General features: G+C 54.3%; 1 protein-coding gene across 1 annotated transcript; it reads right to left on the bottom strand.

The window, feature by feature from the left end:
• Window positions 1–18,234: 18,234 nt before the first annotated feature.
• gjz1 (gap junction protein zeta 1) lies at window positions 18,235–61,257 on the bottom strand. Its single transcript, XM_070882207.1, has 2 exons — window positions 60,992–61,257; window positions 18,235–23,170 (listed from the first exon to the last, which is right to left on the bottom strand). Exon 2 carries the CDS (start codon window positions 23,168–23,170, stop codon window positions 22,487–22,489), a length of 684 nt encoding a protein of 227 aa, XP_070738308.1. The 5' UTR covers window positions 60,992–61,257; the 3' UTR covers window positions 18,235–22,486.
• Between the last annotated feature and the right edge of the window lie 10,832 nt (window positions 61,258–72,089).

Genomic DNA, 72,089 nt, shown 5'->3' with positions numbered 1-72,089 from the left:
AGCGAGAGCCCAAGATCTCCCAATGACACACACACAATCTCTCAGCAACATCCAATTGACAAACCAATGAAACCCAGAGGATCTAAAGGGTTAAAGATCGAGTCAGAGACCTTGAGGGCACACAAGACAACTCACACAGCAGACTGAGAGATGTGCCCCTCCCTTCCCCTGGAGAGGGAGGGATTGGGATTGGGACACACACCGCACGCACATTCAGCAGTTTGCTCCACCTCTTGAACCTACGATCAGTTGGGAATGTTTTTGAATCTGCTTCCTGGGGGTCTGTCCGTTAAGATCTTAATCTCGGGCAGCCCAGGACACAACACGACTGGTTTCACCAGGAGATGTGTTGACTGGCTGACCTCAAGTCCCAGAACAGTTTTAAACACTCAGTTCTTCCAGCTTGAGAAATGAACTTTACCTTACAGATTTCCAGTGTCCTATTTCATCCTTCAACATATTAAAAAAATTCCACAGAAATGTGATTGGTTCTCTCTCCATGTCTCTCACTCCCTGACTTTCTCTCTTCCTCTCACTACCTGTCTCTCTCTCTCTCTCTCTCTCTCTCGCTCGCTCGCTGTCTGTCTCTCTTTCTCTAACTGATACTTGCTGGATTGTAAGGTACTTTGAAATATCCCAGTCTCATTATTTAAACTTTAACCGTCGGGAACATTAGTGCAGTTTGAAAATATCGCTCAGAGGTCCCACACAGGGACTGGGCAAAGAACATGACCCAGTGACACGGGTAAATTCCGCCACAGCTCACACTAAACCCCACAAATGTAACATGGGATTCTCCCCCTCCCCATTCTCTCCCACCCCCTCACTTTCTGCAACCCGCCCCGTGTGTATTCCAAGTCTGGGAACATCTGTGCCCCGACAGAGACAGACTGCTGCACACTGGGGATGGCATTGTTTGAATGGAGAGGGAGAGATTTGTTTGAGTAGGTGGAAGAATTAGATTGTGTAATCTACACAGTGTGGGAGCTGTTACAGTAAACACTCTGAAACAATGAAATGTCCCACAATCTGCCCTGGGACTGCTCACAGTCCTTAAAGACAAGAAGGAAGAGGCAATTGGAGCAAATGCAAAACAAATTGTGGTTTGCAATCTCTTGAGTATGTTTATTCACAGCCCAGATTATGTTAAATGTGGTGGTGTAGTGGTGATGTTACTCATGATCAGGTTAACCTTGGACTAATGATTTGGAGGTCAAATCCCAGTGTTGTACAGTTGAATTTAAAAAGAAATACTTAATAAATCTGGTATAAAAAAACAAAGCTCTCTCTCTCTCCCTTCGAATCATAGAATAAAACAGCACAGACAGTGTGTGTGTATATTTCAGTATGCGTGTGTGTATATAATGTGTTGTCGCCTCCCAAATCCATGCCCATCTTTCCCACAATTCCATGTTTGAATCCCTCCTTCTGTGCCTGGCACAGCTGTGACAAAGGCAAACTATCCTTCCTCGTCCTTCTTGACCTGGCTACAGACTTTGACACGATTGCCCACTCCATCCTTCTCCAACGCCTCTCCACCGTCATCCAGCTGGGTGGGACTGCACTCGCCTGGTTCCATTCTTATCTATCTTCCTCCACTTAGGGCGGTCTATGGCCAGGGACTCCCAGGTGTCAGTGGGGATGTCGCACTTTATTAGGGAGGCTTTGAGGGTGTCCTTGTAACATTTCCTGTTATTTGTGAGGGCGCTGAGCTCCTCAAGTATCATCGCCGAGATCATGCAGAAATCAAGCGCAGGCAGCGGAAGGAGCATGTGGCAAACCAGGCTCCCCACCCACCCTTTCCCTCAACAACTAGCAGTCCCACCTGTGACAGAGACTGTGGTTCTCGTATTGGACTGTTCAGCCACCTAAGAACTCATGTTAGGAGTGGAAGCAAATCTTCCTTGATTCCGAGGGATTGCTTATGATAATGATCTTATCTATCTAATCATAGCCAGAAAATCACCTGCAATGGCTTCTCTTCCCACTCCCACATTGTTACCTCTGGTGTCCCCCACGGATCTATCCTTGGCCTCCTCCTATTGCTATTCTACATGCTGCCCCTTGGTGACATCATTCGAAAACACAGCGTCAGTTTCCACATGTACGCTGTCGACACCCAGCTCTATCTCACTACCACTTCTCTCAACCCCTCCGTGGTCTCTGAATTGTCAGACTGTTTGTCCGGCATCCAGTTCTGGATAAGCAGAAATTTTCTCCAATTAAATATTGGGAAGACCAAAGCCATTGTCCTTGGTCCCTGCCACAAACTGCGTTCCCTCGTCACCGATTCTATCCCTTTTCCTAGCATCTGTCTGAGGCTGAACCAGTCTGTTCGCAACTTAGGTGTCATATTTGACCCTGAAATGAGCTTCCGGCCACATATCCATGGGAAAACTAAAACTAGCTATTTTCACCCCAGCAACGTTGCCCGCCTCCGCCCTTGTCTCAGCTCTTCTGCTGCTGAAACCCTCATCAATGCCTTTGTTCCCTCTAGACTTGACTACTCCAACACACTCCTAGTTGGCCTCCCACATTCTACCCTACCAAAACTTGAGGTCATCCAAAACTCGGCAGCCCGTGTCCTAATTCACATCAAGTCCTGCTCACCCGGTTAAGCAACACCTCAATTTCAAAATTCTCATCCTTGTTTACAAATCCCTCCATGGCCTCACTCAACACCCCACCCCCCCATACCTCTGTAATCTCTTTCAGCCTCACAACCCCCATAGGTGTCTGTGCTCTCGGTCTTCAAACAATCTTTTCCTCAGGTGATTGAAGACTGCACTGGCACACTGAAGGAGGTGTTGGATTCCGTCATCGATGTCTGCCCTCGCTGACAGAAGGCTCCCAAGGTATGGAAAGTGGTCCACATTGTCCACGGTCTCATCATGGATCTTGATAATCTGGGGACTGGTTGGTAGAGGACATTTGTTTTATGGATGTTTAGTGTAAGGTCCAGATTCACGTACACTTTAGAGATATATATCTTTATAGGCGGTCCCTCGAACAAGGATGACTTGCTTCCACATGAGTTCACAGATGTTTCAATGAAGGACCCGATATTCCAGTCCTGAACTCCAATTGAGGGGGTGGAAGATGTCTGTGCGTGGATTTTTTTAATGTGTGGTGACCATTGCACACCAGCCACCACATGGGCTTCAGAGCTCGGCCTTTATCCAGTGGCAGGGGTTGAACCAGGACGTTTGGAGACCTGCTCTGCTGCACGGACCTAGTGCGCACACACATCGCAGTGTGGGCTGGCCCGTGCTGTCCCTGGGCCCTCGGCTCTTCTGGGCCCCCTACCTTCATTTGCTGCACTTTCGCCCACAATGTTCCAGGGCCCAGCGCTCCAGCTCTATTTATAGCCCCGACCTGTGGTGGATATATATATACAGAGAGAGACACACACAGACAGAGAGATATTATATACAGAGAGAGGCACATTCAGGCAGAGAGATATTGGCCCAGAAATTCCTCTCGAGGTCTTCCGTCAGGCAATTGCCTCCCAACCGGAGAATTTTAACGAAAATATCTGGTGGTCTAGGAGGCGCCGTGGATTCCAGTGGGGAGGCCTTCTCTTCCTGCGCTGCGAAGCCAGCTCCCATCGAAGGGTTCCCACTCAGAAGATGCAGTCACATGTGACTGCTCTGCCAATCAGGTAGGCAATCAGGTTCCCATAAATAACACCAAGACTCGCGTATCTATGAGTTCTCAGTGCTATTAATGGGGAAAAAAACAAACACATACTAATAAAAAAAACAGACCACACATATTTAAAATTAATTGAAATTAAAGTTATTAATGTCTAATAAAAATAAACAATTTTTCCAATTTTTAAAAACTTTTTAAAATTATGGTTAAAAATAAACTTACTGTAGTGGGGAGGGTTTTTAACAATAAACTATGTTTTTATAATTTTATTTTAACAGGTTTTAGTGTGTTTTAAAATACTTGCGCCTGTAAAAGTAGGCTATGTGCCTGCTTTTATCATGCACAAGATTTTTGAGGACATTTGCTGGGCAAGATATGCGTAAATCCTGCAATCTTGCCCAAGAAATGTCCTCGCTCCCGATCTGTAGATGATCTGTCAAGTTCCAGCTTGACAGATTGGAAAAGCCGGTTTTCAGCGCATGCGCATTGTGTGCTGAAAAACGGCTTTTCCGATGCCTTCCCGGGTCCGTAGAAACCTTGTACGGATCCGGGACGTCGGCATTTCTGGGCCAATATATACAGAGAGAGTGGGACACACACTGATATATATACAGAGACAGAGGGACACACAGAGATATATATACAGAGACACTAGTGGGCTCAAAATTGGCCAGGAGTTGCTTTGTTTTTTTTGGAGCAATTTGATTTTTCTGGAGTATCTTAAAAATCCACATTTTGCACATTCAATTTGCGCCAGTGTAAGTGAGTTAGTTAGGATTTTTTTAGTTTAGTTTTTTTTTAAAAGGGGGCGTTACCAGCCACATACGCCCGTTTTGGCCATTTAGCCACTTTGGCCAGCTAATAGTTACTCCAAACTAACTTAGGCCAGCTTATGTGGCCACTTGTGGCCGCTTGTGAACACCCTTGCAGAGAGTTAAGAAATCAGCGCAAGTAGGTACATCGGAGGACAGCAGAACTTAATGACTTGATTAAATAATGTGAATAGGATCAAACAGCTATACAGGCCATCATATGACAAACTTCGCAAAGTTAATTTACTATACAACAGAAGTATTCATGGAAGCTTAAACTACAAAAATAACGAAGTAAAAGAAAGTTGAATTAAATTGCCCTAATCTCACAACTAATTTAAATAACTATTTGTTTGCAATGATTATACGGGGCCAAAATTGAGCCCATATTATCTAAATAAAGTCCACTTCAATAAATAAGATATTCTCTCAGTGTTCCTCCGTCACTTATGTTCTTCTTTCACAATATCACCAGGTAAATAGGTTTGACAAATGGTCACCACTATTCACAAGAGACAAAACATATTTACATAATTTTTTCAAAATATCCTAATATAAAATAGAAGTAAGTCCTACCCTTCCTTCATCTCCAGCCCGGGAAGGCAGCGGGCCAGCCTGTGCGGAAGGCCATTTGGCCTGGGATAGGGGCAGGATGCACCAGCAGCCAGTATGATCATCATCCCACTTTTCAAAGTGATTTGACGGACTCAAATGGATATATTCCAAATAATTGTGCGTATGGTTTTTCCCAACAAAAAAAAATACAATCGGCAAAGTCAATCTTTTCCGAATCGAGCTTGTTCTTTCCCCGAACGGCATGATCTTGATGTCCAGTGCAAACGAGGAATTTTTTCCTGCACCAAGAAAATTTCTCCTGCTTCTGTCTCTCAGGCCAGGCATACCTCTAATTAGCATCAATTATGCTGAATTTCCACGTTGCAGCACGCACACTGAGAGGCTGGGGACAGGAGCTACTGCGTATGTGCGCACACTCCAACGCGCATGTGCAGACATCCCGGCACTGTTTTCAGCGTGAGATGCTGGCTCCGCCCCTGACCTGACTGGCCACAATGCGCGAAGATCTGGGAGAGGCCAGACAGTGGCCAAAGTAGGTAACGATTTTTTCGGAGCACTTTTCCACGCAGAAAGTCGCCGCATCTCCAGTGAGTGTGCCGAAAAAAGGGGTGGAGCAATTTTGAGCCCACATATAGCGATATATATACAGAAAGAGAGGGACACAGATAGATAGATATATACAGAGAGATACACACACACAAACACATATCGATATATTTACAGAGAGACACACTCATGGATACAGAAAGAGAGACAGATACAGAGAGACACACACACAAACATAGATATATATATATATCTACACAGAGACAGAGACACACATAGAGATATATATACAGAGAGGGACACACACATACAAAGAGATACATATACAGAGAGACACAGAAAGCTATATATACGGAGAAACATATACATAGCAATATGTATATACAGAGAGACACACACGTAGTGATACATATAGAGCGAGACACACTCATGGATACAGAAAGAGAGACAGATAGAGAGAAACACAAACACAGATATATATATATATATAGAGACGCACACACATAGAGATATATATGTCTCCCTCTTTCTCTCCCTTCCTCTGTCTTGTTTCCTCTGTCTCTCATTCTCTCTCTGTCTCTCTCCCTATCTCTTTCTATTTTCCTCTCTGTCTCTCTTAGCTCTTTCTCTCCCCCTCTCTCTCTGTATGTCTCTCTGTCTTTGTCTTTCCCTGTGTCTCTCACTATCCATGTCTCTGTCTCTCTCCCTCTCTCTGTCTCCCTCTCTCTATCTCTCTGTCTCTCATTCCCCCTTCTTTATCTCTCTCTCTGTCTGTCTCTTTCTCTTACTATCTCACTAGTCTCTCTCTTTATCTGCCTCTCTCTCTCTCTCTCTCTCTCTCTCCTTCTGTCTCTCTCTGTCTCTCCCATTCTGTTTTACTGAGTCTCCCTCTCACTGTCTCTCTCCCTCAGTCTTTGCTCTCTCTCTCACTCACACTCTCTCTCTCGCTCGCTCTCTCTCTCTCTCTGTCCCTCACACCCCCTGTCTCTATCCCTCTCTCTCTGTCTGTCTCTCTCTCTCCCTCTGTCTCTCTCTAAGAACATAAGAACATAAGAAATAGGAGCAGGAGTAGGCCATTTGACCCCTCGAGCCTGCTCCACCATTTAATAATATCATGGCTGATCTGATCATGGACTCAGCTCCACATCCCTGCCCACTCCCCATAATCCTTCATTCCTTTATTGCTCAAAAATCTATCTATCTCTGTCTTAAATATATTCAATGACAGCCTCTGGAATAGAGAATTCCACAGATTTACAACCCTCAGAGAAGAAATTTCTCCTCATCTGTTTTAAATGAGCGGCCCCTTATTCTGAGACTATGCTCCCTAGTTTTAGTTTCCCCTATGAGTAGAAATATCCTCTCTGCATCCACCTTGTTGAGCCCCCTCATTATGTTATATGTTTCAATAAGATTACCTCTCATTCTTCTGAACTCCAATGTGTACAGGCCCAACTTACTCAACCAATCTTCATAAGTCAACCCCCTCATCTCCGGAATCAACCTAGTGAACCTTCTCTGAACTGCCTCCAATGCAAGTATATCCTTCCTTAAATATGGAGACTAAAACTGTATGCAGTACTCGAGGTGTGGCCTCACCAATACCCTGTATATTTGTAGCAGGACTTCTCTGCTTTTATACTCTATCCCCCTTGCAATAAAGGCCAACATTCCATTTACCTTTCTGATTACTTGCTATATCTGCATACTCACTTTTTGTGTTTCATGCACAATGACCCTCAGGTCCCTCTGAACTACAGCACTTTGCAATTTTTCTCCATTTAAATTATAATTTGCTTTTCTATTTTATATGCCAAAGTGGATAACCTCACATTTTCCCACATTATATTCTATCTGCCAAATTTTTGCCCACTCACTTAGCCTGAATATATCCCTTTCAGATTTTTTGTGTTGGCCTCAGAATTTGCTTTCCCACCCATCTTTGTATCATCAGCTAACTTGGCTACATTACACTCATCCTTCATCCAAGTCTCTGTCTCTCGTTGGCTTGCTCCCTCTCTGTCCCCTCTCTTAGTCTCCCTCCCTGTGTCTCTCTCCTCTGTCTCTCTCTCTCTCTCTTTCTCTGTCTCTCTGATGCTCTCCCAGAACAACAATAAAAATCCACACACAGAACTTCAGTCATCCATTTTAAGTCTGTTCATGGTGGCCATTTAATGTTACCACGACACTGGGCCATTGAGTGGAGAGATCTGTAATATAGAGCTGCATCTAGTGGACTACTGTGCCACCTAGTGGACTACTGTGGTAATGCAACTACTGCTGCAGGTAACAATAAAAGGGTCATGTCACATGATGTGATGTAGCCATCTTGTGTGTGTGTCTGTGTGCCTTAGTAATGTCATAAGAATATATCACATTGGCGATGAAGATAGGATAATCAGATTCCCTAGCTGACATTTTGGTTGGTGGATTATTCAGCCAAACAACAGAGAGACTTTGAGAGGTTGTTTGTTTTGCAGCATAGCTAAAAATCCAAGGTAAAATTTCAAGCACACTGTTGACATTGCCAGAGTCCAGATGATCACGCCTATGGAAATAATATGCACTTGGGTGAGTTCCATCATGACCGAGAGACTTTTGGAGCATATGTGGAGCGGCTAGAAATGTTTTTCACCGCAAATAGTATGGTTGAAGGCCCCGATAATGAAAATCGGAACCAGGTGGTGTTGGAAAGAAAATGGGCTATTTTCTTCACTGAAGCAGACCCTGAGGTGTATGAAACCCTGAAAAATGTGCTATTCCTGTCAAGCTGAAGAACACATCACTGATGGAGATTCTAAGCAAGTTAGAAAAGCACTACAGTCCTGAGTCCCTGGAAATTGCTGAAAGTTATCGTTTTATCGTACATAAAATCAATTAACTGCTGAGAATATCAGTGAATACATTGTAGCATTTAAAAAGCTATCCATTCACTGTGATTTCAGGACAGAACATTGCATGACCACTTTGTTTGTGGGATGAACATTGAAGTAATCAGAAGGAAATTGTTGACAACCCCAAACCTGACTTTTGATTTAGCTTGTCAGACAGCTATGTCGATGGATATAGCTGACCAATACACCCGAAAATTTTGCATCATTTCCAGTCATCAGACAACAGAGGTGAATCGCCTGCAGGATAAAAGTAAAAGGCAGTTGGGCCCCAACAACTGGCCAAGGTAACAGTGCATTGAAGTTGTGCTATCGGTGTCTGGGACAACACATTGCTCAAAGCTGTCCATATGTGAAGGCAGAGTGTTTCTTCTGCAAGAAAACAGGGCAACTTACGAAGGCATGCCCACTGAAGAGTAAACCAATGTACAATGCTAGAAGTAGAAATCGCCAGACACTAGAAATCACCAGACACTCACAGCATTGAAGAGAAGCAACAGGACGATGAGGTTCTGGAGATACACGTCACCAGGAGCACAAGGATATCTAACAGCGAATCGCGAAGTATTGTCATTCAAGTAGATGTTGCAGGAACCAGGATACCCATGGAAATCGATACTGGTGCATCCATGAGTGTAGTACCGGAATTGCTATATCTCAACAAGTTGAGTGATTTGCCACTGGACAAATTGAAGAAAGAGCTGTGAGTCTACTCAGGAGAGAAAATCCCTGTGGTAGGACATGTCACCATAATGGTGAAATACAAGAATCAGTTTCAGAGCTTGCCTCTCATAGTAGTGGCAGGATACAAACCTGCCTTGATAGGTAGAAATTGGTTGGGAACACTGAAGCTGGATTGGAATGAGATTTTTCGAGTTGGAATGAGATTTACATCGAAAGATGACATCATCAAGCAATATCCAAAGGTGTACCGTGAAACAGGCAGTCTGATCCAAGGCTTCAAAGTGAGTGTTAGACCAGTTTACTGCAAGCCATTTCCCATACCATACGCACTCAAGGAGAAATTTGAACAAGAACTCAAAAGACTAGAAACTGAGAACATTGTCTCTAAGTAATTGGGCTACACCCATTATTGTTGTACTTAAGTCAGATGGTAATGCTGATGCTATGCCAAGGTTGCCATGCCCATTACAAGTTACACCCAATAGGGAAGAAGTTTTCTATTTTTCATACATTGATGAACTGCCAGTCACAGCTGAAGAGATTGGTAGAGCAACCAAACGTGACCTAGTTATATCAAAGGTGTACGATTACCTGGCAAATGACTGGCCAAACCACGTATCAGAGAAAGATATTCATCCATACTTTTTTCGTATGAATGAATTGTCAGTGGATAAAGATTATATCATGTGGGGTGCAAGAGTAATTATGCCAAATAAGTTCAGATCCAAATTGTTAGGAGTTCTTCATGACCAGCAACTGGGAATGTGCTTGACCAAGAGTTTTTCAGCAGTTACTTATGGTGGCCAGGTCTAGATAAAGATATAGAGTACACCATCAGTCAGTGTACGACATGTCAATCGGTAAGCAAGAAACCACCATCAGTACCCATTACAGCCATGGAAATGGCCTCTCAGACTGTGGCAAAGGTTATATGTAGATTTTGCTGAGCTAGAAGGCGAGTAATGGTTCATTGTGATTGATAGCCATTTGAAGTGGGTAGAGGTGTTTCCGATGCAGAAAATAACAAGTAAAACACTAGACAATTTCCGAAGATTATTTTCTTCAAGTGGCCCCCCAGAAGAAATTGTGTCTGATAATGGGCTGCAATTTTGTTCAGAAGAATTTGCACAGTTCATGAGCAGAAACGGTGTGAAACAGACGAAAGTTGCACCGAACCACCCTGTATCATATGGTGTAGCAGAACGCACAGTACAAATTGTAAAACATGCCCTCATCAAGAAAATGTTGGATCCAAATTCAAAGAAATGGCAGTTGTTGTTGGATCACAGTTTAGCAAATTTTCTAATTACTTATCGTAATACTCCTCATACAACTACTGGCAGAACACCAGCAGAGTTGTTTCTCAAATGACAACCATGAACCAGGTTCTCGTTGTTAAAGCCAAACTTGGCACAATCAGTAGAAGAGAAACAATTAAGGCAGAAATCGAGTCATGATAGAGGTAGAGTAAAAGAGAGGCGTGAAATTGAATCAGAAGGTAAGAGTGACGCACCATCACCATAAATGGTTAAAGTGGTTACCAGGAAGATTAGTGAAGATATGTGGCCCTCGCACATATTTGGTCAAGATGCTAAGAGGCTGCAGGGTGACTTGGACAGGTTAGGTGAGTGGGCAAATGCATGGCAGAAGCAGTATAATGTAGATAAATGTGAGGTTATCCACTTTGGTGACAAAACCAGAAAGGCAGAATATTATCTTGAATGGTGACAGATTAGGAAAAGGGGAGGTGCAACAAGACCTGGGTGTCATGGTACATCAGTCATTGAAAGTTGGCATGCAGGTACAGCAGGCGGTGAAGAAGGCAAATGGCATGCTGGCCTTCATAGCGAGGGGATTTGAATACAGGAGCAGGGACATCTTACTGCAGTTGTACAGGGCCTTGGTGAGGCCACACCTTGAATATTGTGTACAGTTTTGGTCTCCTAATCTGAGAAAGGACATTCTTGCTATTGAGGAAGTGCAGCGAAGGTTCACCAGACTGATTCCCAGGATGACAGGACTGACATATGAAGAAAGACTGGTTCGATCAAGCTTATATTCATGGGAATTTAGAAGAATGAGAGGGGATCTCATAGAAACATATGAAATTCTGACGGGATTGGACAGGTTAGATGCAGGAAGAATGTTCCCGATGTTGGGGAAGTCCAGAACCAGGGGTCACAGTCTGAGGATAAGGGGTAAGCCATTTAGGACTGAGATGAGGAGAAACTTCTTCACTCAAAGAATTGTGAACCTGTGGAATTCTCTACCACAGAAAGTTGTTGAGGCTAGTTCGGTATATGTACTGAAAAGGAAGGTAGATGTGGCCCTTGCGGCTAAAGGGATCAAGGGTATGGAGAGAAAACAGGAATGGGGTACTAAAGTTGCATGATCAGCCATGATCATATTGAATGGTGGTGCAGGCTCGAAGGGCCAAATGGCCTACTCCTGCACCTATTTTCAATGTTTCTATGTTTCTATGTTTGATTATGGAAAGGTTAGGTTTGTTCACATTGATCATATTTTATCTACATAAAGGATGAGATCAGTGCAGTAGTGAGAAATTATATTGGGGATGAAATTGCAGTTGGAGGCTTCCCGCGGGCAATTGCCTCCGACCTGCAACATTTCTACGCAAGTACCTGGTGGTCCGAGAGGAGCGTGGAATCCTTTTGGGGAGGCCTTCTCTTCCCGCGCTGCGAAGCACGCTCCCGTCCTCGAGGCTCGGATGCAGAAGAAGCAGTCATGTGTGACTGCTCAGCCAATCAGGTACAGTATTCCACAGCTTTCTCATTAATAGCAATGGGAACTCCGTATCTACCAGTTCTCATTGCTATTAATGAGAAAAAAAACCACACTAAACACGTAATAAAAAATAAAAAACACACCTCACATAATTAAAATTAATTGAAATTAAAGTTAATAAATATCTGAGAGAAATTTTTTTTTTCCGAGTTTTTAAAAAGTTTTTTAATTATGGTTAAAAATAAATGTAATGTGGTGGGGCAGGTTTTTTTAATATGTTTTTTAAATTTAATTTAATTATATTTTTGTATGTTTTAAAACTCTCACGCCTGTAAAAGTAGGCTATGCGCCTGTTTTTATCAGGCGTAATAGTTTTGAGGACATTTGCTGGGCAAGATATGGGTAAGTACCACAATCTTGCCCGCGCGAATGTTCTCACTCCTGAGATGCGGATCATCTGTCAAGCTCCAGCTTGACAGATCGGAAAAGCCGGTTTTCAGCGCATGCACATTGTGTGCTGAAAATTGACTTTTCCGATGACTTCCCAGATCCGTAGAAACTTTGTACGGACCCGGGGAGGCTGGGATTTCAGGGCCAATAACTCAGAAGATCAAGATGTAGAATCAGCTTGGGTGGAGATAAGAAATAATAGAGAAAGAAGTCACTGGTGTGAGTAGTCTATAGGCCCTCCAACAGTAGCTACACGGTAGGACAGAGTATAAATCAAGAAATAATGGAGGCTTGTAAGAAAGGTATGGTAATAATCATGGGCGATTATAATCTTCATATTGATTGGACAAATCAAATTGCAAAGGTATCCTTGAGGAAGAGTTCATAGAGTGTATTTGGGTTAGTTTCACCTTGCAACCATGTCTCTGTAATGGCTATCAAATCATACCCATTTATTTCTATTTGTGCCATCAACTCATCAATCTTATTACGAATGCTGCGTGCATTTAAATAAAGAGCTTTTAATTTTGTCATTTTAATATAATCAGCATATATGTCTCATCTCTCTACTTACATTGACACATTCACTGAGAAACTCTCCTTATTTCTCTCCTGATGTGAACGATGGTTATGCAAATGCTGAGCCTCTCAAATTGCACCATTTAGCAATCTAAAACCTTAAATATTGAAGTGAGAGCCAGGGAAGAACAATAATCTTGATCCCACCACTATGTACATTATATTGCATGCACATTCCAATAAACTACAACAGAAAATCAGAACTGTGAACATGTAGCTAGCACACTCTGCTCAGCAAGATTGTCACAGATCGAAAACCCATTTAAACATATGGAGCAGTGTTTGTATCATTGTCGATTGGTGTAAGGAAAGAGTTAATCAGACGGTCCTGAGGTCTGTTAGCATTATACTCCTATTGATTTCTCATTATATTGTAGCAATAGTAACCTTTAGCTTTTGCCTGTTAAGTGAGGAAATTTAAGTCAATTTAGATTCAGTTGTGACAGAGCTGTTGGATTGAGACTTATCTTTAAAATAATGGTCAGTTTATACAATAAACTTCATCTAAAGACAGAACAGTGCATATATTTCAGAGTGCTTAAATAAGTGGGTAACAATGTAATTCTGCATAAGGAAACACATCCTTTATTTGAAGCAGGAGATTAGTACAGAATTAGAACTTTCACTTGGTAAAATAGAAACAACAGTGGAACTGTTGATTACAATGTAGGGGAGTTGTACTGGTCTACAGAAATCAAACTCATTAAAACTTCACTGATCAGAGATAATTGAAGAGGCTCATTAACAGTCACTTTATATCTCGTTGTAGAAACATGTAGTTTGTTATGTAGAAGGAATAAGGAGAAAAGGTATAAAAAGGTACTTGGGTTTCGAACATCTGCAGTCTGTGTACTGGAACTGTATCACCTTTGCGTCCCCAACTAAACTCACAAGATTCTGTTGTATCGGCTGTAAGTGTATGTTTAATTACTGTTTATTTAATAATTCTCCCTGACCTGTGTGAGAACAGCACCGCAGGTCGGGGCTATACATAGAGCTGGAGCGCGGGCCCTGGAACATCATGGGCCGCCCCGACCTGTGTGAGAACACCACCGCAGGTTCGGGCTATACATAGAGCTGGAGCGCGGGCCCTGGAACATCATGGGCCGCCCCGACCTGTGTGAGAACAGCACCGCAGGTTCGGGCTATAAATAGAGCTGGAGCGCCGGGCCCTGGAACATCATGGGCCGCTCTGACCTGTGTGAGAACACTACCGCAGGTTCGGGCTATAAATAGAGCTGGAGCGCCGGGCCCTGGAACATCATGGGCCGCTCTGACCTGTGTGAGAACACTACCGCAGGTTCGGGCTATACATAGAGCTGGAGTGCCGGGCCCTGGAACATCATGGGCCGCTCTGACCTGTGTGAGAACAGCACCGCAGGTTCGGGCTATACATAAAGCTGGAGCGCGGGCCCTGGAACATCATGGGCCGCCCCGACCTGTGTGAGAACAGCACCGCAGGTTCGGGCTATACATAGAGCTGGAGCGCGGGCCCTGGAACATCATGGGCCGCTCTGACCTGTGTGAGAACACCACCACAGGTTCGGGCTATACATAGAGCTGGAGCGCCGGGCCCTGGAACATCGTGGCAGAGGTGCAGCGAATGAGGATAGGGGGCCCAGAAGAGCTGAGGGCCGAGGAGTAGCACGGACCTTCCCACACTGCAGTATGTGTGCGCACTAGGTCCGTGCAGCAGAGCAGGTCTCCAGTCGTCCTGGTTCATCCTTGTCACTGGATAAAGGCCGAGCTCTGTCAAGCCCGTGTGGTGGCTGATGTGCAACGGTCACCACACGTTAAAAAAATCCACACACAGGCATCTTCCACCCCCTCAACTGGAGTTCAGGACTGGAACATCAGGTCCTTCATTGAAATATCTGTGAACTCTCATGGAAGCAAGTCATCCTCGTTTGAGGCACCGCCTATGATTTTACCTACAGATGTGGAAGGAGTTGAAAGTAGAAATGATTTGATTATTTTGATTAGTCAGATAGTCTTATTAAGTAGAATACCAGTAGCAAATCCTACATCAGATGTACTAGAAACAAGTCCAAGAGAAAGTCAGAATTTAAGTCTGAGTCCGAGTCAGGCAGACAAACAGTCTGAAGTTATAGTGAGTTCAAATGTAGATCAAGTGTTGCCCTTAAAGAAAAACTCTCTTCAGGTTCAGCTTAGAACGAGTCTAAGTTCGACACCATGTTTGGAAAGTTCTGTTCGAAAGCGAAGGTATCCTCTTTGAAAAAGAAAATCAGTGGTTAAGTTTGATTTATAAAAATGGCAAAATAAGTCCCTATCTTTTGCAAGTTATGTATGATGATTATTTTGTTATGATTGCTTGTTCATTAAGGACAGAGAAGTGTTATTATAGAGCTCCCCCTAACGGACTACTGCTCCACCTAGTGGACAACTGTGATAATACAACTACTGCTATAAATAATAAAAGGATCATGTGACAAGGTCACATGACAAGTTGCTGTAGAGCCAACTTGTATATGTGTGTGTTTGTGATGTCATGAAGAATATATCACACTCAGTACTGCTCCTCCAACAGTGCAGCACTCCCTCAGTACTGCCCCTTCGACAGTACAGCAGTCCCTCAGTACTGCCCCTTTGACAGTGTGGCACTCCCTCAGTACTGCCACGCCAACAGTGAGGCGTTCCCTCAGTACTGCCCTTCCGACAGTGCCGTGCTCCCTCAGTACTGTCCCTCCGACAGTACAGTGCTCCCTCAGTACTGCCCCTCTGACAGTACAGCGCTCCCTCAGTACTGCCCTTCCGACAGTGTGGTGCTCCCTCAGTACTTGCACTGGAAGTGTCAGCCTGAATTTTTGTGTTCATGTCTCGGGAATGAGGACTTGATTATTTTATCAAACAACACTTCTTGACAAAATCCTCTTCTTAACTTGGCTATGATAGATTGGGAAGATTCATTAAAAGGCATGATGGTGGATAAACAATGGCTAATATTTAAAGAACAAATGCATGAATTGCAACAGTTATACATTCTTTTCTGGCGTAAAAACACAAAAGGAAAAGTGGCCCAACCATGGCTAAGAAAAGAAATTAAGGATAGTATTAGATCCAAAGAGGAGTCATACAAAGTTGCCAGAAAAAGTAGCAAGCCTGAGGATTGGGAACAGTTTAGAATTCAGCAAAAAAGGACTAACAGAATGTTTAAGAGGAGAAAAATAGAGTATGAGAGTAAACTTGCAAGGAACATAAAAACTGACTGCAAACGCTTCTATAAGTATGTAAAAAGAAAAAGATTAGTGAAGACAAATGTAGGTCCTTTACAGACAGAAACGGGAGAATTTATAATGGGGAACAAGGAAATAGCAGAACAATTAAATAAATACTTCGGTTCTGTCTTCACAGAAGAGGACACAATAATGTCCCAGAAATGCTAGGGAACCAAGGGTCTAATGAGCAAGAGGAATCAAATGAAATGATTATTAGTAAGAAAATAGTGTTGGAGAAACTAATGGGACTGAAGGTAAATAAATCTCCAGGGCCTGATGATCTGCATCCCAGAGTACTAAAAGAGGTAGCCATGGAAATAGTGGATGCATTGGTTGTCATCTTCCAAAATTCTATAGATTATGGAACAGTTCCTGCAGAGGGTGGCAAATGTAACCCCACTATTTAAAAAAGGAGGGAGAAAGAAAACGGGGAGCTACAGACTAACATCAGTAGTAGGGAAAATGTTAGAGTCTATTATAAAGGATGTGATAACGGGACACTTAGATAATATCAACGGGATTAGACAAAGTCAACATGGATTTATGAAAGGAAAATCATGTTTGACAAACCTACTGGAGTTTTTTTGAGGATGTAACTGATAGAATAGATAAGGGAGAACCAGTGGACGTAATGTATTTGGATTTTCAGAAGGCCTTTGATAAAGTCCTTCATGAGAGTGTGCAAAATTAAAGCACTTAGGATTGGGGGTAATGTACTGGCATGGGTAACTGACAGGAAACAGAGTAGGAATAAACGGGTCTTTTTCGGGGTGAGGGGCAGTGACTAGTGGGGTACCACAGGGATCAGTGCTTGGGCCCCAGCTATTCACAATATATATAAATGATTTGGATGAGGGAACCAAATGTAATATTTCCAAGTTTGCTGACGACACAAAACTAGGTGGGATTGTGAGTTGTGAGGAGAATGTGAGGAGGATGCAAAGACTCTGCAAGGTGATTTAGATAGGTTGAGTGAGTGGGCAAACATATGGATAAATGTGAAGTTATCCACTTTGATAGGAAAAACATAAAGGCAAAGTATTATTTAAATGGTGATAGCTTGGGAAATGTCGATGTACAGAGGGACCTGGGTGTCCTTGTACACCAGTCATTGAAAGCAAACATGCAGCAAGCAGTTAGGAACGCAAATGGTATGTTGGCCTTCATTGCAAGAGGATTTGAGTACAGGAGCAAGGATGTCTTCCTATAGTTATACAGGGCCTTGGTGAGACCACACCTGGAGTATTATGTGCAGTTTTGGTCTCCTTACCTAAGAAAGGATATACTTGCCATAGAAGGAGTGCAGCGAAGGTTCACCAGACTGATTCCTGGGATGACAGGACTGTCATATGAGGAGGGATTGGGTCGACTAGGCCTGTATTCAATAGAGTTTAGAAAAATGAGAAGGAATCTCATTGAAACGTATAAAATTCTGACTGGGTTGGACAGACTTGATCCTGGGAGGATGTTTCCCTTGGCTGGGAAGTCTAGAACAAGGGGTCACAGTCTCAGGATACAGGGTAGGAAATTTAGGACTGAGATGAGGAGAAATTTCTTCACTCAGAGGGTGGTGAACCTGTGGAATTCTCTACCATAGAAGGCTGTGGAGGCCTGAATATATTTAAGAGGGAGATAGATAGATTTCTAGAAACAAGAGGCATCAAGGGGTATGGGGAAAAAGCGGGAATATGGTGTTGAGATAGAGGATCAGCCATGATCATATTGAATGGCGGTGCAGGCTCGAGGGGCCGAATGGCCTACTACTGCTCCTATTTTCTATTATCTTAACGTACTTCAATCTCAACTATAGAAAGTCATTCCTACAGCAGCAGGAGAGCAGGAGAGGCCCAGGCTCCCTCCCCGGCCTAGAGCTGAGTTAGCCTGATCTCACACCCGGTGTGGGACTGAGCCACACACAGGCACAGAGCATGCTCCTTCTCGCGGCCTAATTAGCCAACATGGGCCGAATCCTGAAGCCTTTTGAACCCCGACCCCTGCGACACCCTTCCAATACGGGAATCGACTAAAACTCAAGGAGGGGGAAAAGAATTCTCCAGGACATTTAATTTAAATGTAAATTTATTAGCACAAGGCAGAGAAACACACAGGGGGTGATTGTACAATAATTGTTTAGATACGAACAACTTGTCTGAAAGCTTCTTCGCAACCTCTCCCCCTTTAAGGGGGAGTGGGGTGGAGGAAGGGAACAGGGCAATTAAAGTTGCACAACTCTAAATGTTAATTGTTAATAATAAACTTGCATGTTTCCGCGGTGGAGGAGATGCAAGAAGCGAGGAGTGTTTGCCGCTTTCGGGCTTACCGCCATGGTTCGCACTTTTCTAGAACACGCCAACCTGCTTTAAAGGGCCCTCCGGCCTAGTTAGCCAAGGTCAGCCAGCGGGGGACGGAGCTGTCCCCCTCCCCCCTCCACCCCCACACACACACACACACACACACAGCAGGAAAGGCCCAGGTTCCATCCCCGGCCTGTGCTAAGTTTGCCTGATCTGGGGTTGAATGTGGTGGGTGGGGTGGGGCTGACGGAAGGACTGGTTGGGGGGGTGGGCAAGGATGCCTATGGTCATCTGATGACCAATTCTGCGGCCAAGGCCAGTAGAGTAAGGAAAGAGACAACCACCACCCCCACACCAGCCCCACAAGCTTGGACCTTTGACATTTTGTGGGCTGTGGAAGGAAGGGAAGGGGTTTGGGAGATGGTTGGCGGAGGCTAGGCTATGGTGCAGAGAGGGGGAAGGAAGAGGGTGAAGGATAGGACGGGAGAGGAGATTGGGCAAAGCCCCAGATAATTCGGGATGAGGGAGGCCATTCGGCCCCTCCCATTGCACCAACCGTTCCTTAAATAGAAAAGCAGGGTATTATTTAAATGGGGAGAGATTGGGAAATGTTGGTGTTCAGAGGGAGCTGGCTTTCCTTGTACATGAGTCACTGAAAGTTAACATGCAGGTATAGCAAGAACTTAAGAAAGCAAATGGTATGTTGACCTTTATTACAAGAGGATTTGAGTATAATAGTAAATACATCATATTGCAATTATATAGGGCCCTGGTGAGACCACACCTGGGGTATTGTGCATTGTTTTGGTCTTCTTACTTAACGAACCTAACGAACATAAGAAATAGGAGCAGGAGTAGGCCATTTGGCCCCTCGAGCCTGCTCCGCCATTCAATAAGATCATGGCTGATCTGATCCTGACCTCAGCTCCACTTCCCTGCCCTTTATTCCCTTACCGCTCAAAAATCCGTCTATCTCCGCCTTAAATATATTCAATGACCCAGCCTCCACAGTTCTCTGGGGCAGAGAATTCCACAGATTTACAACCCTCTGAGAGAAGAAATTCCTCCTCATCTCAGTTTTAAATAAGCAGACCCTTATTCTGAGACTATGTCCCCTAGTTTTAGTTTCCCCTATGAGTGGAAATATCCTCTCATTATCTTATGTTTCAATAAGATCACCTCTCATTCTACTGAACTCCAATGTGTATAGGCCCAACCTACTCAATCTATCTTCATATGTCAACCCCCTCATCTACAGAATCAACCTAGTGAACCTTCTCTAAACAGCCTCCAATGCAAGTATATCCTTCCTTAAATACAGAGACCAAAACTGTACGCAGTACTCTAGGTGTGGCCTCACCAATACCCTGTACAGTTGTAGCAGGACTTCTCTGCTTTTATACTCCATCTTCGTTGCAATAAAGGCCAACATTCCATTTGCCTTCCTGATTACTTGCTGTACCTGCATACTCACTTTTTGTGTTTCATGTACAAGAACCCCCAGGTCCCTCTGTACTGCATCACTTTGCAATTTTTCTCCATTTAAATTATAATTTTCTTTTCTATTTTTTCTGTCTCACATTTTCCCACATTATACTCCATCTGCTAAATTTTTGCCCACTCACTTAACCTGTCTATATCCCTTTGCAGATTTTTTGTGTCCTCTTCACAATTTGCTTTCCCACCCATCTTTGTTTCATCAGCAAACTTGGCTACATTACACTCGGTCCCTTCATCCAAGTCATTAATATAGATTGTAAATAGTTGAGGACCCAGCACCGATCCATGCGGCACCCCACTAGTTACTGTTTGCCAACTGGAAAATGACCCATTTATCCTGACTCTCTGCTTTCTGTTAGCTAGCCAATCCTCTATCCATGCTAATATATCACCCCCAATCCCGTGAACTTTTATCTTGTGCAGTAAACTTTTATGTGGCACCTTATCGAATGCCTTCTGGAAATCCAAATACACCACATCCACTGGTTCCCCCTTATCCTCCAGAAAATTTGTCAAACTTGATTTTCCTATACTTGCCGTGGAGGGAGTGCAGTGAAGGTTCACCAAAATGATTCCTAGGATGGGGGGATTGTCCTATGAGGAGAGATGAAGTAGACTAGGCCTATGTTTTCTAGAGTTTAGAAGAATGAGAGATTCTTACAGGGCTTGACATTGCATAAGCAGGGAGGGTGTTTCCTCTGGTTGGGGAGTCTGGAGCCAGGGGTCACAGTCTCAGAATAAGGGGTCGGCCATTTAGGACTGAAAGGAGTAGAAATTTCTACACTCAGAGAGTGGTGAATCTCTGGAATTCTCTATCCCAGAGAGCTGTGGAGACTCAGTCTTTGAGTATATTCAAAACAGCGCAATAGATTTTTTGATATTAGGGGAATCCAAGGGATATGGGGACAGTGCAGGAAAGCGGAGTTGAGGATGAAGATCCGCCATGATCTTACTGAATGGTGGAGCGGTCTCGAGGGGCCAAATGGCCTACTCCTGCTCTTAATTCTTATGTTGTGATGTTAAAGCTTAGCCGTCACTCTGTGTGTGTGTGTGTGTGTGTGTGTATGTGTTGTGTATGTGTGTGTGTGTGTTTTGTATGTGTGTGTATGTGTTGTGTATGTGTGTGTGTGTATGTGTTGTGTATGTGTGTGTGTGTTGTGTATGTGTTTATGTGTGTGTGTGTGTTGTGTATGTGTGTGTGTGTGTATGTGTTGTGTATGTGTGTGTGTGTTGTGTATGTGTGTATGTGTGTGTGTGTGTGTATGTGTGTGTGTGTGCATGTGTGTGTGTGTTGTTTATGTGTGTGTGTGTGTGTGTGTGTATGTGTTGTGTATGTGTGTGTGTGTGTTGTGTATGTGTGTGTGTGCATGTGTTGTGTATGTGTGTGTGTGTTGTGTATGTGTGCATGTGTGTGTGTGTGTATGTGTGTGTGTGTGTTGTTTATGTGTGTGTGTGTGTGTGTGTGTGTGTGTATGTGTGTGTTGTTTATGTGTATGTGTGTGTGACCGGGCGTCGCAATCTCAGTCCTACTCTGGAGGCCTGGTTTCCCCTTGTCCTATTTTCTTTCCCTTCCCATCTCTGGCTGCAAAGGATGGCCTTCTCACCAAGCTGAAGAGTATCGAGTCTCTCCAGACTTTCACAAGTTTCTCAGATGCCTCCATGAGGCTCCTAACCCCCAAGGTCCCATCGGGAGTTACTGATTGTTTTATTTTATTTGGTCCTGGGATGTGGGCTTCGCTGGGATGTGGGCCAGCATTGATTACCCATCCTTAACTGCCTTGAGAAGGTGGAGGCGAGCTGCCTTATTGAACCCCTGCAGTCCGTGGGGTGAAGGTTCTCCCACAGTGCTCCAGGATTTTGATCCAGCGACGATGAAGGAACAGCCAAAATATTTCCAAGTCAGGATGGTGCGTAACGTGGAGGGGAACTTGCAGGTGGTGGTGTCCCCATGCGCCTGCTGCCCTTGTTCTTCTAGGTGGTAGAGGTCGTGGGTTTGGGAGGTGCTGCCGAAGAAGCTGTGGTGAGTTGCTGCAGTGCATCTTGTAGATGGTACACACTGTAGCCACGGTGCGCTGGTAGTGGAGGAAGTGAATGTTTAAGGTGGTGGATGGGGTGCCAATCGAGTGGGCTGTTTTGTCCTGGATGGTGTCGAGCTTCTTGAGTGTTGTTGGAGCTTCACTTATCCAGACAAATGGAGAATATTCCATCACGCTCCTGACCTGTGTCTTGACTGTGTTGGCCACGATGAGGAGGTCCCATGGGGAATTACTGATTGGTTCTCTGTCTTGGTAATGATGACAAAGTCCCAAGGGAATTACTGATTGGTTATTTGTCTTGGCTGTGATAAGGAGGTCCCATGGGCTCTACTGATTGGTTATCTGTCTTGGTTATGATGACGAGGTCCCATGGGACTTACTGATTGAGGGCGCAAGGGACGGGGTTAAGACGAGGGTTAACAGCCGTCATTGGGAAGGAGGGAGAGGGGGGAGCACAGTATGGGGAGAAAGAGCGAGGGGGCCTCACATCCGGTGCCAGCACTCGGCCAGGCAGGCCATGCCGATGTAGACCAGGCCCACCAGGATGTTGAAGCCTGAGGCGAAGGCCAGCACGCCCATGGCGGCCAGCTTCTCAGCCCTGGCGTGCAGCACGCACTCCACTGGGCTCGCTGGGGAGCAGGAGGGGGGGACGACACACTGGATGGAGGCAGGGGACACCAGTGGCAGCTGGACCCAGGCTATGACCCACAGGAAGACCACCTCGATGGCCACCAGGGCGCAGACGCTGACCACTGCCGCCCAGGTCAGCCAGTCCCGCTCCTTGGGGCCCCGACCGCTCACGGACGGCTGGGGCAGAGGGGAGGTCGCGGATGTCTCCTCGAGCGGGGTCCCCTTTGGCGGCCTGAGGCGCGGCGAGATCTGGTACAGGCAGGCGACGGGCATAGCGGCCAGCACATAGCTGAAGTCCCACAACACGTCCATGGGGAAGTTGAAGTGGGCGTTGAAGCAGCTGGCCCAGCAATAGGTGCTGAGCGAGCCATTGCAGATGAAGTCGGCCCGCAGGTCGGTCCAGGGGTGATCGGCCACAAAGAGAGCCACCAGCCGCAGGCCCATCAGCCCGTACCACAGGGTCATGCCCTGGCGGCCTGAGATTGTTCCCATGGCAACGGAGGCCAGGCGGCTGAATCCAACGACGTAGGTGGCCATCTGAAACAACAGCAGGAACAAAACGAATAATACAAATCAGGGACGCAGAGTGAGCCTGATCTCACACCCAGTATGGAACTGAGCCAATCCCACACCCCCTACATATACATACACAGAGCAGGAAAGGCCGAGGCTCCATCCCCGGCCTACTAAAAGTCTTGCATTTCTACAGTGGCTTTCACGACCACCGGGCATCCCAAAGCGCTTCACAGCCAATGAAGTACCTTTTGGAGTGTAGTCGCTGTTGTAATATAGAAAACTCGGAAACCAATTTGTGCAAAGCAAGCTCCCACAAACATAAATTTGATCATGACCAGATAATCTGTTTTTAGTGATGTTGGTTGAGGGATAAATATCGGCCCCAGGACATCGGGGATAACTCCCCTGCTCTGCTTTGAGATATTACCATGGGATCTTTTACGTCCACCCAATAGAGCAGACGAGGCCTCGGTTTAACGTCTCAACAACAACAACTTGTATTTATATAGCACCATTAACAAAGTGAAATGTCCCAAGGAGCTTCATAGGAGTATTATGAGATAAAACATTTGACACCTAACCACATAAGGAGAAATAAACACAAGTGACCAAAAGCTTGTTCAAAGAGGTTGATTTTTAGGAACGTCTTGAAGGATGAAAGAGACGTAGAAAGGTGGAGAGGTTTAGGGAGGGAGTTCCAGAGCTTAGGGCCTAGGCAACAGAAGGCATGGCCACCAACGGTTGAGCGATTATAATCAGGAATGCTCAAGAGGGTAGAATTAGAGGAGCACAGACACCTTGGAAAGGTGCGGGGGGATGTGGGGGGTGGGGGGGGCAGCGGTTTGTGGGGCTGGAGGAGATTACAGAGATAGGGAGGGGCGAGGGCCATGGAGGGATTTGCAAATAAGGATGAGAATTTTGAAATCAAGGCGTTAATTAACCAGGAGCCAATGTAGGTCAGCGCGCACAGGGGCAATGGATGAGTGGAACTTGGTGCGAGTTAGGACACGGGCAGCTGAGTTTTGGATCACCTCTAGTTTACGCAGGGTAGAATGTGGGAGACCAGCCAGGAGTGCGTTGGAATAGTCAAGTCTAGAGGTAACAAAGGCTTGGATGAGGGCTTCAGCAACGGATGAACTGAGGCAAGGATGGAGACGGGCGATGTTACGGAGGTGGAAATAGGCGGTCTTAGTTATGCTGCGAATATGTGATCGGAAGCTTATTTCAGGATCAAATATCACACCAAGGTTGCGAACAGTCTGGTTCAGCCTCAGACAAGAGTTAGGAAGTAGGATGGAGTCAGTGGCTAGGAAGCGGAGTTTGTGGCGGGTAGTGAAAACAAGCAGCAAAAAAAAAAAATCAGGGACACATAGAGCGGAGTGAGCCTGATCTCAAACCTGGTGTGGGACTGAGCAACCCCACACACACAGAGCAGGAAAGACCCAGGCTCCATTCATGGCCTAGTAAAAGACTTGTATTTATATAGCGCCTTTCACAACCATCCGACATCCCAAAGTGCTTCACAGCCAATGAAGTACTTTTTTGGAGTGTAATCACTTTTGTAATGTAGGAAACACGGAAGCCAATTTGCACACAGCAAGCTCCCACAGAAAGTAACGTGATAATGACCAGATAATCTGTTTTGGTTTAGAGATGTTGATTGAGGAATAAATATTGGATAACTCCCCTACTCTTCTGTGAAACAGTGTCATGGGATCATTTACATCCACCTGAGAAAGCAGACGGGGCCTCAGTTTAACATGTCATCCAAAAGACAGCACCTCCGTCAGTACAACGCTCCCTCAGTACTGCCTCTCCGATAGTGCGGCGCTCCCTCAGTACTGCCCCTCCAACAGTGCAGTGCTCCCTCAGTACTGACCCTCCGACAGTGCGCTGTCTCTCAGTTCTGATCCTCTGATAGTGCAACACTCCCTCAGCACTGCACTGGGAGTGTCAGCTACATTTTTGTGCTCGAGTCTCTGCAGTGGGTGTTGAACCCATGATCTTCTGACTCAATGGCGAGGGTGGGAAGAAACTGGGGCTGAGAGGGGAGAAGTTAAAAGTGAATGGAAGGGACCTTAAAAAAAAAACCTCTTGCAGTACTGGCCTCCGAATAGCAGGGTATGCCTTTTACACCCCACGGCGAGGTTAACAAAGCGGTCCCAGTGCGCCATCTAGTGATCTTCAAGGGATAGCTTGGGTTGGGGCCCCTATTCGAGAACCATAGAATGGTTACAGCATAGAAGGAGGCCATTCGGTCCATCGAGCCCACGCCGGCTCTTTGCAAGAGCACTTCAGCTCGTCCCACTCCCCTGCCCTTTCCCCGAAACCCTGCAATTTTTTTTCCCTTCAGGTACGTATCCAATTTCCTTTTGAAAGCCATGATGATTGAGTCTGCCTCCATCACCCTCTCAGGCAGTGCATTCTGTAAAAATGACCGAACAACAAAGGAACCACACCTGGTGTGAGGGGACCACGAGGAGAGACCACGAGGGGAGACCACGAGGAGAGACCACGAGGAGAGACCATGAGGAGAGACCACGAGGGGAGACCACGAGGAGACCACGAGGAGACCACGAGGAGAGACCATGAGGAGAGACCACGAGGGGAGACCACGAGGAGACCACGAGGAGAGACCACGAGGAGACCACGAGGAGAGACCACGAAGAGACCACGAGGGGACCACGAGGAGAGACCACGAGGGGAGACCACGAGGAGAGACCATGAGGAGAGACCACGAGGGGAGACCATGAGGAGACCACGAGGATAGACCACGAGGACACCACGAGGAGAGACCACGGAGACCACGAGGAGACCACGAGGAGACCACGAGGAGAGACCACGAGGAGACCACGAGGAGAGACCACGAGGAGAGACCACGAGGAGACCACAAGCAGACCACGAGGGGACCACGAGGGGAGACCACGAGGGGAGACCAGGAGGAGACCACGAGGGGACCACGAGGAGACCACGAGGAGACCACGAGGAGAGACCACGAGGAGACCACGAGGAGAGACCACGAGGAGAGACCACGAGGAGACCACGAGGAGAGACCAAGAGGAGAGACGACGAGGAGAGACCACGAGGGGATCATGAGGAGAGACCACGAGGGGACCACGAGGGGAGACCACGAGGAGAGACCACGAGGAGAGACCACGAGGAGAGACTACGAGGGGAGACCACGAGGAGAGACCACGAGGAAAGACCACAAGGAGACCACGAGGAGAGACCACGAGGAGACCACGAGGAGAGACCACGAGGAGACCACGAGGAGAGACCACAAGGAAACCACGAGGAGACCACGAGGAGAGACCACGAGGAGAGACCACGAGGAGAGACCACGAGGAGACCACAAGCAGACCACGAGGGGACCACGAGGGGAGACCACGAGGGGAGACCAGGAGGAGACCACGAGGGGACCACGAGGAGAGAACACGAGGGGAGACCACGAGGAGAGACCACGAGGAGAGACCACGAGGAGAGACCACGAGGAGACCACGAGGGGAGACCACGAGGAGAGACCACGAGGAGACCACGAGGAGAGACCACGAGGAGACCACGAGGAGAGACCACGAGGGGAGATCACGAGGAGACCACGAGGAGAGACCGCGAGGGGAGACCACGAGGAGACCACGAGAAGACCACGAGGAGAGACCACGAGGGGAGACCACGAGGGGAGACCACGAGGAGAGACCACGAGGGGAGACCACGAGGAGAGACCACGAGGGGAGACCACGAGGGGAGACCACGAGGAGAGACCACGAGGGGAGACCACGAGGAGAGACCACGAGGGGAGACCACGAGGGGAGACCACGAGGAGAAAACGAGGAGACCACGAGGGGAGACCACGAGAGGAGACCACGAGGAGACCACGAGGGGAGACCACGAGGAGAGACCACGAGGGGATCACGATGAGAGACCACGAGGAGAGACCACGAGGGGACCACGAGGAGACCACGAGGGGAGACCACGAGGGGATCATGAGGAGAGACCACGAGGAGACCACGAGGGGAGACCACGAGGAGAACCACGAGGAGACCATGAGGGGACCACGAGGAGACCACGAGGAGACCACGAGGGGAGACCACGAGGAGACCACGAGGAGACCACGAGGGGAGACCACGAGGGGAGACCATGAGGAGAGACCACGAGGAGAGACCACGAGAAGAGACCACGAGGAGAGACCACGAGGAGAGATCACGAGAAGACCATGAGGGGAGACCACGAGGGGAGACCATGAGGAGAGACCATGAGGAGAGACCACGAGAAGAGACCACTAGGAGAGACCACGAGGAGAGATCATGAGGGGAGACCACGAGGAGACCATGAGGGGAGACCACGAGGGGAGACCATGAGGGTAGCCCTTGAGGGAGAGACCACGAGGAGAGACCACGAGGAGAGACCACGAGGAGAGACCACGAGGAGAGACCACGAGAGGATCACAAGGAGAGAACACGAGGAGACAACGAGGAGAGATCACGAGGAGAGACCACGAGGAGACCACGAGAAGACCACGAGGAGAGACCACGAGGAGAGACCACGAGGAAAGACCACGAGGGGAGACCACGAGGAGAGACCACGAGGGGATCACGAGGAGAGACCACGAGGGGATCACGAGGAGAGACCACGAGGAGAGACCACGAGGAGAGACCACGAGGAGAGACCACGAGGGGAGACCACGAGGAGAGACCACGAGGAGAGACCATGAGGGGAGACCACGAGGAGAGACCACGAGGGGATCACGAGGAGAGACCACGAGGGGATCACGAGGAGAGACCGCGAGGAGAGACCACGAGGAGAGACCACGAGGAGAGACCACGAGGGGAGACCACGAGGAGAGACCACGAGGGGATCACGAGGAGAGACCACGAGGGGATCACGAGGAGATAACACGAGGAGACCACGAGGAGAGACCACGAGGGGAGACCACGAGGAGAGACCACGAGGGGAGACCACGAGGAGAGACCACGAGGAGACACCACGAGGAGAGAACACGAGGAGACCACGAGAGAGACCACGAGGGGAGACCACGAGGGGAGACCACGAGGGGACCACGAGGAGAGACCACGAGGAGAAACCACGAGGAGACCATGAGGAGAGACCACGAAGAGAGACCACGAGGGGACCACGAGGAGAGACCACGAGGAGAGACCATGAGGAGAGACCACGAGGTGACCTCGAGGAGAGACCACGAGGAGAGACCACGAGGTGACCTCGAGGAGAGACCACGAGGGGAGACCACGAGGTGACCTCGAGGAGAGACCACGAGGAGACCACGAGGAGACCACGAGGAGAGACCACGAGGAGACCCCGAGGAGAGACCACGAGGTGACCTCGAGGAGAGACCACGAGGGGAGACCACGAGGGGAGACCACGAGGGGACCACGAGGAGAGACCACGAGGAGAGACCACGAGGGGACCATGAGGAGAGACCACGAGGGGACCACGAGGAGAGACCACGAGGTGACCTCGAGGAGAGACCACGAGGAGAGACCACGAGGGGAGACCACGAGGAGAGACCACGAGGTGACCTCAAGGAGAGACCACGAGGGGAGACCACGAGGGAAGACCACGAGGGGACCACTAGGAGAGACCACGAGGTGACCTCGAGGAAAGACCACGAGGAGAGACCACGAGGAGACCACGAGGAGACCACGAGGAGAGACCACGAGGAGACCACGAGGGGAGACCACGAGGGGAGACCACGAGGTGACCTCGAGGAGAGACCACGAGGAGAGACCACGAGGTGACCACGAGGAGAGACCACGAGGGGAGACCACGAGGGGAGACCACGAGGAGAGACCACGAGGAGAGACCATGAGGAGAGACCACGAGGGGATCACGAGGAGAGACCACGAGGGGAGACCACGAGGGGAGACCACGAGGGGATCACGAGGAGAGACCACGAGGGGAGACCACGAGGGGAGACCACGAGGAGAGACCACGAGGAGAGACCATGAGGAGAGACCACGAGGAGAGACCACAAGGAGACCACGAGGAGAGACCACGAGGAGACCACGAGGAGAGACCACGAGGGGAGACCACGAGGAGACCACGAGGAGAGACCACGAGGAGACCACGAGGAGAGACCACGAGGGGAGACCACGAGGAGACCACGAGGAGAGACCACGAGGGGAGACCACGAGGAGACCACGAGGAGAGACCACGAGGAGAGACCACGAGGGGAGACCACGAGGAGAGACCACGAGGGGAGACCACGAGGAGAGACCACGAGGGGAGACCACGAGGGAAGACCACGAGGAGACCACGAGGGGAGACCACGAGGAGAGACCACGAGGGGATCACGATGAGAGACCACGAGGACAGACCACTAGGGGACCACGAGGAGAGACCACGAGGAGACCACGAGGAGACCACGAGGAGAGACCACGAGGAGACCACGAGGAAAGACCACGAGGTGACCTCGAGGAGAGACCACGAGGGGAGACCACGAGGGGAGACCATGAGGGGACCACGAGGAGAGACCACGAGGAGAGACCACGAGGGGACCACGAGGAGAGACCACGAGGTAACCACGAGGAGAGACCACAAGGGGAGACCACGAGGTGACCTCGAGGAGAGACCACGAGGGGAGACCACGAGGGGAGACCATGAGGGGACCACGAGGAGAGACCACGAGGAGAGACCACGAGGGGACCACGAGGAGAGACCACGAGGTGACCTCGAGGAGAGACCACGAGGAGACCACGAGGAGACCACGAGGAGAGACCACGAGGAGACCACGAGGAGAGACCACGAGGTGACCTCGAGGAGAGACCACGAGGGGAGACCACGAGGGGAGACCACGAGGGGACCACGAGGAGAGACCACGAGGAGAGACCTCGAGGGGACCACGAGGAGAGACCACGAGGGAAGACCACGAGGGGACCACGAGGAGAGACCACGAGGTAACCACGAGGAGAGACCACGAGGTGACCTCGAGGAGAGACCACGAGGAGAGACCACGAGGGGACCTCGAGGAGAGACCACGAGGAGACCACGAGGTAACCACGAGGAGAGACCACGAGGTGACCTCGAGGAGAGACCACGAGGAGACCACGAGGGGACCACGAGGAGAGACCACGAGGTGACCTCGAGGAGAGACCACGGGGAGAGACCACGAGGGGAGACCACGAGGTGACCTCGAGGAGAGACCACGAGGGGAGACCACGAGGGAAGACCACGAGGGGACCACGAGGAGAGAACACGAGGTGACCTCGAGGAAAGACCACGAGGAGAGACCACGAGGAGACCACGAGGAGACCACGAGGAGAGACCACGAGGAGACCACGAGAGGAGACCACGAGGGGAGACCACGAGGTGACCTCAAGGAGAGACCACGAGGAGAGACCACGAGGTGACCACGAGGGGATCACGAGGAGAGACCACGAGGGGAGACCACGAGGGGAGACCACGAGGAGAGACCACGAGGAGAGACCACAAGGAGACCACGAGGAGAGACCACGAGGAGAGACCACGAGGAGAGACCACGAGGAGAGACCACGAGGAGAGACCACAAGGAGATCACGAGGAGAGACCACGAGGAGACCACGAGGAGAGACCACGAGGGGAGACCACGAGGAGAGACCACGAGGTGACCTCAAGGAGAGACCACGAGGAGAGACCACGAGGTGACCACGAGGGGATCACGAGGAGAGACCACGAGGGGAGACCACGAGGGGAGACCACGAGGAGAGACCACGAGGAGAGACCACAAGGAGACCACGAGGAGAGACCACGAGGAGAGACCACGAGGAGAGACCACGAGGAGAGACCACAAGGAGATCACGAGGAGAGACCACGAGGAGACCACGAGGAGAGACCACGAGGGGAGACCACGAGGAGAGACCACGAGGGGAGACCACGAGGAGACCACGAGGAGACCACGAGGAGAGACCACGAGGAGACCACGAGGAGAGACCACGAGGGGAGACCACGAGGAGAGACCACGAGGGGAGACCATGAGGAGACCACGAGGAGACCACGAGGAGAGACCACGAGGAGAGACCACGAGGGGAGACCACGAGGGGAGACCACGAGGAGAGACCACGAGGGGAGACCACGAGGAGAGACCACGAGGGGAGACCACGAGGAGACCACGAGGAGACCACGAGGGGAGACCACGAGGGGAGACCACAAGGAGACCACGAGGGGAGACCACGAGGAGAGACCACGAGGAGACCACGAGGAGAGACCACGAGGTGACCTCGAGGAGAGACCACGAGGGGATCACGATGAGAGACCACGAGGAGAGACCACGAGGAGAGACCACGAGGAGACCACGAGGAGACCACGAGGAGAGACCTCGAGGAGACCACGAGGAGAGACCACGAGGTGACCTCGAGGAGAGACCACGAGGGGAGACCACGAGGGGAGACCACGAGGGGACCACGAGGAGAGACCACGAGGAGAGACCACGAGGGGACCACGAGGAGAGACCACGAGGTAACCACGAGGAGAGACCACGAGGTGACCTCGAAGAAAGACCACGAGGAGACCACGAGGGGACCACGAGGAGAGACCACGAGGTGACCTCGAGGAGAGACCACGAGGAGAGACCACGAGGGGAGACCACGAGGAGAGACCACGAGGTGACCTCGAGGAGAGACCACGAGGGGAGACCACGAGGGAAGACCACGAGGGGACCACGAGGAGAGACGACGGGGTGACCTCGAGGAAAGACCATGAGGAGAGACCACGAGGAGACCACGAGGAGACCACGAGGAGAGACCACGAGGAGACCACGAGGGGAGACCACGAGGGGAGACCACGAGGAGACCACGAGGAGAGACCACGAGGAGACCACGAGGAGAGACCACAAGTGGAGACCACGAGGAGACCACGAGGAGAGACCGCGAGGGGAGACCACGAGGAGACCACGAGGAGACCACGAGGAGAGACCACGAGGGGAGACCACGAGGGGAGACCACGAGGAGAGACCACGAGGGGAGACCACGAGGGGAGACCACGAGGAGACCACGAGGAGACCACGAGGGGAGACCACGAGGGGAGACCACGAGGAGACCACGAGGGGAGACCACGAGGAGAGACCACGAGGGGATCACGATGAGAGACCACGAGGAGAGACCACGAGGGGACCACGAGGAGACCACGAGGGGAGACCACGAGGGGATCATGAGGAGAGACCACGAGGAGACCACGAGGGGAGACCACGAGGAGAACCATGAGGAGACCACGAGGAGACCACGAGGAGACCACGAGGGGAGACCACGAGGGGAGACCACGAGGAGACCACGAGGAGAGACCACGAGGGGAGACCACGAGGAGAGACCACGAGGGGAGACCACGAGGAGAGACCACGAGGGGAGACCACGAGGGGAGACCACGAGGAGGCCACGAGGAGACCACGAGGGGAGACCACGAGTGGAGACCACGAGGAGACCACGAGGGGAGACCACGAGGAGAGACCACGAGGAGACCACGAGGAGAGACCACGAGGTGACCTCGAGGAGAGACCACGAGGGGATCACGATGAGAGACCACGAGGAGAGACCATGAGGAGAGACCACGAGGAGACCACGAGGAGACCACGAGGAGAGACCACGAGGAGACCACGAGGAGAGACCACGAGGTGACCTCGAGGAGAGACCACGAGGGGAGACCACGAGGGGAGACCACGAGGGGACCACGAGGAGAGACCACGAGGAGAGACCACGAGGGGACCACGAGGAGAGACCACGAGGTAACCACGAGGAGAGACCACGAGGTGACCTCGAGGAGAGACCACGAGGAGACCACGAGGGGACCACGAGGAGAGACCACGAGGTGACCTCGAGGAGAGACCACGAGGAGAGACCACGAGGGGAGACCACGAGGAGAGACCACGAGGTGACCTCGAGGAGAGACCACGAGGGGAGACCACGAGGGAAGACCACGAGGGGACCACGAGGAGAGACGACGGGGTGACCTCGAGGAAAGACCACGAGGAGAGACCACGAGGAGACCACGAGGAGACCACGAGGAGACCACGAGGGGAGACCACGAGGGGAGACCACGAGGAGACCACGAGGAGAGACCACGAGGAGACCACGAGGAGAGACCACAAGGGGAGACCACGAGGAGACCACGAGGAGAGACCGCGAGGGGAGACCACGAGGAGACCACGAGGAGACCACGAGGAGAGACCACGAGGGGAGACCACGAGGGGAGACCACGAGGAGAACCATGAGGAGACCACGAGGAGACCACGAGGAGACCACGAGGGGAGACCACGAGGGGAGACCACGAGGAGACCACGAGGAGAGACCACGAGGGGAGACCACGAGGAGAGACCACGAGGGGAGACCACGAGGAGAGACCACGAGGGGAGACCACGAGGAGACCACGAGGAGACCACGAGGGGAGACCACGAGGAGAGACCACGAGGAGACCACGAGGAGAGACCACGAGGGGATCACGATGAGAGACCACGAGGAGAGACCATGAGGAGAGACCACGAGGAGACCACGAGGAGACCACGAGGAGAGACCACGAGGAGACCACGAGGAGAGACCACGAGGTGACCTCGAGGAGAGACCACGAGGGGAGACCACGAGGGGAGACCACGAGGAGAGACCACGAGGGGACCACGAGGAGAGACCACGAGGTAACCACGAGGAGAGACCACGAGGTGACCTCGAGGAGAGACCACGAGGAGACCACGAGGGGACCACGAGGAGAGACCACGAGGTGACCTCGAGGAGAGACCACGAGGAGAGACCACGAGGGGAGACCACGAGGAGAGACCACGAGGTGACCTCGAGGAGAGACCACGAGGGGAGACCACGAGGGAAGACCACGAGGGGACCACGAGGAGAGACGACGGGGTGACCTCGAGGAAAGACCACGAGGAGAGACCACGAGGAGACCACGAGGAGACCACAAGGAGAGACCACGAGGAGACCACGAGGGGAGACCACGAGGGGAGACCACGAGGAGACCACGAGGAGAGACCACGAGGAGACCACGAGGAGAGACCACAAGGGGAGACCACGAGGAGACCACGAGGAGAGACCGCGAGGGGAGACCACGAGGAGACCACGAGGAGACCACGAGGAGAGACCACGAGGGGAGACCACGAGGGGAGACCACGAGGAGAGACCACGAGGGGAGACCACGAGGGGAGACCACGAGGAGACCACGAGGAGACCACGAGGGGAGACCACGAGGGGAGACCACGAGGAGACCACGAGGGGAGACCACGAGGAGAGACCACGAGGGGATCACGATGAGAGACCACGAGGAGAGACCACGAGGGGACCACGAGGAGACCACGAGGGGAGACCACGAGGGGATCATGAGGAGAGACCACGAGGAGACCACGAGGGGAGACCACGAGGAGAACCATGAGGAGACCACGAGGAGACCACGAGGAGACCACGAGGGGAGACCACGAGGGGAGACCACGAGGAGACCACGAGGAGAGACCACGAGGGGAGACCACGAGGAGAGACCACGAGGGGAGACCACGAGGAGAGACCACGAGGGGAGACCACGAGGGGAGACCACGAGGAGACCACGAGGAGACCACGAGGGGAGACCACGAGGGGAGACCACGAGGAGACCACGAGGGGAGACCACGAGGAGAGACCACGAGGAGACCACGAGGAGAGACCACGAGGGGATCACGATGAGAGACCACGAGGAGAGACCATGAGGAGAGACCACGAGGAGACCACGAGGAGACCACGAGGAGAGACCACGAGGAGACCACGAGGAGAGACCACGAGGTGACCTCGAGGAGAGACCACGAGGGGAGACCACGAGGGGAGACCACGAGGGGACCACGAGGAGAGACCACGAGGAGAGACCACGAGGGGACCACGAGGAGAGACCACGAGGTAACCACGAGGAGAGACCACGAGGTGACCTCGAGGAGAGACCACGAGGAGACCACGAGGGGACCACGAGGAGAGACCACGAGGTGACCTCGAGGAGAGACCACGAGGAGAGACCACGAGGGGAGACCACGAGGAGAGACCACGAGGTGACCTCGAGGAGAGACCACGAGGGGAGACCACGAGGGAAGACCACGAGGGGACCACGAGGAGAGACGACGGGGTGACCTCGAGGAAAGACCACGAGGAGAGACCACGAGGAGACCACGAGGAGACCACGAGGAGAGACCACGAGGAGACCACGAGGGGAGACCACGAGGGGAGACCACGAGGAGACCACGAGGAGAGACCACGAGGAGACCACGAGGAGAGACCACAAGGGGAGACCACGAGGAGACCACGAGGAGAGACCGCGAGGGGAGACCACGAGGAGACCACGAGGAGACCACGAGGAGAGACCACGAGGGGAGACCACGAGGGGAGACCACGAGGAGAGACCACGAGGGGAGACCACGAGGGGAGACCACGAGGGGAGACCACGAGGAGACCACGAGGAGACCACGAGGGGAGACCACGAGGGGAGACCACGAGGAGACCACGAGGGGAGACCACGAGGAGAGACCACGAGGGGATCACGATGAGAGACCACGAGGAGAGACCACGAGGGGACCACGAGGAGACCACGAGGGGAGACCACGAGGGGATCATGAGGAGAGACCACGAGGAGACCACGAGGGGAGACCACGAGGAGAACCATGAGGAGACCACGAGGAGACCACGAGGAGACCACGAGGGGAGACCACGAGGGGAGACCACGAGGAGACCACGAGGGGAGACCACGAGGAGAGACCACGAGGGGAGACCACGAGGAGAGACCACGAGGGGAGACCATGAGGAGACCACGAGGAGACCACGAGGAGAGACCACGAGGAGAGACCACGAGGGGAGACCACGAGGGGAGACCACGAGGAGAGACCACGAGGGGAGACCACGAGGAGAGACCACGAGGGGAGACCACGAGGAGACCACGAGGAGACCACGAGGGGAGACCACGAGGGGAGACCACGAGGAGACCACGAGGGGAGACCACGAGGAGAGACCACGAGGAGACCACGAGGAGAGACCACGAGGTGACCTCGAGGAGAGACCACGAGGGGATCACGATGAGAGACCACGAGGAGAGACCACGAGGAGAGACCACGAGGAGACCACGAGGAGACCACGAGGAGAGACCTCGAGGAGACCACGAGGAGAGACCACGAGGTGACCTCGAGGAGAGACCACGAGGGGAGACCACGAGGGGAGACCACGAGGGGACCACGAGGAGAGACCACGAGGAGAGACCACGAGGGGACCACGAGGAGAGACCACGAGGTAACCACGAGGAGAGACCACGAGGTGACCTCGAAGAAAGACCACGAGGAGACCACGAGGGGACCACGAGGAGAGACCACGAGGTGACCTCGAGGAGAGACCACGAGGAGAGACCACGAGGGGAGACCACGAGGAGAGACCACGAGGTGACCTCGAGGAGAGACCACGAGGGGAGACCACGAGGGAAGACCACGAGGGGACCACGAGGAGAGACGACGGGGTGACCTCGAGGAAAGACCATGAGGAGAGACCACGAGGAGACCACGAGGAGACCACGAGGAGAGACCACGAGGAGACCACGAGGGGAGACCACGAGGGGAGACCACGAGGAGACCACGAGGAGAGACCACGAGGAGACCACGAGGAGAGACCACAAGTGGAGACCACGAGGAGACCACGAGGAGAGACCGCGAGGGGAGACCACGAGGAGACCACGAGGAGACCACGAGGAGAGACCACGAGGGGAGACCACGAGGGGAGACCACGAGGAGAGACCACGAGGGGAGACCACGAGGGGAGACCACGAGGAGACCACGAGGAGACCACGAGGGGAGACCACGAGGGGAGACCACGAGGAGACCACGAGGGGAGACCACGAGGAGAGACCACGAGGGGATCACGATGAGAGACCACGAGGAGAGACCACGAGGGGACCACGAGGAGACCACGAGGGGAGACCACGAGGGGATCATGAGGAGAGACCACGAGGAGACCACGAGGGGAGACCACGAGGAGAACCATGAGGAGACCACGAGGAGACCACGAGGAGACCACGAGGGGAGACCACGAGGGGAGACCACGAGGAGACCACGAGGAGAGACCACGAGGGGAGACCACGAGGAGAGACCACGAGGGGAGACCACGAGGAGAGACCACGAGGGGAGACCACGAGGGGAGACCACGAGGAGGCCACGAGGAGACCACGAGGGGAGACCACGAGTGGAGACCACGAGGAGACCACGAGGGGAGACCACGAGGAGAGACCACGAGGAGACCACGAGGAGAGACCACGAGGTGACCTCGAGGAGAGACCACGAGGGGATCACGATGAGAGACCACGAGGAGAGACCATGAGGAGAGACCACGAGGAGACCACGAGGAGACCACGAGGAGAGACCACGAGGAGACCACGAGGAGAGACCACGAGGTGACCTCGAGGAGAGACCACGAGGGGAGACCACGAGGGGAGACCACGAGGGGACCACGAGGAGAGACCACGAGGAGAGACCACGAGGGGACCACGAGGAGAGACCACGAGGTAACCACGAGGAGAGACCACGAGGTGACCTCGAGGAGAGACCACGAGGAGACCACGAGGGGACCACGAGGAGAGACCACGAGGTGACCTCGAGGAGAGACCACGAGGAGAGACCACGAGGGGAGACCACGAGGAGAGACCACGAGGTGACCTCGAGGAGAGACCACGAGGGGAGACCACGAGGGAAGACCACGAGGGGACCACGAGGAGAGACGACGGGGTGACCTCGAGGAAAGACCACGAGGAGAGACCACGAGGAGACCACGAGGAGACCACGAGGAGACCACGAGGGGAGACCACGAGGGGAGACCACGAGGAGACCACGAGGAGAGACCACGAGGAGACCACGAGGAGAGACCACAAGGGGAGACCACGAGGAGACCACGAGGAGAGACCGCGAGGGGAGACCACGAGGAGACCACGAGGAGACCACGAGGAGAGACCACGAGGGGAGACCACGAGGGGAGACCACGAGGAGAACCATGAGGAGACCACGAGGAGACCACGAGGAGACCACGAGGGGAGACCACGAGGGGAGACCACGAGGAGACCACGAGGAGAGACCACGAGGGGAGACCACGAGGAGAGACCACGAGGGGAGACCACGAGGAGAGACCACGAGGGGAGACCACGAGGAGACCACGAGGAGACCACGAGGGGAGACCACGAGGAGAGACCACGAGGAGACCACGAGGAGAGACCACGAGGGGATCACGATGAGAGACCACGAGGAGAGACCATGAGGAGAGACCACGAGGAGACCACGAGGAGACCACGAGGAGAGACCACGAGGAGACCACGAGGAGAGACCACGAGGTGACCTCGAGGAGAGACCACGAGGGGAGACCACGAGGGGAGACCACGAGGAGAGACCACGAGGGGACCACGAGGAGAGACCACGAGGTAACCACGAGGAGAGACCACGAGGTGACCTCGAGGAGAGACCACGAGGAGACCACGAGGGGACCACGAGGAGAGACCACGAGGTGACCTCGAGGAGAGACCACGAGGAGAGACCACGAGGGGAGACCACGAGGAGAGACCACGAGGTGACCTCGAGGAGAGACCACGAGGGGAGACCACGAGGGAAGACCACGAGGGGACCACGAGGAGAGACGACGGGGTGACCTCGAGGAAAGACCACGAGGAGAGACCACGAGGAGACCACGAGGAGACCACAAGGAGAGACCACGAGGAGACCACGAGGGGAGACCACGAGGGGAGACCACGAGGAGACCACGAGGAGAGACCACGAGGAGACCACGAGGAGAGACCACAAGGGGAGACCACGAGGAGACCACGAGGAGAGACCGCGAGGGGAGACCACGAGGAGACCACGAGGAGACCACGAGGAGAGACCACGAGGGGAGACCACGAGGGGAGACCACGAGGAGAGACCACGAGGGGAGACCACGAGGGGAGACCACGAGGAGACCACGAGGAGACCACGAGGGGAGACCACGAGGGGAGACCACGAGGAGACCACGAGGGGAGACCACGAGGAGAGACCACGAGGGGATCACGATGAGAGACCACGAGGAGAGACCACGAGGGGACCACGAGGAGACCACGAGGGGAGACCACGAGGGGATCATGAGGAGAGACCACGAGGAGACCACGAGGGGAGACCACGAGGAGAACCATGAGGAGACCACGAGGAGACCACGAGGAGACCACGAGGGGAGACCACGAGGGGAGACCACGAGGAGACCACGAGGAGAGACCACGAGGGGAGACCACGAGGAGAGACCACGAGGGGAGACCACGAGGAGAGACCACGAGGGGAGACCACGAGGGGAGACCACGAGGAGACCACGAGGAGACCACGAGGGGAGACCACGAGGGGAGACCACGAGGAGACCACGAGGGGAGACCACGAGGAGAGACCACGAGGAGACCACGAGGAGAGACCACGAGGGGATCACGATGAGAGACCACGAGGAGAGACCATGAGGAGAGACCACGAGGAGACCACGAGGAGACCACGAGGAGAGACCACGAGGAGACCACGAGGAGAGACCACGAGGTGACCTCGAGGAGAGACCACGAGGGGAGACCACGAGGGGAGACCACGAGGGGACCACGAGGAGAGACCACGAGGAGAGACCACGAGGGGACCACGAGGAGAGACCACGAGGTAACCACGAGGAGAGACCACGAGGTGACCTCGAGGAGAGACCACGAGGAGACCACGAGGGGACCACGAGGAGAGACCACGAGGTGACCTCGAGGAGAGACCACGAGGAGAGACCACGAGGGGAGACCACGAGGAGAGACCACGAGGTGACCTCGAGGAGAGACCACGAGGGGAGACCACGAGGGAAGACCACGAGGGGACCACGAGGAGAGACGACGGGGTGACCTCGAGGAAAGACCACGAGGAGAGACCACGAGGAGACCACGAGGAGACCACGAGGAGAGACCACGAGGAGACCACGAGGGGAGACCACGAGGGGAGACCACGAGGAGACCACGAGGAGAGACCACGAGGAGACCACGAGGAGAGACCACAAGGGGAGACCACGAGGAGACCACGAGGAGAGACCGCGAGGGGAGACCACGAGGAGACCACGAGGAGACCACGAGGAGAGACCACGAGGGGAGACCACGAGGGGAGACCACGAGGAGAGACCACGAGGGGAGACCACGAGGGGAGACCACGAGGGGAGACCACGAGGAGACCACGAGGAGACCACGAGGGGAGACCACGAGGGGAGACCACGAGGAGACCACGAGGGGAGACCACGAGGAGAGACCACGAGGGGATCACGATGAGAGACCACGAGGAGAGACCACGAGGGGACCACGAGGAGACCACGAGGGGAGACCACGAGGGGATCATGAGGAGAGACCACGAGGAGACCACGAGGGGAGACCACGAGGAGAACCATGAGGAGACCACGAGGAGACCACGAGGAGACCACGAGGGGAGACCACGAGGGGAGACCACGAGGAGACCACGAGGGGAGACCACGAGGGGAGACCACGAGGAGAGACCACGAGGGGAGACCACGAGGAGACCACGAGGAGACCACGAGAAGAGACCACGAGGAGAGACCACGAGGGGAGACCACGAGGGGAGATCACGAGGAGAGACCACGAGGGGAGACCATGAGGAGAGACCACGAGGGGAGACCACGAGGGGAGACCACGAGGGAAGACCACGAGGGGACCACGAGGAGAGACCACGAGGTGACCTCGAGGAAAGACCACGAGGAGAGACCACGAGGAGACCACGAGGAGACCACGAGGAGAGACCACGAGGAGACCACGAGAGGAGACCACGAGGGGAGACCACGAGGTGACCTCGAGGAGAGACCACGAGGAGAGACCACGAGGTGACCACGAGGGGATCACGAGGAGAGACCACGAGGGGAGACCACGAGGGGAGACCACGAGGAGAGACCACGAGGAGAGACCACGAGGAGAGACCACAAGGAGACCACGAGGAGAGACCACGAGGAGACCACGAGGAGAGATCACGAGGGGAGACCACGAGGAGAGACCACGAGGAGACCACGAGGAGAGACCACGAGGAGAGACCACGAGGGGAGACCACGAGGGGAGACCACGAGGAGAGACCACGAGGGGAGACCACGAGGAGAGACCACGAGGGGAGACCACGAGGGGAGACCACGAGGGGAGACCACGAGGAGACCACGAGGGGAGACCACGAGGGGAGACCACGAGGGGATCACGATGAGAGACCACGAGGAGAGACCACGAGGGGACCACGAGGAGAGACCACGAGGAGACCACGAGGAGACCACGAGGAGAGACCATGAGGAGACCACGAGGAGAGACCACGAGGTGACCTCGAGGAGAGACCACGAGGGAAGACCACGAGGGGAGACCACGAGGGGACCACGAGGAGAGACCACGAGGAGAGACCACGAGGGGACCACGAGGAGAGACCACGAGGTAACCACGAGGAGAGACCACGAGGTGACCTCGAGGAGAGACCACGAGGAGACCACGAGAGGACCACGAGGAGAGACCACGAGGTGACCTCGAGGAGAGACCACGAGGAGAGACCACGAGGGGACACCACGAGGAGAGACCACGAGGTGACCTCGAGGAGAGACCACGAGGGGAGACCACGAGGGAAGACCACGAGGGGACCACGAGGAGAGACCACGAGGTGACCTCGAGGAAAGACCACGAGGAGAGACCACGAGGAGACCACGAGGAGACCACGAGGAGAGACCACGAGGAGACCACGAGGGGAGACCACGAGGGGAGACCACGAGGTGACCTCGAGGAGAGACCACGAGGAGAGACCACAAGGTGACTACGAGGGGATCACGAGGAGAGACCACGAGGGGAGACCACGAGGGGAGACCACGAGGGGAGACCACGAGGAGAGACCACGAGGAGAGACCACAAGGAGACCACGAGGAGAGACCACGAGGAGACCACGAGGAGAGACCACGAGGGGAGACCACGAGGAGACCACGAGGAGAGACCACAAGGGGAGACCACGAGGAGACCACGAGGAGACCACGAGGAGAGACCACGAGGTGACCACGAGGGGATCACGAGGAGAGACCACGAGGGGAGACCACGAGGGGAGACCACGAGGAGAGACCACGAGGAGAGACCACGAGGAGAGACCACAAGGAGACCACGAGGAGAGACCACGAGGAGACCACGAGGCGAGACCACGAGGGGAGACCACGAGGAGAGACCACGAGGGGAGACCACGAGGAGACCACGAGATGAGACCACGAGGGGAGACCACGAGGAGACCACGAGGAGACCACGAGGGGAGACCACGAGGAGAGACCACGAGGGGAGACCACGAGGAGACCACGAGGAGACCACGAGGAGAGACCACGAGGAGAGACCACGAGGGGAGACCACGAGGGGAGACCACGAGGAGAGACCACGAGGGGAGACCACGAGGGGAGACCACGAGGAGACCACGAGGGGAGACCACGAGGAGAGACCACGAGGGGATCACGATGAGAAACCACGAGGAGAGACCACGAGGGGACCACGAGGAGACCACGAGGGGAGACCACGAGGGGATCATGAGGAGAGACCACGAGGAGACCACGAGGGGAGACCACGAGGAGAACCATGAGGAGACCACGAGGGGACCACGAGGAGACCACGAGGAGACCACGAGGGGAGACCACGAAGGGAGACCACGAGGAGACCACGAGGAGACCACGAGGGGAGACCATGAGGAGAGACCATGAGGAGAGACCACGAGGAGAGACCACGAGAAGAGACCACGAGGAGAGACCACGAGGAGAGATCACGAGGGGAGACCACGAGGAGACCATGAGGGGAGACCACGAGGGGAGACCATGAGGGTAGACCTTGAGGGGGAGACCACGAGGGGAGACCACGAGGAGAGACCACGAGGAGAGACCACGAGGAGAGACCACGAGAGGATCACAAGGAGAGAACACGAGGAGACAACGAGGAGAGATCACGAGGAGAGACCACGAGGAGACCACGAGAAGACCACGAGGAGAGACCACGAGGAGAGACCATGAGGAAAGACCACGAGAGGAGACCACGAGGAGAGACCACGAGGAGAGACCACGAGGAGAGACCACGAGGGGAGACCACGAGGAGAGACCACGAGGGGATCACGAGGAGAGACCACGAGGGGATCACGAGGAGAGAACACGAGGAGACCACGAGGCGAGACCACGAGGGGAGACCACGAGGAGAGACCACGAGGAAAGACCACGAGGGGAGACCACGAGGAGAGACCACGAGGGGATCACGAGGAGAGACCACAAGAGGATCACGAGGAGAGACCACGAGGAGAGACCACGAGGGGAGACCACGAGGAGAGACCACGGGGAGAGACCACGAGGAAAGACCACGAGGGGAGACCACGAGGAGAGACCACGAGGGGATCACGAGGAGAGACCACAAGAGGATCACGAGGAGAGACCACGAGGAGAGACCACGAGGATAGACCACGAGGGGATCACGAGGAGAGACCACAAGAGGATCACGAGGAGAGACCACGAGGAGAGACCACGAGGATAGACCACGAGGAGAGAACACGAGGGGAGACCACGAGGAGAGACCACGAGGGGATCACGAGGAGAGACCACGAGGGGATCACGAGGAGAGAACACGAGGAGACCACGAGGAGAGACCACGAGGGGAGACCACGAGGAGAGACCACGAGGGGAGACCACGAGGAGAGACCACGAGGAGACACCACGAGAGGATAACGAGGAGAGAACACGAGGAGACCACGAGGAGAGACCACGAGGGGACCACGAGGAGAGACCACGAGGTAACCACGAGGAGAGACCACGAGGTGACCTCGAGGAGAGACCACGAGGAGACCAAGGAGGGGACCACGAGGAGAGACCACGAGGTGACCTCGAGGAGAGACCACGAGGAGAGACCACGAGGGGAGACCACGAGGAGAGACCACGAGGTGACCTCGAGGAGAGACCACGAGGGGAGACCACGAGGAGAGACCACGAGGAGAGACCACGAGGAGACCACGAGGAGAGACCACGAGGGGAATACGAGGAGAGACCACGAGGTGACCTCGAGGAGAGATCACGAGGGGAGACCATGAGGGGACCACGAGGAGAGACCACGAGGAGAGACCACGAGGGGATCACGAGGAGAGACCACGAGGGGAGACCACGAGGGGAGACCACGAGGGGACCACGAGGTGAGACCACGAGGAGACCACGAGGAGAGACCACGAGGAGACCACGAGGGGAGACCACGAGGGGAGACCACGAGGTGACCTCGAGGAGAGACCACGAGGAGAGACCACGAGGTGACCTCGAGGAAAGACCACGAGGAGAGACCACGAGGAGACCACGAGGAGACCACGAGGAGAGACCACGAGGAGACCATGAGGGGAGACCACGAGGGGAGACCACGAGGTGACCTCGAGGAGAGACCACGAGGTGACCTCGAGGAAAGACCACGAGGAGAGACCACGAGGAGACCACGAGGAGACCACGAGGAGAGACCACGAGGAGACCACGAGGGGAGACCACGAGGGGAGACCACGAGGTGACCTCGAGGAGAGCCCACGAGGAGACCACGAGGAGAGACCTCGAGGGGAGACCACGAGGAGACCACGAGGAGAGACCACGAGGGGATCACGAGGAGAGACCACGAGGAGACCACGAGGAGACCACGAGGAGAGACCACGAGGGGATCACGAGGAGAGACCACGGGGAGACCACGAGGAGACACGTGGAGAGACCACGAGGGGAGACCACGAGGGGAGACCTCGAGGTGACCACGAGGAGAGACCACGAGGTGACCTCGAGGAGAGACCACGAGGAGAGACCACGAGGTGACCTCGAGGAGTGACCACGAGGGGAGACCATGAGGGGACCACGAGGAGAGACCACGAGGAGAGACCACGAGGGGATCACGAGGAGAGACCACGAGGAGACCACGAGGAGAGACCACGAGGAGACCACGAGGAGAGACCACGAGGGGAGACCACGAGGAGACCACGAGGGGAGACCACGAGGGGATCACGAGGAGACCACGAGGGAAGACCATGAGGAGAGACCACGAGGGGAGACCACGAGGGGAGACCACGAGGGAAGACCACGAGGGGACCACGAGGAGAGACCACGAGGTGACCTCGAGGAAAGACCACGAGGAGAGACCACGAGGAGACCACGAGGAGACCACGAGGAGAGACCACGAGGAGACCACGAGAGGAGACCACGAGGGGAGACCACGAGGTGACCTCGAGGAGAGACCACGAGGAGAGACCACGAGGTGACCACGAGGGGATCACGAGGAGAGACCACGAGGGGAGACCACGAGGGGAGACCACGAGGAGAGACCACGAGGAGAGACCACAAGGAGACCACGAGGAGAGACCACGAGGAGACCACGAGGAGAGACCACGAGGGGAGACCACGAGGAGAGACCACGAGGAGACCACGAGGAGAGACCACGAGGAGAGACCACGAGGGGAGACCACGAGGGGAGACCACGAGGAGAGACCACGAGGGGAGACCACGAGGAGAGACCACGAGGGGAGGCCACGAGGGGAGACCACGAGGGGAGACCACGAGGGGAGACCACGAGGAGACCACGAGGGGAGACCACGAGGAGAGACCACGAGGGGATCACGATGAGAGACCACGAGGAGAGACCACGAGGGGACCACGGGGTGAGACCACGAGGAGACCACGAGGAGACCACGAGGAGAGACCACGAGGAGACCACAAGGAGAGACCACGAGGTGACCTCGAGGAGAGACCACGAGGGGGGACCACGAGGAGAGACCACGAGGAGAGACCACGAGGGGACCACGAGGAGAGACCACGAGGTAACCACGAGGAGAGACCACGAGGTGACCTCGAGGAGAGACCACGAGGAGACCACGAGAGGACCACGAGGAGAGACCACGAGGTGACCTCGAGGAGAGACCACGAGGAGAGACCACGAGGGGAGACCACGAGGAGAGACCACGAGGTGACCTCGAGGAGAGACCACGAGGGGAGACCACGAGGGAAGACCACGAGGGGACCACGAGGAGAGACCACGAGGTGACCTCGAGGAAAGACCACGAGGAGAGACCACGAGGAGACCACGAGGAGACCACGAGGAGAGACCACGAGGAGACCACGAGGGGAGACCACGAGGGGAGACCACGAGGTGACCTCGAGGAGAGACCACGAGGTGAGACCACAAGGTGACCACGAGGGGATCACGAGGAGAGACCACGAGGGGAGACCACGAGGGGAGACCACGAGGGGAGACCACGAGGAGAGACCACGAGGAGAGACCACGAGGAGAGACCACAAGGAGACCACGAGGAGAGACCACGAGGAGACCACGAGGAGAGACCACGAGGGGAGACCACGAGGAGACCACGAGGAGAGACCACGAGGGGAGACCACGAGGAGACCACGAGGAGACCACGAGGAGAGACCACGAGGTGACCACGAGGGGATCACGAGGAGAGACCACGAGGGGAGACCACGAGGGGAGACCACGAGGAGAGACCACGAGGAGAGACCACGAGGAGAGACCACAAGGAGACCACGAGGAGAGACCACGAGGAGACCACGAGGAGAGACCACGAGGGGAGACCACGAGGAGAGACCACGAGGGGAGACCACGAGGAGACCACGAGGAGAGACCACGAGGAGACCACGAGGAGACCACGAGGAGACCACGAGGGGAGACCACGAGGGGAGACCACGAGGTGACCTCGAGGAGAGACCACGAGGTGACCTCGAGGAAAGACCACGAGGAGAGACCACGAGGAGACCACGAGGAGACCACGAGGAGAGACCACGAGGAGACCACGAGGGGAGACCACGAGGGGAGACCACGAGGTGACCTCGAGGAGAGCCCACGAGGAGACCACGAGGAGAGACCTCGAGGGGAGACCACGAGGAGACCACGAGGAGAGACCACGAGGGGATCACGAGGAGAGACCACGAGGAGACCACGAGGAGACCACGAGGAGAGACCACGAGGGGATCACGAGGAGAGACCACGGGGAGACCACGAGGAGACACGAGGAGAGACCACGAGGGGAGACCACGAGGGGAGACCTCGAGGTGACCACGAGGAGAGACCACGAGGTGACCTCGAGGAGAGACCACGAGGAGAGACCACGAGGTGACCTCGAGGAGTGACCACGAGGGGAGACCATGAGGGGACCACGAGGAGAGACCACGAGGAGAGACCACGAGGGGATCACGAGGAGAGACCACGAGGAGACCACGAGGAGAGACCACGAGGAGACCACGAGGAGAGACCACGAGGGGAGACCACGAGGAGACCATGAGGGGAGACCACGAGGGGATCACGAGGAGACCACGAGGGGAGACCATGAGGAGAGACCACGAGGGGAGACCACGAGGGGAGACCACGAGGGGAACACGAGGAGAGACCACGAGGTGACCTCGAGGAAAGACCACGACGAGAGACCACGAGGAGACCACGAGGAGACCACGAGGAGAGACCACGAGGAGACCACGAGGAGAGACCACGAGGGGAGACCACGAGGAGACCATGAGGGGAGACCACGAGGGGATCACGAGGAGACCACGAGGAGACCACGAGGAGAGACCACGAGGAGACCACGAGAGGAGACCACGAGGGGAGACCACGAGGTGACCTCGAGGAGAGACCACGAGGAGAGACCACGAGGTGACCACGAGGGGATCACGAGGAGAGACCACGAGGGGAGACCACGAGGGGAGACCACGAGGAGAGACCACGAGGAGAGACCACGAGGAGAGACCACAAGGAGACCACGAGGAGAGACCACGAGGAGACCACGAGGAGAGACCACGAGGGGAGACCACGAGGAGAGACCACGAGGAGACCACGAGGAGAGACCACGAGGAGAGACCACGAGGGGAGACCACGAGGGGAGACCACGAGGAGAGACCACGAGGGGAGACCACGAGGAGAGACCACGAGGGGAGGCCACGAGGGGAGACCACGAGGGGAGACCACGAGGAGACCACGAGGGGAGACCACGAGGAGAGACCACGAGGGGATCACGATGAGAGACCACGAGGAGAGACCACGAGGGGACCACGAGGAGAGACCACGAGGAGACCACGAGGAGACCACGAGGAGAGACCACGAGGAGACCACGAGGAGAGACCACGAGGTGACCTCGAGGAGAGACCACGAGGGGAGACCACGAGGGGAGACCACGAGGGGACCACGAGGAGAGACCACGAGGAGAGACCACGAGGGGACCACGAGGAGAGACCACGAGGTAACCACGAGGAGAGACCACGAGGTGACCTCGAGGAGAGACCACGAGGAGACCACGAGAGGACCACGAGGAGAGACCACGAGGTGACCTCGAGGAGAGACCACGAGGAGAGACCACGAGGGGAGACCACGAGGAGAGACCACGAGGTGACCTCGAGGAGAGACCACGAGGGGAGACCACGAGGGAAGACCACGAGGGGACCACGAGGAGAGACCACGAGGTGACCTCGAGGAAAGACCACGAGGAGAGACCACGAGGAGACCACGAGGAGACCACGAGGAGAGACCACGAGGAGACCACGAGGGGAGACCACGAGGGGAGACCACGAGGTGACCTCGAGGAGAGACCACGAGGAGAGACCACAAGGTGACCACGAGGGGATCACGAGGAGAGACCACGAGGGGAGACCACGAGGGGAGACCACGAGGAGAGACCACGAGGAGAGACCACGAGGAGAGACCACAAGGAGACCACGAGGAGAGACCACGAGGAGACCACGAGGAGAGACCACGAGGGGAGACCACGAGGAGACCACGAGGAGAGACCACGAGGGGAGACCACGAGGAGACCACGAGGAGACCACGAGGAGAGACCACGAGGTGACCACGAGGGGATCACGAGGAGAGACCACGAGGGGAGACCACGAGGGGAGACCACGAGGAGAGACCACGAGGAGAGACCACGAGGAGAGACCACAAGGAGACCACGAGGAGAGACCACGAGGAGACCACGAGGAGAGACCACGAGGGGAGACCACGAGGAGAGACCACGAGGGGAGACCACGAGGAGACCACGAGGAGAGACCACGAGGGGAGACCACGAGGAGACCACGAGGAGACCACGAGGAGACCACGAGGGGAGACCACGAGGAGAGACCACGAGGGGAGACCACGAGGAGACCACGAGGAGAGACCACGAGGAGAGACCACGAGGGGAGACCACGAGGGGAGACCACGAGGAGAGACCACGAGGGGAGACCACGAGGGGAGACCACGAGGAGACCACGAGGGGAGACCACGAGGAGAGACCACGAGGGGATCACGATGAGAGACCACGAGGAGAGACCACGAGGGGACCACGAGGAGACCACGAGGGGAGACCACGAGGGGATCATGAGGAGAGACCACGAGGAGACCACGAGGGGAGACCACGAGGAGAACCATGAGGAGACCACGAGGGGACCACGAGGAGACCACGAGGAGACCACGAGGGGAGACCACGAAGGGAGACCACGAGGAGACCACGAGGAGACCACGAGGGGAGACCATGAGGAGAGACCATGAGGAGAGACCACGAGGAGAGACCACGAGAAGAGACCACGAGGAGAGACCACGAGGAGAGATCACGAGGGGAGACCACGAGGAGACCATGAGGGGAGACCACGAGGGGAGACCATGAGGGTAGACCTTGAGGGGGAGACCACGAGGGGAGACCACGAGGAGAGACCACGAGGAGAGACCACGAGGAGAGACCACGAGAGGATCACAAGGAGAGAACACGAGGAGACAACGAGGAGAGATCACGAGGAGAGACCACGAGGAGACCACGAGAAGACCACGAGGAGAGACCACGAGGAGAGACCACGAGGAAAGACCACGAGAGGAGACCACGAGGAGAGACCACGAGGGGATCACGAGGAGAGACCACGAGGGGATCACGAGGAGAGACCACGAGGAGAGACCACGAGGAGAGACCACGAGGGGAGACCACGAGGAGAGACCACGAGGGGATCACGAGGAGAGACCACGAGGGGATCACGAGGAGAGAACACGAGGAGACCACGAGGCGAGACCACGAGGGGAGACCACGAGGAGAGACCACGAGGAAAGACCACGAGGGGAGACCACGAGGAGAGACCACGAGGGGATCACGAGGAGAGACCACGAGGAGAGACCACGAGGAGAGACCACGAGGGGAGACCACGAGGAGAGACCACGAGGAGAGACCACGAGGAAAGACCACGAGGGGAGACCACGAGGAGAGACCACGAGGGGATCACGAGGAGAGACCACAAGAGGATCACGAGGAGAGACCACGAGGAGAGACCACGAGGATAGACCACGAGGGGATCACGAGGAGAGACCACAAGAGGATCACGAGGAGAGACCACGAGGAGAGACCACGAGGATAGACCACGAGGAGAGAACACGAGGGGAGACCACGAGGAGAGACCACGAGGGGATCACGAGGAGAGACCACGAGGGGATCACGAGGAGAGAACACGAGGAGACCACGAGGAGAGACCACGAGGGGAGACCACGAGGAGAGACCACGAGGGGAGACCACGAGGAGAGACCACGAGGAGACACCACGAGAGGATAACGAGGAGAGAACACGAGGAGACCACGAGGAGAGACCACGAGGGGACCACGAGGAGAGACCACGAGGTAACCACGAGGAGAGACCACGAGGTGACCTCGAGGAGAGACCACGAGGAGACCAAGGAGGGGACCACGAGGAGAGACCACGAGGTGACCTCGAGGAGAGACCACGAGGAGAGACCACGAGGGGAGACCACGAGGAGAGACCACGAGGTGACCTCGAGGAGAGACCACGAGGGGAGACCACGAGGAGAGACCACGAGGAGACCACGAGGAGAGACCACGAGGGGACTACGAGGAGAGACCACGAGGTGACCTCGAGGAGAGACCACGAGGGGAGACCATGAGGGGACCACGAGGAGAGACCACGAGGAGAGACCACGAGGGGATCACGAGGAGAGACCACGAGGGGAGACCACGAGGGGAGACCACGAGGGGACCACGAGGTGAGACCACGAGGAGACCACGAGGAGAGACCACGAGGAGACCACGAGGGGAGACCACGAGGGGAGACCACGAGGTGACCTCGAGGAGAGACCACGAGGTGACCTCGAGGAAAGACCACGAGGAGAGACCACGAGGAGACCACGAGGAGACCACGAGGAGAGACCACGAGGAGACCACGAGGGGAGACCACGAGGGGAGACCACGAGGTGACCTCGAGGAGAGACCACGAGGTGACCTCGAGGAAAGACCACGAGGAGAGACCACGAGGAGACCACGAGGAGAGACCACGAGGGGAGACCACGAGGGGAGACCACGAGGGGACCACGAGGTGAGACCACGAGGAGACCACGAGGAGAGACCACGAGGAGACCACGAGGGGAGACCACGAGGGGAGACCACGAGGTGACCTCGAGGAGATACCACGAGGAGAGACCACGAGGTGACCTCGAGGAAAGACCACGAGGAGAGACCACGAGGAGACCACGAGGAGACCACGAGGAGAGACCACGAGGAGACCACGAGGGGAGACCACGAGGGGAGACCACGAGGTGACCTCGAGGAGAGCCCACGAGGAGACCACGAGGGGAGACCACGAGGGGAGACCACGAGGGGACCACGAGGGGAGACCACGAGGAGACCACGAGGGGAGACCACGAGGGGAGACCACGAGGGGACCACGAGGAGAGACCACGAGGAGAGACCTCGAGGAGAGACCACGATGAGAGACCACGAGGAGAGACCTCGAGGAGAGACCACGATGAGAGACCACGAGGTGACCTCGAGGAGAGACCTCGAGGGGACCACGAGGAGACCACGAGAAGAGACCACGAGGAGAGACCACGAGGAGAGACCACGAGGAGAGACCACGAGGGGATCACGAGGAGAGACCACGAGGAGACCACGAGGAGAGACCACGAGGAGATCACGAGGAGAGACCACGAGGAGACCACGAGGAACCACGAGGGGATCACGAGGAGAGACCACGAGGAGACCACGAGGAGAGACCACGAGGGTATCACGAGGAGAGACCACGAGGAGACCACGAGGAGAGACCACGAGGAGATCACGAGGAGAGACCACGAGGAGACCACGAGGAGAGACCACGAGGGGAGACCACGAGGAGAGACCACGAGGGGATCACGAGGAGAGACCACGAGGAGACCACGAGGAGAGACCACGAGGGGATCATGAGGAGAGACCACGAGGAGACCACGAGGAGAGACCACGAGGGGATCACGAGGAGAGACCACGAGGGGATCACGAGGAGAGAACACGAGGAGACCACGAGGAGAGACCACGAGGGGAGACCACGAGGAGAGACCACGAGGGGAGACCACGAGGAGAGACCACGAGGAGACACCACGAGAGGATAACGAGGAGAGAACACGAGGAGACCACGAGGAGAGACCACGAGGGGACCACGAGGAGAGACCACGAGGTAACCACGAGGAGAGACCACGAGGTGACCTCGAGGAGAGACCACGAGGAGACCAAGGAGGGGACCACGAGGAGAGACCACGAGGTGACCTCGAGGAGAGACCACGAGGAGAGACCACGAGGGGAGACCACGAGGAGAGACCACGAGGTGACCTCGAGGAGAGACCACGAGGGGAGACCACGAGGAGAGACCACGAGGAGACCACGAGGAGAGACCACGAGGGGACTACGAGGAGAGACCACGAGGTGACCTCGAGGAGAGACCACGAGGGGAGACCATGAGGGGACCACGAGGAGAGACCACGAGGAGAGACCACGAGGGGATCACGAGGAGAGACCACGAGGGGAGACCACGAGGGGAGACCACGAGGGGACCACGAGGTGAGACCACGAGGAGACCACGAGGAGAGACCACGAGGAGACCACGAGGGGAGACCACGAGGGGAGACCACGAGGTGACCTCGAGGAGAGACCACGAGGTGACCTCGAGGAAAGACCACGAGGAGAGACCACGAGGAGACCACGAGGAGACCACGAGGAGAGACCACGAGGAGACCACGAGGGGAGACCACGAGGGGAGACCACGAGGTGACCTCGAGGAGAGACCACGAGGTGACCTCGAGGAAAGACCACGAGGAGAGACCACGAGGAGACCACGAGGAGAGACCACGAGGGGAGACCATGAGGGGAGACCACGAGGGGACCACGAGGTGAGACCACGAGGAGACCACGAGGAGAGACCACGAGGAGACCACGAGGGGAGACCACGAGGGGAGACCACGAGGTGACCTCGAGGAGAGACCACGAGGAGAGACCACGAGGTGACCTCGAGGAAAGACCACGAGGAGAGACCACGAGGAGACCACGAGGAGACCACGAGGAGAGACCACGAGGAGACCACGAGGGGAGACCACGAGGGGAGACCACGAGGTGACCTCGAGGAGAGCCCACGAGGAGACCACGAGGGGAGACCACGAGGGGAGACCACGAGGGGACCACGAGGGGAGACCACGAGGAGACCACGAGGGGAGACCACGAGGGGAGACCACGAGGGGACCACGAGGAGAGACCACGAGGAGAGACCTCGAGGAGAGACCACGATGAGAGACCACGAGGAGAGACCTCGAGGAGAGACCACGATGAGAGACCACGAGGTGACCTCGAGGAGAGACCTCGAGGGGACCACGAGGAGACCACGAGAAGAGACCACGAGGAGAGACCACGAGGAGAGACCACGAGGAGAGACCACGAGGGGATCACGAGGAGAGACCACGAGGAGACCACGAGGAGAGACCACGAGGAGATCACGAGGAGAGACCACGAGGAGACCACGAGGAGAGACCACGAGGGGATCACGAGGAGAGACCACGAGGAGACCACGAGGAGAGACCACGAGGGTATCACGAGGAGAGACCACGAGGAGACCACGAGGAGAGACCACGAGGAGATCACGAGGAGAGACCACGAGGAGACCACGAGGAGAGACCACGAGGGGAGACCACGAGGAGAGACCACGAGGGGATCACGAGGAGAGACCACGAGGAGACCACGAGGAGAGACCACGAGGGGATCATGAGGAGAGACCACGAGGAGACCACGAGGAGAGACCACGAGGGGATCACGAGGAGAGACCACGAGGAGACCACGAGGAGAGACCACGAGGGGATCACGAGGAGAGACCACGAGGGGAGACCACGAGGGGAGACCACGAGGAGAGACCACGAGGAGAGACCACGAGGGGACCACGAGGAGAGACCACGAGGGGACCACGAGGAGAGACCACGAGGGGATCACGAGGAGAGACCACGAGGGGAGACCACGAGGGGAGACCACGAGGAGAGACCACGAGGAGAGACCACGAGGAGAGACCACGAGGGGATCACGAGAAGACCACGAGGGGATCACGAGGAGAGACCACGAGGAGACCACGAGGAGAGACCACGAGGAGAGACCACGAGGAGAGGCCATGAGGGGATCACGAGGAGACCACGAGGGGATCACGAGGAGAGACCACGAGGAGACCACGAGGAGAGACCACGAGGGGATCACGAGGAGAGACCACGAGGGGAGACCACGAGGAGAGACCACGAGGGGAGACCACGAGGAGAGACCACGAGGAGACCACGAGGGGATCACGAGGAGAGACCACGAGGGGACCACGAGGAGACCACGAGGGGATCACGAGGAGAGACCACGAGGAGACCACGAGGAGAGACCACGAGGGGAGACCACGAGGAGAGACCATGAGGAGACCACGAGGGGAGACTACGACGGGAGACCACGAGGAGAGACCATGAAGGGATCACGAGGGGATCACGAGGGGAGACCACGAGGGGACCACGAGGAGAGGCCACGAGGAGACCACGAGGGGAGACCACGAGGAGAGACCACGAGGAGAGGCCACGAGGAGATCACGAGGGGAGACCACGAGGAGAAACCACGAGGGGATCACGAGGGGAGACCACGAGGGGACCAAGAGGGGAGACCACGAGGGGAGACCACGAGGAGAGACCACGAGGGGACTACGAGGAGAGACCACGAGGTGACCTCGAGGAGAGACCACGAGGGGAGACCACGAGGGGACCACGAGGAGAGACCACGAGGAGAGACCACGAGGGGATCACGAGGAGAGACCACGAGGGGAGACCACGAGGGGAGACCACGAGGTGAGACCACGAGGAGACCACGAGGAGACCACGAGGGGAGACCACGAGGTGAGACCACGAGGAGACCACGAGGAGAGACCACGAGGAGACCACGAGGAGAGACCACGAGGAGACCACGAGGGGAGACCACGAGGGGAGACCACGAGGGGAGACCACGAGGGGAGACCACGAGGAGAGACCACGAGGGGAGACCACGAGGGGAGACCACGAGGGGACCACGAGGTGAGACCACGAGGAGACCACGAGGAGAGACCACGAGGGGAGACCACGAGGTGACCTCGAGGAGAGACCACGAGGAGAGACCACGAGGTGACCTCGAGGAGAGACCACGAGGAGAGACCACGAGGTGACCTCGAGGAAAGACCACGAGGAGAGACCACGAGGAGAGACCACGAGGAGACCACGAGGAGAGACCACGAGGGGAGACCACGAGGTGACCTCGAGGAGAGCCCACGAGGAGACCACGAGGGGAGACCACGAGGGGACCACGAGGGGAGACCACGAGGAGACCACGAGGAGACCACGAGGAGAGACCACGAGGAGAGACCTCGAGGAGAGACCACGATGAGAGACCACGAGGGGACCTCGAGGAGAGACCTCGAGGGGAGACCACGAGGAGACCACGAGGAGAGACCACGAGGGGATCACGAGGAGAGACCACGAGGAGACCACAAGGAGAGACCACGAGGGGATCACGAGGAGAGACCACGAGGGGAGACCACGAGGAGAGACCACGAGGGGATCACGAGGAGAGACCACGAGGGGAGACCACGAGGGGAGACCACGAGGAGAGACCACGAGGAGAGACCACGAGGGGACCACGAGGAGAGACCACGAGGGGAGACCACGAGGAGAGACCACGAGGAGAGACCACGATGGGATCATGAGGAGAGAACACGAGGGGAGACCACGAGGAGAGACCACGAGGAGAGACCACGAGGGGACCACGAGGAGACCACGAGGGGATCACGAGGAGAGACCACGAGGAGAGACCACGAGGGGATCACGAGGAGAGACCACGAGGGGAGACCACGAGGAGAGACCACGAGGAGAGACCACGAGGAGAGACCACGAGGGGAGACCACGAGGAGAGACCACGAGGGGACCACGAGGAGACCACGAGGAGAGACCACGAGGAGAGACCACGAGGGGATCACGAGGAGAGACCACGAGGGGATCACGAGGAGAGACCACGAGGGGAGACCACGAGGAGAGGCCACAAGGGGAGACCACGAGGGGACCACGAGGAGAGACCACGAGGAGAGACCATGAGGAGACCACGAGGGGAGACTACGACGGGAGAGCACGAGGAGAGACCATGAAGGGATCACGAGGGGATCACGAGGGGAGACCATGAGGAGAGACCACGAGGGGACCTCGAGGAGAGACCACGAGGGGAGACCACGAGGGGACCACGAGGGGAGACCACGAGGGGACCACGAGGAGAGGCCACGAGGAGACCACGAGGGGAGACCACGAGGAGAGACCACGAGGGGAGACCACGAGGAGAGACCACGAGGGGAGACCACGAGGGGACCACGAGGGGAGACCACGAGGGGACCACGAGGAGAGGCCACGAGGAGACCACGAGGGGAGACCACGAGGGGAGACCACGAGGAGAGACCACGAGGAGAGGCCACGAGGAGATCACGAGGGGAGACCACGAGGAGAAACCACGAGGGGATCACGAGGGGAGACCACGAGGGGACCAAGAGGGGAGACCACGAGGGGACCAAGAGGGGAGACCACGAGGGGAGACCACGAGGAGAGACCACGAGGGGAGACCACGAGGAGAGACCACGAGGAGACCACGAGGAGAGACCACGAGGAGACCACGAGGGGAGACCACGAGGAGAGACCACGAGGAGAGACCACGAGGGGACCACGAGGAGAGACCACGAGGAGACCACGAGGAGAGACCACGAGGGGACCACGAGGGGACACCACAAGGAGAGACCACGAGGGGACCACGAGGGGAGACCACGAGGAGAGACCACGAGGAGACCACGAGGGGAGACCACGAGGAGAGACCACGAGGAGACCACGAGGGGAGACCACGAGAAGAGACCACGAGGGGACCACGAGGGGAGACCATGAGGAGAGACCACGAGGGGACCACGAGGAGAGACCACGAGGAGAGACCACGAGGGGAGACCACGAGGAGAGACCACGAGGGGAGACCACGAGGAGAGACCACGAGGGGACCTCGAGGAGAGACCACGAGGGGAGACCACGAGGGGACCACGAGGAGAGACCACGAGGGGATCACGAGGAGACCTCGAGGGGAGACCACGAGGGGACCACGAGGAGAGACCACGAGGGGAGACCATGAGGGAACCACGAGGGGAGACCATGAGGAGAGACCACGAGGGGAGACCACGAGGGAACCACGAGGGGAGACCATGAGGAGAGACCACGAGGGGAGACCACGAGGGGATCACGAGGAGACCACAAGGGGACCACGAGGAGAGACCACGAGGGGAGACCATGAGGGGACTACGAGGGGAGACCATGAGGAGAGACCACGAACGGAGACCACGAGGGGACCACGAGGAGCCAGAAGCAGCTCAGCGATTACTCCACCAGTCATCCAGCATCGTTTGGCAGGAAATGGAAGACGGGTACCAAAGCAAAGTGAGGTTCGGAACGTCCATGGAAGGAACGGCACTACAGAGAACGGCCAGATGAAGAACCAACTGGTCACAGAACCAATGACCACGAACCTACAATAGCTACAGCCAGGACGGGTGAGTATATGTTTTCAGTCGATTTCTCTCAGAAGTCGAGTCCTGTAGTTTTAGTCGGTTTTTGTGCGTAATAAAACTGACACTGGGTTAAGCCTAAATTTTGTGCCACATGTTGTCCTTTCCAATATAAGTTCCGAGGTCTAAGACTTAGAGTAGAGTGAAAAACAAACACCCTACAACACTGTCGGAGGGGAAGTACTGACGGAGCACGGTGCTGTCGCAAGTGCCGTCTTTCGGATGAGACGTTAAACTAAGGGCTCCGTCTACCCTCTCAGGTGGGATGTAAGTGATCCCACGGCTACTATTGGAAGAAGAGCAGGGGAGTTCTCCCTGGTGACCTGGGGACAATATTCTTTCCTCAACCAACAAAACTAAAAAATAGATCTAATCCCAAATTCTATTAGAAAAATTTACAGAATTTTTTCTCTCTGGTTAAACTTACAATTGGGAGAGATGAGACATATGAATAGGTGAGAAAGACAGAGAGAGAGAGACAGAGAGAGACAGAGATAGAGAGAGACAGATAGAGAGAGAGGGAGAGAAAGACAGAGAGAGACAGAGAATGAGATTGAGAGAGAAATGTCGAGAAAGAGAGAGAGACAGAGAGAGATAGAGAGAGAGGGAATGAAAGACAGGGAGAGATAGACACAGAGAGACAGCAAGGGAGGGAGGGAAAGGCAGAGAGAGAGGGAATGAAAGATAGAGAGGGGCAGATATAGAGAGAGGCAGAGAGAGGAGAGGGAAAGACAGAGAGAGAGAGATAGAGAGAGATAGAGATAGAGATAGAGGAGAGAGAGAGGGGGAGAGAGACAGAGACAGCGAGAGAGACAGAGACAGAGAGAGGGGGCGAGAAAGGCAGAAGGATGAGAGAGAGAGAGAGAGAGAGAAAAAGAGAGAGAGAAAAAGAGAGAGACAGAGAGAGAGAGGGAGAGAGGCAGAGTGAGGGAAAGAGACAGAGAGAGAGATAGAGACAGAGAGATTGAGAGACAGAGAGCAACAGGAAGAGACAGCGAGAGAGACAGAGAGAGACAGAGAGAGAGACAGACAGACAGACAGAGAGAGAGAAAGAGAAAGAGACAGAGAGAGAGAGAGAGAGAGAGCGAGACAGAGAGAGAGACAGAGACAGAGAGACAGAGAAAGATTGAATGCCAGAGACAGAGATTGAGAGACAGAGAGAGAGAGAGAGAGAAACAGCGAGAGAGAGACAGCGAGACAGAGAAACAGAGACAGAGGCAGAGACAGAGAGAGAGAGATTGAGAGACAGAGAGCAACAGGGAGAGACAGAGACAGAGAGAGACAGAGAGAGAGAGACAGCGAGAGAGACAGAGACAGAGAGAGGGGGAGAGAAAGGTAGAGAGGGAGAGAGAGAGAGGAAGAGAGGAAGAGACAGAAAGAAAGAGAAGAGAGAGAGACAGAGAGTGAGGGAGAGAGACAGAGAGAGACAGAGACAGCGAGAGAGAGAGAGAGAGAGATTGAGAGACAGAGAGCAACAGGGAGAGACAGCGAGAGAGACAGAGAAAGTCAGAGAGAGAGCGAGACAGACAGACAGAGAGAGAGAAAGAGAGAGAGAGACAGAGAGAGAGACAGAGAAAGATTGAATGCCAGAGACAGAGATTGAGAGAGAGAGAGAGAGAGAAACAGCGAGAGAGAGAGACAGCGAGACAGAGAAACAGAGACAGAGACAGAGACAGAGAGAGAGAGATTGAGAGACAGAGAGCAACAGGGAGAGACAGAGAGAGAGAGAGAGAGACAGAGAGAGAGAGAGAGACAGCGAGAGAGACAGAGACAGAGAGAGGGGGAGAGAAAGGCAGAGAGGGAGAGAGAGAGAGGAAGAGAGGAAGAGACAGAGAGAAAGAGAAGAGAGAGAGACAGAGAGAGAGAGAGACAGAGAGTGAGGGAGAGAGACAGAGAGAGACAGAGACAGAGACACAGAGAAAGATTGAATGCCAGAGACAGAGATTGAGAGACAGCGAGAGAGAGAGAGAGACAGTGAGAGAGACAGAGAAAGTCAGAGAGACTGATCAAGACAGACAGACAGAGAGAGAGAAAGAGAGAGAGAGACAGAGAGAGAGACAGAGACAGAGACACAGAGAAAGATTGAATGCCAGAGACAGAGATTGAGAGACAGAGAGAGAGAGAGAGACAGTGAGAGAGACAGAGAAATAGCGAGAGAGAGAGACAGTGAGACAGAGAAACAGAGACAGAGACACAGACAGAGAGAGAGAGAGATTGAGAGACAGAGAGCAACAGGAAGCGACAGCGAGAGAGACAGAGAGAGACAGAGATAGAGAGAGAGAGAGAGAGAGACAGAGAGAGAGACAGAGAGAGAGAGCCAGAGAGAGATTGAGAGACTGAGACAGAGATTGAGAGAGAGAGAGAGAGAAAGCGAGAGAGATGGAGAAACAGCGAGAGAGACAGAGAGAGACAGAGATAGAGAGAGAGAGAGAGAGACAGAGAGAGAAACAGAGAGAGAGAGCCAGAGAGAGATTGAGAGACTGAGACAGAGATTGAGAGAGAGAGAGAGAGAAAGCGAGAGAGATGGAGAAACAGCGAGAGAGACAGAGAGAGACAGAGATAGAGAGAGAGAGAGAGAGAGAGAGAGAGACAGAGAGAGAGAGCCAGAGAGAGATTGAGAGACTGAGACAGAGATTGAGAGAGAGAGAGAGAGAGAGAGAAAGCGAGAGAGATGGAGAAACAGCGAGAGAGACAGCGAGGCAGAGAGAGAGAGAAACAGAGACACAGAGAGAGAGAGTGGCAGAGTTTGAGAGACAGCGGGAAACAGAGAGACAGGGAGAGAGAGTGAGAGAGAGTGAGAGACAGAGATTGAGAGACAGAGATGAGAGCGAGAAAGAGAAATAGGGAGACAGAGAGAGAGAGAGCGAGAGAGAGAGAGAGAGAGAGTTCAGTAGCTGTAAAAATATTTACAGGGAAAGAGAGAGAGGAAGTTACAAGCCACGATTGAGCGAGGAGCGGAGACAAACAGAGAGTGAGAGAGAGATGGGAGATGTTGAAATTAAATAGAAACTCACATTTCAGATAGAATTGGAACACGTCACGTGAAGGTGACAGGTCCGGACTCGCTGTGTGCTGCACAGTGGGCTGGAGGCTGTGTCCTCGGAAGTTCTGCTTTGTGATCGTGCCCGGTCTGTGCGTGCCCTGTCCCTGGTGAGGAAACGCTCGCTGGTCTAAGCTCGGAGGCAAGGGGCTGTGGTCAGAATTCTGTGTGGGTCAGGCTTCCGTGTTCCTGGTCACAGAGCCTGTTGTTCCTGTCTGGCGGGGAGACGGTCTGTGGTGTGAGCTCGGTGACAGGAGGAGGAGAAACTGAGAGAGAGACTTTGGGGGAGAGATAGGAAAAAGAACATTGAAGGACGAGAGTCTCCTTCTTATGTTCAGCAGCTTCCTCTCTCCTCCCTCCCTCCTTCACCCCTCCCTCTCTCCTCCGTCCCTCCTTCATCCCATCCCTCTTTCCTCCCTCCCTCCTTCACCCCGTCCCTCCCTCCTCTGTCCCTCCTTCACTCCGTCCCCCCCTCCTCTGTCCCTCCTTCACTCCGTCCCTCCCTCCTCCGTCTCTCCTTCCTCTCTCCCCACCTTCCCTACTTCACTCCTCCCTCTCTCCTTCACCCCCTCCTCTCTCTTTCACCCTCTCCCTCCTTCCTTCACCCCCTCTGTCTCTCCTTCACCCCTCCCCCCTTCTTCACCCCATCCCTCTCTCCTTCACCCTCTCCTCTCTCCTTCACCCTCTCCTTCCATCACCCCCTTTGTCTCTCCTTCACCCACTCCTCTCCCCTTCACCCGCTCCCTCGCTCCTTCACCCCCTCCCTCTCTCCTTCATCCGCTTCCTCTCTCCTTCACCCCCTCCCTCTTTCCTTCACCCCCTCCCTCTCTCCTTCACCCCCTCCCTCTCTCCTTCACCCCCTCCCTCTCTCCTTCACTCCTTCCTCTCTCCTTCACCCCCTCCTCTCTCTTTCACCCTCTCCCTCCTTCCTTCACCCCCTCTGTCTCTCCTTCACCCCTCCCCCCTTCTTCACCCCATCCCTCTCTCCTTCATTGCTTCCTTCTCTCCTTCACCCTCTCTCTTTCACACCCTCCCTCTCTTCTTCATTCCCTCTGTCTCTCCTTCACCCCCTCCCTCTCTCCTTTACCCCCTTCCTCTCTCGTTCAGCCCCTCTCTCTCTCATTCACCCCTCCTTCTCTCCTTCACTTTCTCCCCCTCTCCTTCTTCCCTCTCTCGTTCACCCCCACCTCCCTCCCTCGTTCACCCCCTCCCTTCCTCACTCTCTCCTTTACCTCCTCCCTCTCTCCTCTCATTCACCACCCTCATTCCCTCTTCACCTCTCTCTCTCTTGTTCACCTCCTCCCTCTCTCCTTCATCCCCGCCCTCTCTCATTCAGTCCCTTCATGGCCTGACACTTGATGGCGTGACATCTGATCGCATGACCTCTGATGGGGTGACGCTTGATTGTGTGACATCGAGTGGTGTGACGCTTGATGGCGTGACACGATGGCGTGACGCTTGATTGTGTGACACTGGATGGTGTTACATTTGATTGTGTGACACTTGATGGCGTGCCCTTTGATGGCGTGACACTTGATAGCGTGACACTGGCTCGTGTGACACTCGCCCACGCTTCCCAAACGTTACTGCATTCACCTTCTAAACATCGAGACTCCCCCCTGCAGTCCAGAGACTTCACCCCCGCACAGCAAAAGGTTGTGACAAAGACACATTAATCCAAGGACGCTCAGCCTGTGTTGAGCAAGGACGTTGTGTCTACGCTTTCACTTCTGCAACAGTCTTATCGAGCGCAGATGCACATTCTCTAATGCTCGTGCACATTCTGTTTTCAGGCTCATTTATTTCGGGAATCTGAGAAGTGGTGTCACTGACAGGAAGGCAGAATAACCAGTTCCCTACAACATTTCACAGCACTTTGTCCCACAAACATTAGCAGATCCTCACTTGGCCCCGTTTAACGTCCCATGCCCTATGCTTCATTTCGAGACATGCTCACACTTGCATGCTTGTTGCAAGGCTGAAGGTGTGGTGCATCTAATTTCTCCGGGAGACTCTACAAGCTGAACAAACGCAGGCTGGCTGAAAATTCCTCAGCTCCATTAACCGCTTCCAACCAGCGAATGTCGGCCATGTCTTTCTTCTAAAAGAAAGGCCTTTCACCACCTCAGGACGTCTCAAAGCGCTTCATAGACAGCTCCCTCAGTACCGCCCTTCCGACAGTGCGGCGCTCCCTCAGTACCGCCCTTCCGATAGTGCTGCGCTCCATCAGTACCACCCTTCCGATAGTGCAGTGCTCTCTCAGTACCGCCCTTCCGACAGTGCGGCGCTCCCTCAGTACCGCCCTTCCGATAGTGCAGCGTTCCCTCAGTACCACCCTTCCGATAGTGCAGCACTCCCTCAGTACCGCCCTTCCGATAGTGCAGCGCTCCCTCAGTACCACCCTTCCGATAGTGCGGTGCTCTCTCAGTACCACCCTTCCGATAGTGCAGCACTCCCTCAGTACCGCCCTTCCGATAGTGCAGCGCTCCCTCAGTACCACCCTTCCGATAGTGCGGTGCTCCCTCAGTACCACCCTTCTGATAGTGCAGCACTCCCTCAGTACTGTCCCTTCGACAGTGCAGCACTCCGTCAGTACCGCCCTTCCGAAAGTGCAGCACTCCCTCAGTACCGCCCTTCCGAAAGTGCGGCGCGCCCTCAGTACTGCCCTTCCGATAGTGCGGTGCTCCCTCAGTACCGCCCTTCTGATAGTGCAGCGCTCCCTCAGTACTGTCCCTTCGACAGTGCGGTGCTCCCTCAGTACCGCCCTTCCGACAGTGCAGCCCTCCCTCAGTACCACCCTTCCGATAGTGCTGCGCTCCATCAGTACCGCCCTTCCGACAGTGCGGCCCTCCCTCAGTACTGTCCCTTCGACAGTGCGGTGCTCCCTCAGTACCGCCCTTCCGATAGTGCGGTGCTCCCTCAGTACTGTCCCTTCCGATAGTGCGGTGCTCCCTCAGTACCGCCCTTCCGACAGTGCAGTGCTCCCTCAGTACAGCCCTTCCGATAGTGCGGTGCTCCCTCAGTACCGCCCTTCCGATAGTGCGGTGCTCCCTCAGTACTGTCCCTTCCGATAGTGCGGTGCTCCCTCAGTACCGCCCTTCCGATAGTGCGGTGCTCCCTCAGTACTGTCCCTTCCGACAGTGCAGCCCTCCCTCAGTGCCACTGTTAGCGTGAATGTTTTCTCAGAAGAATCACTCAACACTCAGAGTCGGTTCCAACGCCGTCGCGGCCTTTATTAACGCGAGCGGGGAGGAAATCACAAGACTGAGTCCAGGCTTCTCTCCACAGAACAAAGGGTTACATGCACTTTTATATGTTTCACAACAGTTACAAACAGTTTACTACAGTTACACAGCCCATCACGGCTGGACACAAGCCAATCACAACGATTATAGATTACATATAGGTTCTTTTAACCCAATAGAATTCCCCTGGTGCCTCAGGAACCATATGTTTGGTTATTGTCAGCTCGGGCTGATTGATGACTTTGTTACAGGAGATAGGTTTCTCTCCCTATCTCTTTCTTCTTGGAGAAATAATTGGTTTATGGCCTTGTATGGGTTCCTTATCTCTTTCCTCCTGGGGAAAGATGGGTTCTCTCCTTATTATTCTTATCCTGCATCCAAGGCATTCCTATAGTGGGCCTCACAGGGTTATTGCTCGGTCATTGAACAGTCAATAGTTCACAGCTTGACTACCTGATTTCCCATCATGCCTGGGCAGCCATTTTGTATGTGGCCACCTTTAGTCTTATATGAGTTTAAATATCCAGCAAGTGCCTAATGCCTAGTGTTCTGGTATATTCTAAAGGTGCCTACCTCCTATCACAACTCCGCCTTTCGGTAAAGGGACTAGTCCTAGTCCCCTTTTAACCGACCGTTCTACCTTTATTAGATTTTTGTGCACGGCCCGGTACTCCCTGCCTCAACGTGCTGGCCAGTCACGCGGTTTCAGGAGTCCCGGTTGCTTAAATCAAATTGACAAAGGCTAAATCCTCCTGCCCCCTTATCAAACAGGCTTGTTTAGTATCCGGGAAACGGTGATTTGTCCGTCTTCGCTGTGCGTGGTGTCTGCATGCCTGGCAGGCCATTATGCCCCATGTTATTGCTAAGATCAATTGTATCCCAACCAGCATATGTGAAATTATTCGAATCCATGGGTGGATGTTCACATTTATTCCCCAGTCCCAGACCTTTCTCCACCAACTCTGACTTTGTAAGTCTACATCGGTATCTTCTTCCAGTACTTTGATTTTAGTTTGCAGTTGGTGATAGAGCTTTACGGATTGACCCACTCTGAGCCTCAACTCTCGTAATACTTTGGTTAGATGTGGGATAGGGACCTGATCTGGCTCGTCATAATCCTGTAAATGATCATGGAGCTGATCGGTTACCTCAATAACTTCGGACTTCCGGCGCTTAACCTGTGTGATATGCGCTTGCCCGATCGCGACAGGTCGTAGTGGTGTAAAGCAAAAGTTTGGCTGTGGTATAGCGCACTGCATGTAACGCTCTGTGGTAGAGATGCAGTATCTTCCCTTCCCTCCGTAGCCTGCCCTCGCGAAGTGCATGTGTGCGGGCACTATTTCTAGTACACACCCGTCGGTTCGGTTAAACCCGCACTCGTCTAGCTCCCCTCGGCCCACCGGGTGAGGGCATACTGTGATTTCCCCCTTTTGCTTGCAATCTGCTAGGGAAATCCCGGTAAGTATGTTGTTTCGACGAATGGCAGAGGTGGTGGTCAGGTAGTAGCGTATGGAGACATTTTCCCGTATTACTCCGATATTCTCTAGTTGGTATAGGGGGAACGGCCCTGAGTCCGGCGCGGCTATAGGGATCATCAGGACTATCCCTATCCCGGTAGTCCTACCCATCTGGCAATCTGGAATTGCTGGGTATACCCGGGTCAGTCCCTTCAGAGTACAATTATCCAGTGTCCCCCTTTGGTTAGCCAACTGAGCCAAATGTGAACTGTCTATCCAATCGGGTACTTCCCCGCGTTGGATCTGGTCGAGATTGTGGCGGATCTGTCCCACCATCCACAGACCATAAGCGTGACAGAGTTGCCCCTGTCTTTGCTTTCCTGTATCTTCCTTTTCTCTATCAATGAGGTGATTGATGGTTCTGGCGTGAGCTTCCAGGACTGAGATGCCATCCAACTGGATTTCGGCACCCTCCTTTCCTAGGTTGGCTTGGTCTTCCTGGTTTTGCTCCACCCTCTCCAATAACCCCTTCATCACCCCTCTAAGCTGTTCCACCCTCTCATTTAACCCTTGTATGTCTATCGAGTTCACTACGGAGGTCCCTGTATTGAAAACGGTAGCAACATCATTAACTATTTCCCTCTTCATCCTGGGGGCTAACCCCTGTCCCCGGAACCTACTGGCACCCATTGCATCGGCAACCTGCTGCATTACAACTTTACTTAATACATTGTACATTTTCCTTGAATGTTCCATACAGTATTCCGGCATCTGGATGCCTGAAATATTGATCAGGACAGGCACAATTTCATGTTTAACATTATCATACAATAATTCCCCTTCTTTGTACATTACAATCCCATTTTCTGGTCCCTTAGTAGTTATGGGACAAGGCAGTTCCTCGGGCAATGTAGTGGTTCTTATGGGGCGCGGTGTCGGAGGGGGTGAGAAACATACATACAATGATATTGCAGCCGCCCCCACCTCCTCGTAATACCCACACAGCCCCATTCCCTTTTTGCGGATGACTGATTGCTGGGACTGTCCCGGAGGCGCGCAAATTATGCCGAAAGTACATTCATCGGGCCCTTTGACATCCCTCCGTTTAATGCAGCTGCTCCTTACACCCGTGGAGCACTGTACACATACTCTTATTCTTATTAGGATTCTTATTAGGATTCACTTGTAACCATGCATTAAAATAAGTCCTGTCCTTGCTCCAGTCCTTGGCTGCTGGGATGCACATTCCATCCGTTAAATTAAACAAGACTCCATAGTTCATGTAGTTGTTTATTTCCAGCGTCCGTCGGTGTTGCCCAGGGTACGTGCATGTCGCAGGGCTATCCATATTACGAGTAGCGCCGTTCGTATTCCCATTCCGGTAAGTATTATCTGTAATTTTAAACAGACGGCCTGGTCGTCACCAGGGGTTAGGTTTTGCTCTACGAGTATCCCTGTCACCCTACAAAATCAGACGCACAAGGTTATAATCGAACCATTTCGAGCTGAATCTGTGGGGGGTGCGCCCGTGTCTTTACCCACTTAAATATTACCCAAACTCCTATTATGACCAAGGCCAAAGCTATTCCTCCGAACAAAGATGGGTTCTCTCCTTATTATTCTTATCCTGCATCCAAGGCATTCCTACAGTGTGCCTCACAGGGTTATTGCTCGGTCATTGAACAGTCAATAGTTCACAGCTTGACTACCTGATTTCCCATCATGCCTGGGCAGCCATTTTGTATGTGGCCACCTTTAGTCTTATATGAGTTTAAATATCCAGCATGTGCCTAATGCCTAGTGTTCTGGTATATTCTAAAGGTGCCTACCTCCTACAACAGCCACCCTTCTAATAGTGCGGTGCTCCCCCAATACTGCCCTCCGACAGTGCAATGCTCCCTCCGTACTGCCCGTCCAACAATGCAGCGCTCCTTCATTACTGACCCTCCGACAGTGCAGCGCTCCCTCAGTACTGTCCCTCCAACAGTGCAGCGCTCCCTTAGTACCGCCCTTCTGATTGTACGGCAGTCCATCGGTACAGCCCCTCCGACAGTGCGATGCTCCCTCAGTACTGCCCCTCCAACAATGCAGTGCTCTCTCAGTACTGCCACTCCGACAGTGCAGCACTCCCTCAGTACCGCCTCTCTGACATTCTGGCGCTTCCTCAGTACTGCCCCTCTGACATTGCAGTGCTCCCTTCATACTGCCCCTCCGAGAGTGCGGCGCTCCCTCAGTACTGCCCCTTTGACAGTGCCGCACTCCCTCAGTACTGGCCCTCTGAAATTGCAGTGCTCCCTTAGTTCTGACCCTCTGACAGTGCAGCACTCCCTCAGTCTTCTCTCTTTCTTAGATGGTCCCTCGTATCGAGGATGACTTGCTTCTACCAAAAAGGAATGAGTTCATAGCTGTGTCAATGAAGGACCTAATATTCCAGGTCCCGAACTGCAATTAAGAGGGTGGAAGTTGCCTGTGGGTGGATTTTTTTAACATGTTGACAGAGCTTGATCTTGGTCCAGTGGCAAGGATTATCCAAGACAACTGGAGACCAGCTCTGCGCATGGACCAAGTGCGCACACATACCGTAGTGTGGCCCTGGCCTCTCCTGGGCCCCGATCACATCACACTACAGTTTCTCACCGCTCCTTCGCCCAACCTTACCGCTCTTGCTGTACCTGCCCACCCTCCAATCAGCAACCTGGATTTTGGTGAAGTCCAGTCCAGTCGCCCTCTTCACAGCCGTGGCCCTCCTGGACCAGCTCGCTCTGTATGGCAGATGAAGTATAATGTGGATAAATGTGAGGTTATCCACTTTGGTGGTAAAAACAGAGAAACAGACTATTATCTGAATGGTGACAGATTAGGAAAAGGGAAGGTGCAAAGACACCTGGGTGTCATGGTACATCAGTCATTGAAGGTTGGCATGCAGGTACAGCAGGCGGTTAAGAAAGCAAATGGCATGTTGGCCTTCATAGCGAGGGGATTTGAGTACAGGGGCAGGGAGGTGTTGCTACAGTTGTACAGGGCCTTGGTGAGGCCACACCTGGAGTATTGTGTACAGTTTTGGTCTCCTAACCTGAGGAAGGACATTCTTGCTATTGAGGGAGTGCAGCGAAGGTTCACCAGACTGATTCCCGGGATGGTGGGACTGACCTATCAAGAAAGACTGGATCAACTGGGCTTGTATTCACTGGAGTTCAGAAGAATGAGAGGGGACCTCATAGAAACGTTTAAAATTCTGATGGGGTTAGACAGGTTGGATGCAGGAAGAATGTTCCCAATGTTGGGGAAGTCCAGAACCAGGGGACACAGTCTAAGGATAAGGGGTAAGCCATTTAGGACCGAGATGAGGAGAAACTTCTTCACCCAGAGAGTGGTGAACCTGTGGAATTCTCTACCACAGAAAGTTGTTGAGGCCAGTTCACTGAATATATTCAAAAAGGAGTTAGATGAAGTCCTTACTACTAGGGGGATCAAGGGGTATGGTGAGAAAGCAGGAATGGGGTACTGAAGTTGCATGTTCAGCCATGAACTCATTGAATGGCGGTGCAGGCTAGAAGGGCTGAATGGCCTATTCCTGCACCTATTTTCTATGTTTCTATGTTTCTATGTACCTTGCAGTGGGCCGACCTGCCGCAGATGGTTCCTTGCAGGCCGGGGCCTCGGTGTGGACTGGGCCACCGCACCCCCGCTCCTTTTGTGCCCCGACCTGTGAAGGACCACTCCCTCAGTACTGCGCTGGGAGTGTCAGCCTGGACATTTGCACTCAAGTCCCTGGAGCGAGACTTGAACCCACAACCTTCTGACTCAGAGGCGAGAGTGCTACCCACTGAGTCATAGCTGGAATTCCCCTTCCTATTTGTCTAGCATATTCAAGTTATAAGATACTGTATTTCAGCCCACTCGCTCATTTGTGGTATGACATATTTTCTGATATCTTGATCATTCTCAAATATCTCGCTGAGGGAGGGTGGACTGAGAGACACCAGTCAGTGTACAGATATCTCCCTGAGGGAGAGGGGCTGAGAAACACCAGCCAGTCTCCAGATATCTCCCTGTGTGAGGGGGGCTGAGAGACACCAGTCAGTGTACAGATATCTCCCTGAGGGAATTGAGAGACACCAGTCAGTGTATCAATCTCTCCTTGAGGGAGAGGGGATGGAGAGACACCAGCCAGTGTACAGATATCTCCCTGAGGGAACAGAGAGACACCAGTCAGTGTATAGATATCTCCCTGAGGGAGAGGGGCTGAGAGACACTAGCCAGTGTAAAAATATCTCCCTGAGGGAACTGAGAGACACCAGTCAGTGTACAGATATCTCCCTGAGGGAGAGGGGCTGAGAGACACTAGCCAGTGTAAAGATATCTCCCTGAGGGAACTGAGAGACACCAGTCAGTGTACAGATATCTCCCTGAGGGAACTGAGAGACACCAGTCAGTGTACAGATATCGCCCTGAGGGAACTGAGAGACACCAGTCAGTGTACAGATATCGCCCTGAGGGAGAGGGGCTGAGAGACACTAGCCAGTGTAAAGATATCTCCCTGAGGGAACTGAGAGACACCAGTCAGTGTACAGATATCGCCCTGAGAGAAAGGGGACAGAGAGTGTAAGAGGTTTGCTCGGGCATACCGAAACAAATCTCCTACTACAAGTTCTGGACGATAGGGATTACTATGGACAGATCTGGCACGGACAACGTTTTTCGGGCTCAATCGTATAGTGTTTAGTAAAGTTCAACTGCACCACTAGTAAAACAGTACACAGTGGGTAATAGTGTACAAAAGTACAACCCTGGCTTATCCTGAGCCCCTGCCGTGTCAAGTTACCACGGCCTAACATGTAATATACAGTACACAAGAAAAGAACCTTCCCAGACTAAACCCCTATGGTTTGGTTCGAACATACAACACCCATTCACAAAGCTAAGTGGTCTTAAAGATGTGTAGGTGTGGACAATGCTCACCCTGATTGCCTGCGGACTTCCTTGCAGCTTCTTCCCATACGACATGGCTCCTGGTTCTGTACCGCCGATGCAGTATTCGAGTCCCAGTTTGAGTTGCGGTCTGTATTGGGGTGAAAGAGCAAGGCTCAGCTGTTCATGATATTCTGTTTTTCCGTCCCGTGGCAGAGTGCTTGTTTCTTGGTGAGGGCGATGAGGCGAGCCAAGTACCAAGAGAGAGAGAGAGAGAGCTATCCAAAATGGTTCTCTGATATAGCCCTCTTATACACAGACTGTTTTAATTTGCGGCCTTTTCCTACTTTCCGGGGCCTGGCCTCCGTGGTAACAAAAGCTGCTTCAGGTTTGATGCCTTCTTGATATGTTTTCATGTCATTAATGGTCGGTGATAGTTTTGATCTCCAAACCGATCTAGTAAACTGGCTTATTTCCATACAGACAATGGGACAGCCATCTTCTGCTATTCACCAGTTGGGTGTCACCTTGTTAGGACAATGTTTCCCAAAGAAGTCTGTTTATACAGCAATTGTCGTGTATGTAACCACCATACAACTATAACCTTCATGTAACTGTAACCTTCATGTAACCACTGCACACTGCACATATATCCTAGCAATGCACACCTTGACCACAGGGGGTGAACTTGTGGGAGAACATTGTGCGAGGCCCCTTGGGGAAGAGTGACCATAATATGGTGGAATTCTGCATTAGGATGGAGAATGAAACAGTTAATTCAGAGACCATGGTCCAGAACTTAAAGAAGGGTAACTTTGAAGGTATGAGGCGTGAATTGGCTAAGATAGATTGGCGAATGATACTTAAGGGGTTGACTGTGGATGGGCAATGGCAGACATTTAGAGACCGCATGGATGAACTACAACAATTGTACATTCCTGTCTGGCGTAAAAATAAAAAAGGGAAGGTGGCTCAACCGTGGCTATCAAGGGAAATCAGGGATAGTATTAAAGCCAAGGAAGTGGCATACAAATTGGCCAGAAATAGCAGCGAACCTGGGGACTGGGAGAAATTTAGAACTCAGCAGAGGAGGACAAAGGGTTTGATTAGGGCAGGGAAAATGGAGTACGAGAAGAAGCTTGCAGGGAACATTAAGGCGGATTGCAAAAGTTTCTATAGGTATGTAAAGAGAAAAAGGTTAGTAAAGACAAACGTAGGTCCCCTGCAGTCAGAATCAGGGGAAGTCATAACGGGGAACAAAGAAATGGCAGACCAATTGAACAAGTACTTTGGTTCAGTATTCACTAAGGAGGACACAAACAACCTTCCGGATATAAAAGGGGTCAGAGGGTCTAGTAAGGAGGAGGAACTGAGGGAAATCTTTATTAGTCGGGAAATTGTGTTGGGGAAATTGATGGGATTGAAGGCCGATAAATCCCCAGGGCCTGATGGACTGCAT

Source organism: Pristiophorus japonicus, chromosome 6 (genome assembly GCF_044704955.1).
Source record: "Pristiophorus japonicus isolate sPriJap1 chromosome 6, sPriJap1.hap1, whole genome shotgun sequence".
NCBI classification, from domain to species: domain Eukaryota; kingdom Metazoa; phylum Chordata; class Chondrichthyes; family Pristiophoridae; genus Pristiophorus; species Pristiophorus japonicus.
The sequence above is the reverse complement of the archived record's forward strand: the minus strand, read 5'-3'. Positions and strand labels throughout refer to the sequence as shown.

Excerpts from the sequence above, each read along its gene's own strand:
- gjz1 (XM_070882207.1), bottom strand. The coding sequence starts at position 23,170 with ATGGCCACCTACGTCGTTGGATTCAGCCGCCTGGCCTCCGTTGCCATG.